The following is a 72,089-nucleotide window of genomic DNA, read 5'->3' on the forward strand; positions in this document are numbered from 1 at the left end:
AAAAAGAATCAGAGAATTCGAAGTTTTGAGAGAAAGAGGGAGAGAATTCCAGAACTTGGGGGCCAGGTAAGAAAATCTCCGGCCTCCAGATCTGCAGAGCTTGTAAGAGGGGACGGTTAAGAGATGAAGATAGGAGGATCTCAAGTAGCGGGAAGGGCAGTAGGGTAAGATAAGAGATTTTACAAAGGTGGGACAAGAGCCAGCCAAGGATTTGAAGATGAGGCAGCCGATCTTAAAGGCTGCCCTAGAGGCAACAGGGAGCCAGTGGAGTTTGACGAGGAGGGGCCTGGCAGATTGCCACTTCGGGATCCCTAGGGCCAGCCTCGCCGCCTGATTTTGGACCACCTGTAGTCTGCCCATCGATGTTTTGGGCAGACCATGGTAGATCGAGTTGGAAAAATCTAGGCGGGAGAGGACAAGGGCCATGATGACTTGCAGGAGGGCTTCAGGTGTAAGGAGGTATGCCACTTTCCTGATCCTGCGCAGTTGGTAAGTGCAGGATGAGACCACTGTCCCCACCTGCGGCCCTAGGGATAGAGCGGAGTCAATAGTGACCCCTAAGCTCTTCACCGAGGCCACGGGGGTGGGAGACGGACCCAATTCCGCCGGCCAGAAGTGTGGCCCCCAGATGGTGGGGCTCCTGCCAGGAAGGAGGAGCTCCGGTTTACCGGGGTTCAGTTTTAGCTGGTTATGGCCCATCCACTGGAGGATGTGGGACATGGCTGACTGAAAATTAGGAATAGCAGAAGGGGAATTGAGAGAGAAGATGAGCTGCAGGTCGTCCGCGTAATTAAACACGGTGACGTCCCACAGCCTCAGAGAAAGTAGAAGAGGGCGGAGATAGAGATTAAAGAGAAGAGGGGACAGAGAAGAACCCTGGGGGACCCCACAGAGCGACTGCTCTTTAGGGGCCCTGAAGGTACCCAGGCTAAGGGTCTGGGACCTGCCCGTCAAGAAGGATCTGACCCAGGCCAAAGCCAGGCCCTGGATGCCAGCCTGCTCGACACGGCGGAGAAGGATGTTGTGATCCACCGTGTCGAAGGCGGCTGACAGATCTAATAATACCAGGGCCTGGGGGGTACCTTTGTCAACACCGTCTCTCAGGGCATCCAGCACGGCCAAGATCACTGTCTCCGTAGAGTGGCCGGGTCTAAAGCCTGCTTGGTTGCCCTCGAGAAAGTTGGAACTCTCGATAAACTGTGAGAGACAGGTGGTGACGTGGGCTTCCAGGATTTTAGAGAAGAAAGGTAAGAGAGAGATGGGGCGGTAGTTAGCCGGGACGGCGGGGTCAGCCCCCGGTTTCTTCAGAAGAGGTACCAGCACGGCCTCCTTGAAGGGGGCCGGCACCGTCCCAGAAGAAAGGGAAGAGTTTAACAGGGGGAGAATGCAGTCGGGTAAGGCGTGACAGATGTCCCTAAGAATAGACGGGGGGCAGCAGTCATCGGGAGATCCCGACTTAATACGGGTGGCAAGAGTAGCCAGAGAGGAAGAATCAAGAGGAGGGAATTGTGTGAAAGAAGAAGTGTTGTGAGGGGGGGAAACAGGTCCAGCGCCAGGAGGTGTAGTAGGAATGGTGTTCTTGATCGATACGATTTTTTCGATGAAGAAAGTGCTGAGGGTGTTGCATGCTTCCTGTGTAGGGGCCTGGGTAGGGAGCGTCCTGGGGTCGGAAGTAAATTCATTAAGAATTTTAAAAATTTCCGTAGTCTGGCAAGGGGCAGATAGAATTTTCCCAGAGGCATAGCTTTTTTTGGCAGCCAGAATAGCGAGTTTATACCCATTGCGGGCAGCCACGTATGCGTCTCTGCTTGCAGGGCTGTAGTCTCTCCTCCACATCCGCTCAGACTGGCGGAGTTGTAAATGGAGAGCTTTTAGGTGGGGGGTAAACCATTTATGGGAGTGATTGTGCCGGGATTGAGGGAACTTAGTGAGGGGAGCAAAGATGTCACTGGCTGTGGTAAGCCAGTCTGCCACACAACCGTGGAGCTCGTCGGTACCAATGTCGTTGGGTACCGGGGAATAAGTTTGGGACAGATGAGCCAGAAATTTAGGGGGGTCGACAGCCTTCCACTTGCGAGCCGTGCCCCCCTCCCGTAAGGGGGCCTTGATGTGGCCGACCGCTGAGAAGGTGGTATCAATCAGGCAATGGTCCGACCACATACAAGGTGTTATTAAAGGGCAGGAGGACGTGACTCCGTGGATCCAAACATGGTCGAGGATGTGGCCGCCCTTATGGGTGGCAGACCTAACTAGTTGGGTAAAGTTAAGGCTTGAGAGACCCTCGAACAGTTCGGAAGCATGTGGGCCGGCGTCCTCGTGTTGGAACCAGTAGTTAAAGTCCCCAATGATGATAATACGGGGGGAGCAGGTAGCGATGTTGGTGAGCTGATCGATAAAGGATGAGGGGAAAGATGGCATGGCATGGGGAGGACGGTATAGAAGCACAAGAGTAACTGCACCAACCTCGGTCCCTAGGCTGAGGACCAGGGTGTCTACCTCCGGGAAGGTCATGGGCGCAGAGGCAATGATCTTCAGGTCCTTGCGTATTACAGCCGCCACCCCTCCCCCAGTACGGCCCCCTGCTCGGTTGTTATTTAGCAGAAAGTAGCCGGGGGGTAGCGTGGCCAAGATGTCTGGGAGAGAGTCATCGGTAAGCCAGGTCTCTGATAGTAATAAGACGTCAGGGCTTTCAGACATGAGGAGGTGCAGAATATCAACTTGGTGCTTAACCATAGAGCGAGTGTTTAAGTATAGGACCCGGATGGACGACTCCGGAGGAACCGAAGCGGTAACAGGTGGTATCGGCGCAAGATTAGGGGTTGAATTACCTGCAATGCCAAGTGAGGTAATGCGGGTCCAAATGTCAGTAGAGAGAGGACAGGCCAAGGCGTTTAGGCGCCTGAGGGCAGAGGTTGAGTAGGATAAAAGAGTGGCAGCCTCCCTAGCCCCTGGGCCCGTCCGGCCGCGGACGGGCGCAGACGGGCTGGACTTAGGCGCGACTTCGGCGCGCTGACGGCGTGCCCGCTGCGCCCGTCCGCTGCGCTCCCTGTAGGGGGGCGCCATTTTATGGGCTGAGGTCGTGAGTGGCCGAGCGCTGCACCGCTCGCCTCCTCAGCGTCCTCACCCAATAGTATTTCTTCCTCTCACACCCCATGCATGTTGTTTTTTTCCTCCCACCCCCATCCGTGTTGCTTGTTTACCTGCCACCGCTCTGTCTGTGTTGCTTCTGCCCTTGCCACCGACTTGTTGTCCATGTTGTTTATTACCCCCCCAACCACTATAAGGAAAATAGCGATATGACATGACAGTCTATTGACTCGAGCGCAACCACCCGTTAGTCCCCTATACCCGACTGGCAAAGTCAATAGGTTACCCATAGGCGAGACCTATTCCCTTTGCCAATGCTTGTTCTCCTCCATAATTGGAACATTCATGAATTCATATGCTTGAATCAGAATAGCAAGCAGTATCACATAGTAACATAATATTATTGCAGATACTGAGTAGCAATAGAATAGCTTGCCTTTATCTAAAAAGAGATGAAGAACTGCCTGCCTCAATGCTGTGGGCCTTATTTACAACAAATGAATGCAGCACAGTGCTGCAAGCCATTTGGCTGCGCTGCCTTAATTCTGAAGCACAGGGATGCGTCATATCTACAACAATATGATGGATCCATTTTTCTCTCGCACAATTACCTGCCATGTGCTGACGCAGGCACCCTTGTAGCATGTTGAAAGGATGCCTATGTCATGGAGTTGATTATGTGCAGGAAGGTGCCCCTCCCTGCACATAAAAAATCTGAAATGGCGTTTTTCAACTTCTATGCATGCTACGCTAGCACACATAGAACTTGTCAAATTAAATTTGTTTACAATCACAAGAGGTGATTTCCTCGTTCTATGTGTGCTGCCGAATGTAGCACCCATCAAAAGAGGAAAAGAACAAGGAGAAATTAATACATTTTTCCTCGTTTCACCTCCCTACGCCTCCCCTATGGAGGCGTAGCATTCAGACGAGTTTCCAGGTTTACAATTTCTTGTAAATCTGGAAATGTGTCAGGTTCCATGGGTGTTGCGCGGGAACACCAAGAGCACATTGAAAGTCCCTTTTACGCAAAGTGCCGCATGCCAAGGGTCGTATTGACAAGGACAGGAAAAGCCATGCAAGGTGGCTTTTCGTGTCCTTGTGAATATTGGGCAGCAAATGTACCACCAATGCATCACTAAAAGTGACGTAGCGGCGCCGCAAAGGGGCTTGTAACTAAGCTCCTGTATTTCTAACTGCCATAGATTCCAAGCAGTAATTCTGAGTGAAGGTATGGTGTTTTTTCTAGGTAGAGGGCAGCAAATGTAACCATACTCCTTGTGGACTAACCGCCCGATTCATCAAACAAAATTGCGCTCGCAAAGGGCCAGATTCTGAGAATCTGGCCCTTTGCGAATGCGATTTTTGCATTTGGGATTCAGCATCCCAAATGCAAAAATCACTAATTGCGATCTCGCAATTTTGCGAGGAATTACATTTAAGGAATCTCTATTTGAGATTCAATAAAATGCAATTCATCATCCAATTTCTGGCCGCAATTTACCGCGAGGTCAGACCTCGTGGTAAATTGCGAAAACTCAGAAAAGTGCATTTAAATGCATTTTTCTGAGTTGCATGTTACACACACACATGTCCTTTGGACATGTGTGTGTGCAACACCTGTGTAAAATTTCATTTGAGGGGTGCTACAGGGTGTCCTTTGGACACCCCTGGCACCCTTCAAATCGCTATCTTATTTGCGATTAGCAAATTGCTAATCGCAAATAAGGAATACTCCCCATTCATTCCTATGGGCCTTTTGGCCCATAGGAATGAATGGCGAGTTATTCCTTATTTGCGATTAGCAATTTGCTAATTGTAAATAAGGAATATGTAGGAATCGCATTTCTTTATGCAATTTCTACATGAATCCCGTTTTGCGAGTCCTTAATAGCGATTCGCTATGAATCGCTATTAGGGGCTCGCAAAACGGGAGAATGATGAATCAGGCTAAAAGCCGTGACTATCTTTAGAAGCGGACGGCCCTCCTTTGTGAGACAGAAGGTAATTGTTGCTACCCAACTCAAATTTCTCGCTTTGATGAAGAGTATCCTTTCCTGGGGTTCGAGAAAGATACTAGTAACTGATCAAACTTTCAGATTTGTTTTGTTCTGTCCAGCTAGAATTGTAGTAATGTGCATAAATCCAGAGAATGTAGATCCCTTTCTGATGCATTCACAGAATTCTAGAAGAATGATTTAGGATTAGCTAATTAGAGTGAAATTCTGTTGACACTTTGGGTATAAACTATGGATTTGCAGGTATAGTTCCTTGATTGCAAATGCCTGCATTTCAGCGACTCTCCTAGATGAAACAAAGGCCAACAAGAGAGCAGTTTTCCAGGAGAAATGCTTAAGGTTAGTTCAGGAGATTGTTTTGATGGGACCTCTCATTAATAGGGATAAAACTATATTGACTTCCTATTTTGGTAGATGCTTTCTTATTAAGAGGGAAGGCTGCAAAGTGTTCTTTTACAAATTCCTTCATTAGTCTGTATGACCATAAGGAAAGTAATTTCTGCAAGCATGATACATTGATTTGGCCTTGATATGGCTGTGAGTTGAACCTTGACAGATGCATGCCTCAGGCCTGCATGTGCCAGTTGTAGCAGGTATGCAAGAATCAGCTGAGTTTGGATTAAGAATGCATTTGAATGAGCACAAGATCTAGAATCTCTTCCAGTTTACAGTGATAATGAGCAGTGCTCTAGTATGCACAAGAACGTCTTTGCAGTGTGCAAGCATGTCTATGTGGGAACATTTGTGGAATTTAGGTGCCAAGCTGACAACGTGAAGTTTCCAGGCTATGATGAAGGACCTGCCTATGGTTCCTGCTGAGGAGATTAGCTTGTAACCCTAACAGAATAAGTGGTAATTGCGATTCTCCTAATAACATGACGAGAATCTGGATTTATTTTAAGACACGGAGGCTAACATTATGCATATTTCTTTTCATGCTAACCCCAAGCAGCCACTTAGAAGCAATACATCATAAAGTGAAACAGATCTAGAATAGAATCTTCCAGATGTACAATAGCCATGCACATAGAATAGTATGCCTCCTTTTAATGCAAGGTAATAAGGTAAGTCTTCTTCTGTATAACATTTTATTTAATTTTTTTCTTTCTTCTCCTGTTTTGATTTGTGCATTCCAAATGGATAAAAACAATGAAGATTGAATGAAGGGGACACAGAGTTAATTCTTTCTGAACATCTTCCTTGCGGAAACATCAGTATAGATGAATCAGTTATGTTGAGTTATCTGAAATAAGAAAGAGTATACGTGCTCTGTTGTCATGTAACTGAGAAAGGTATAATATCAAAGCGGGTAAGTTATATGACATTTTTTCACAATCCATAGAAAAAAGGTTGTATGAAACTTTCAACAATACATTGAATAAAGGTTGTAGGAAATGTTCACAATACATTGAATAAAGGTTGTATCATAAATGATGCATCTATTGTTCAGTAATTTATTTATCCACCCACGGGAAGGGAAGGGTGGGATAATCTTAGCCTCCTTGTATTTAATGAAATCCAGATTCTCTTGTCAAGTTATTAGGAGAATCAACCACACAACGTGTTTTGCATGCGTTGAACTTTGGGTAGAAAATTGTATCTGATATAGTCTTAATTCTTTTAATAATCTCAAAATTGACACCAAAAGTGTCATAGACTCTGAGTTACTTCTAGTTCTTTTAATGTCTGATACTCTAAGGCAGGAGATTAGGCAGAGAAGAGACGCTAATTTTATGGAAAGTCTCTTTGTAGTATCCTGCATTTGGTAATGTTATGTATTTTACTACTCCTGCGCTGCCAGTGTTTGTGCAGTAAGCCCAATAGAGTGTTGGTGTCGTGATGTGCCTCGGAATGTTGGGACACTGAGAGGTGAAGTGACAGTTGGGCATGGGGCTGAGCAGCATACAGGCTGCTTCTGGTGGGGCTCTTCTTCAGAACTTATCAACTTGTTATCTTGAAATATACTACTTGTTATCTACTTGAATAAAGCATCTTTAAATACTATCTTCATGCATGGACCTTCTCACGACATTTATTTGGCAACGTGGATGGCTAAGAACCTACGTGATACATGCAGATCTCAGTAACCTGGCTACCAAAAGAGGAACTGGAGATGGCGTAATCTACAGAGAAAACAGCAGCGACAACCACAAAAAAAGTACACGAGGAGATATCCACTATAAACCAAAAGGTGCCAACATGAAACAAGCGTTTTCTACAATCAACATGAATGATGACAACACGCGAGAAACAAGCATCTAAAGAAAAGAAGACAACAACACAAGCAAGATGAAGCACTGCGCCGTTCAGCCCCAGCAGTGTCCTCACCATTGGACAGCCCTGCCGAAGCGTGCTGTGCTCATCTACTTTACATGTTCTGGACAATGGATCTACCACTACAGTCTGTAGTAATTTGTCTACAACTTTCAGTCACCTGTTTTTTCCACTACTATCTCAAGGCAGTAGTAAGAGGATGTGGTCGTGAAAGGTCTGTCTCCTTTCTACCTGAGCAGTATGGGAGTTTCTAGTGACATACTAAGAACTGTGTGGCAGACGCTTGTGGTTTGCGCTTCCTGCATTGTGTGACTTTGTGCACATTCTGGTGATTTTCGTGAGGGGTTGACCAGTCTTTGTTCGAGCCTGTCACATAGGGCAATATGGTGACTGACTTTCTATCTCGGCATCCCAAGGAAGTATTAGTTGTGTCGTAACGGACTCTGGGACATTTACTCCATTCACTATGTATTTTGCCGTCTCTACTGCCAGTTATGTCTCAACATTAATTTCAACACATTATCAGTTCTGCGGACCTTTTAACCGTTAATTCGGTTGCCTGTTTGCTCCAACTGTCGATTACCTCACATGGAAGCGTGCGGAATATCGCCTCTTCCTCCGCCTTCCATCACGTCATGAGCATCAACGGTGATACTTTTCGCTCAGTGACTACGTTTGGAGCTCAAGCGTGCCGGGAGCCACCCGGTGCTGCGTACTCTGTGCTCCGCCATTGTTTTTCCACAAATAACTCTGTGTTATCTAGCCTCGTAGCTCAACACAATCTGTGCCTACTGATAGTACAGTCTACCCATGCTTAAATCCTCAGTAGTGAAGAAGAGGACTTGCGCCAGCTCAGAACGCTACCGGTCAAGTTAGAATAATCTCTGGTGTTTTCAGCATAATCTCGCAGGTGAATAGCGATCTAGGTCTCTCTCTTTACTAGACGCCGATGATGCCTACCTACGGAGCTTCCCTATGAATGTCAGATAACCACCATGCAGGCTACACCCATTGCCGCGTGCTATGACTGGAACTGCATGTTAAATTCTTCAGTGTGCACAGACAGACTCGTTCACCTCACCAATGTCTATTGTGGCATCATTTTATGCTTGCTCTTCCCGTGTTCTGCTCTCCGTTGACCTGGCCTTGTGCACGGCTTGCAGACATATGATTGTTCGCGTAGTACTGGAAGTGATCCTCCATTACTGACACTTAACCACTGACAATCCCGAGACAGTGGACACTATGAGTTTATGTAGTAGTATTCATTGGCTCCTACTAGGATATGCTCTGTTTGTGTGCCATTCTCTACTTTTCTTTTCCTGGACTGAGATTCAGGGCTACACTGCTTTCTGGTTTTCCTTCCTGGGTTTGTTTAGAGAGGTATAGTGACACGCTCATCATTAATTTACATTCAAGGACATTGGGTACACTCCTTCAGGGGCTTTTGGATCATTTCCTTTGTGTACACCTTACACTATGTTTCTCCCCTACACAGGGATGGGAATGGTACCAGCCCCATTTGCCCATATACTCTTGCCTACATGGACTACACATGTTTGTTTCCTTTACACAGTGCACCGTTGCATGGGTCACAGTGTCATTTACATTTACACCGTCACCCTCACACAGGGCGTCTTATGGGTTCCAGTCCCATTTCTACAGGTCAGCACTGTTTTCCTCTTCTTGAGAGTTCACTTTACACGGGCAGCTTTGTCTTGGGTTTTGTCCTATTCACAGTGCTCCTCACCCTCCTGCCTAGGAGTAGAGGACGGTCATGGGTCACTGTCCCTTTGGCTGTTGTTTTTTTGCTATATTATAGCTTATTTTACATTGTCGTTTTACATGCAATGCAACATTTTATTCTTATTTGATTGGTCTTTTTGAAAATGGGGGAGGATAAGTAATACTGCTTGCATTTATGTCGCTTAGTCTTCTCTGTTTTCTCACTTGTTCAGATTTCCTCTTAATGTCACTTTCTGCTCATCTTTGGAATTTGGACCTTACCCATCTCGCTGTCATTATTCTTTGGTCTTTAGTCTTGCGTTTTCTGCACTGTTCTTCTTGTTCCTCCTTGATTAGGAGGAGTTTGTACCTTCTCCACTTCTGGTGTTGGGTGTGTCTTCTGTTCTGTTCGCGTTGTGCCTTGTTCCTTCCTTCCTTGCTTCCTGCCTGGCCAGTGGGTTTGTTTGGGGGTTGTCTTGGTTGCATTTTTGTCTTTCTGTTCACTTGCTGTTTACTTCGCTTTATCTCAGCTTCCTTCTCCATTCTACTTTTGGTTGGTGGGTATGCGTCTTACCTTTTCATTCATATTCACTCTTTGCTTCTTTCTCAGCACACTCTCCTGTTCGGTACTTCTGTGCTTCCGTTTTTCTATGGTTGTCAGAGAGTTTGGGTCTTACCCACTTGTGTAATCTTGATCTTTGCTTCCTCTTCCTTTTCTTCTACCTGACTGGTCGCTCTGCCTTGCCTCAAATTTACCTCAACTTTCTCTCTGTCACTCCTTTGTTCCTTCCTTGCTATCTGTCCTTTGTTCACACTCGTTAGATTTTTCATATGTTACATTTGTTCTTCTCTTGGAAGAAAAAGGGATATTAAATATCCTGCATTTGGTAATGTTATGTATTTTACTCCTCCTGCGCTGCCAGTGTTTGTGCAGTAAGCCCAATAGAATGTTTGTGTCATGATGTGCCTCAGAATGTTGGGACACTGAGAGGTGAAGTGACAGTTGGGCATGGGCTGAGCAGCATACAGGCTGCTCCTGGTGGGGCTCTCCTTCAGAACTTATCAACTTGTTATCTTGAACTATACTACTTGTTATCTACTTGAATAAAGCATCTTTAAATACTACCTTCATGCTTGGACCTCCTCACTACACTCTTCTATCTAGGTATCTGTTCTCAGGCCAGGTAGTGAAAGGGTCTAGTAGTTACTTGACATCCCATAGGGTTTCGTATTTAAGTTTAGGTGTTTTCCTTAGTCTGATACGTTTAATCTTTCTGCATACTATGGCATTTTTCCCTATGGACTTGCCATTTATTAGAGCGTGGCCTGCTGAAATAGCTGATCTGTAGCAAATAATTGATCTGTAAGTAAGCCCTCTCTCATATTGTTTAACTAAAAAGTTTGCTATGTGTATGATAGAAGCCTCCATGGAATCCAGGTTCCTCTCCAGGCACCAGCATACCCAAATTCTCCAGATGCCATTCCATCTACAATTGGTTCCAGGAGCCCATGACTTTTGAAGGAGTATAGTAGCTTGTCTCGAAAGATCTGGGATTTCATTAGATTTACTGACGCTTTCCAGCCAAGAAGGTTAAAAGTCCCTTTTTGGACTAGCGGATGTTCCCTTCTGTCTATGTTTCTTAAAAGGCCTTTCGCGGCTGGGAGTAGAAAGGGTATTGTGCAAGCTAATTCCAAGCTTGTCGGAAACCATGCCTGGTAGAGCCAGAAAGGGGATATTAGTAATAAGGAGCATTGGTCTTCTCTCACGCTCTGGAGGACTCTCTGGATCATTGCAAATGGGGGAAATGAGTATGCTCTGTTTTTCCATGGTTGGAGAAAGGTATTGACTACTTGAGCACCAGGGTCTGGAAACCAGCTAAAATATTTCTACAGTTGGAATGTCAGTGTGCTTGCGAAATGATCTACTTCCAGAGGATCTCAGAACTGATTTAAAGTTCTGAAGGCTTCCATGTTGAGTTTTCACTCGCTTTGGTCTAGGAGGAATCTTGAATTCCAGTCTGCAGTGATGTTGTTTTTTCCTGGTAAGTATTCTGCTTTTAGGGCTGTCTTGTGTTGTAGACAGAACATCCAGAGTTTTTGGCTAGATTCAATAGGTCTAAGGATTTTGTACCCCCTAAGCAATTTATGGATGCCACAACAGATATGTTATCAATTTTTAGAATGACCGATCAGCCTTGTAGGGATTGTTTGAAGCTCATCAGAACATAAAGGCAAGTAGTTAACTCTAGGTAGTTTATGTGGTGTGAGCTCTCTGTATAGGACCATAGACCTCCAGTGTTCTGATTCTGTATGCACTCTCCACAACCATGAAGGCTCACATATGACTCTAAAAGGAATCCTGGGGAGTTTCCGAAAAAGGCTTTGCCGTTCCAGGCATCTAGATTCTCTAAACACCAGTTCAGTTCTGATTTGGTTTGTGATCTAGGGTTACTTTGTCTCCATACCACAGTCCAGCATGGAGGGCTTTCACCTTCATTCTTTTGAAGGGCTTGATAATGTAAAGGTCCCGGAAAGATAGTTTGGCTACAGGAAGATAGGAGGCCCAGGAGTCTGGCTAGTTCTCTTAGGGACAAGAGAGCTCATTTTAATACAAATCGTATTTCTTTGCATTTTTTTGTGATTCTGGTAGTAGCAAAAGTGATTTTACTGTGTCTACTGTGAATCCCAAGAATTCCATAGATTTTTAGGGTGCCATGATAGATTTTTCTTTGTTTATTATGAAGCCAAGGCTCTCTAAGAGATTTACTGCTCTATTCATGTCTTGAAGAATCTGAGAGTGGTTCTGGGACATATTTACCTTAGTGAACCACAAGAGAGCAGAGGATAGCCCAAAGGGGAGAGCTTGGAATTAGACTAGACAACAGTTCCATGTGAACTGGAGGTAGAGTTGAAACTCTAAGGCCATGGGAATCGTGAAGTAGTCATCTTTCAAGTCCAACTTCACTAGCCAGTCCTTTTCTAGAAGCATGTCTCTCAGAAGGTGGATACCCTCCAGTGTAGGAAGATGAGAGATTTGTTCAATTCTCTCAAGTTTATGACTGGTCTTCAACTCATGTCTTTTTCTCTACCAGAAAGAGAGTCCGTACAAATTTCATACGATACCATAGTACTTCTATTTTTGCTCGTTTCTCTATCATGGACATTACCTCTTCCTCTACTATTTTCTGTTGTTCTGTGATCATTACTAGGTTTCTTGGGGTGAGGATTGTGTCTGTGTTTTCGAAAATTCTGTTTTGGAACCTTGAATGGTTTTCCAAAACCCAGGGGTCTTGTGTAATTGTTTTCTAAGTCTGTAAAAAGAATCTAAACAAACCAAATCCTCATTGCCTGTAGTAGGGCCTTTGGTAGGCATGGCCAGTAGAGCTGTCCCATCTGCTGTCCCTGGCAAAAACACTATGGTTAAATACTCAACGCATGCTATTCTGAGCCTTGTCTAGGGCTGTGAAGGTTGCGACGAATTTGCCTAAGGTCTTCATCATGTTCTGTCCAAATAGGACTCCTTAGTGGTTTGCTGAGGGTTATTTGTCAGCCATTTCGCTTAGCTTAGGGTTGATCTTGGCAAGGACTACTCTTTGTTGCTTGTATTTATCCCTGCATTTGCGTTCCCTAATGGGATCAGGGTTTTCTGACTCCATCCTCTTAGTAGATCTAAGTCTAATGGTGTACTGTTAATGTGGCTGTCTTCCGCCATATCAATTCCAGCCAGTGGGCCTAAAATATCAAGCATGCTATCCTGGCAGGCCTTCAGTGACTTTTCCATGCCCTTCCTAGGGTCTCCACCCAATTTGAATAGGAATTTTATTAATTCTGGGTCGGGTATACCTTTTCTTGAACCACTGGTCTGGGACATTCTGCCCTTAGAATATTTTGTGTTTCTCTTTCTAGGGGATTCCTCATCCATCTTTTTATGAATTTGGCTATGTGATCATGGGGCCACCATTCTGCGCTCCTCTGGTGTCTGATATTATGTGGAGAGAACATCTCCTCACCCAGTGAGTTGGTTATATTTTCTTTAGCGGATGAAGGAAGCTCTTCCTCCGACAGGGAAAACTGGAAATCTAGATCATTCTGGTCTAGGTCAAAGATATATTCATCCAACGGGTTCATGTGGTTCAATTTCTAGATCTGGTGTATCATGACTCGCACTTAGATATTGTGTGCCGCTTTGCATGCCTTGATAGGTTGTGTCGCTTAGGACACCTGATACTTTTAAGGTGCGTAGACCTCCCTTATAGTTTGAGGTGTTTTGACCTCATTTATATGATGAGGTGCGTAAACATCCCAAATTATTTGAGGTGCTAAGACCTCCCAATGTGCTCATTGGGCTTGTTCTTTCAATGTTGTTGTTTTTTTTAAAAATCTTTTGCCCCCTTTTTTATTGTATTCCCCATTTTGGCATTTTTGAGTTTTAATAGTGCCATCTTCTTCCTCAATTAAGGGTCTTTTGGTTAACATGACCTGGTTGAGTATTTCGCGCATGCAGGAGTGCATCTCTTGCTGAATAATCTTTTTCATTTCTTCATTATTGATGTTAAGAGTAGGTACCTCAAGATCATCTGATTCTACATCAGACATGTTAGATGTTATACTCTTTTATGTGTTGTAGTACTTAGTAACATATATAGATGGCATAGAAGGCAGGCAACCTGGCTTATTAGTAAGGTTCAGAGGAGCTTATGTATATTAAGGCTTTGTTACATCAGGTTTTTTAAATTGTATGCTCCTTTATTGTTAAGTGAGATTTTTGGTGTAAAAATAGCTTTTGAGTACTTGCAGTCGCAGTCAGCGGCTGATCACAGAATTGTCCAGCTACCAGACGTCCTGACATCAGATATGCTTGTGAGCGATCAGCTGTTGATTTACTGCATTGCCCAGGTAGGCCCTCAACTACAGGAAGGGTAAAAGTTTTTAATTTTAATTTTTTATTTTAATTATTGATTTTTGTTGTTATGTTCCCGACTTGTCTGTATTTCTGGGTAGCCCGTGATCGGGTGGAAATGCAAGGTGAGGTCCGAGGTGAGGGTGGAAAGGGGGGGAGCAAGATTTTCATAGATTGGAAATCTGATAGGTGTGAGACGAGATTTAAGATGAGTTTGAGGTCAAAGAGGCACAAGGTGTACAAATCAAGTTGAAAAGGGCCCAAGTCTATTCAAAAAGGTAGGAAAAGTGAATTGAGAAAGCATACATGCACATGTAGCAGCCCATTCTAAAAGGTACAGGTCATATATGAAAGTGAAGAGAAAATGTACTTAGATGCCTGGAGCTGCATTTAAAAGAGGCAGACTATCCTATGTGCATGGCTATTGTACATCTGGAAAATTATATTCTAGATCTGTTTCACTTTATGATGTATTGCTTCTAAGTGGCTTCTTGGAGTTAGCCTTAAAACTAATAGGCATAATCGTAGCCTCCGGTCTTGTAATGAAATTCACCAGTTGTAGGATGTTGGTGAACCAATCTGAGCCATGTTGGGTGTAATGAATTCCAATGATAAATATGGGTAAAATAAGTATTTATTTAGGATTAAGGATACCATCCACAGGAGAGCTGTCATCAGTACAAAACTCCAAGTTCAACTGCTCACATACTCTAAACATAACATTCCTAGAACCTGTACAGAGTATTCTAATGCACCTGGCAACAAGCATCAGGATGCCACACATCTCCCTTCTTAAAATAAACAACAAAATGAGAGTAGTACTATTTTACAAAAAAAATTAAATAAGCATGCACACATGAAACTCTCATAGATGTCCTTGTATTGGTTGGAACGACCATAGCCTGGTGCAATTATGTATCTTGAGATGAAGAGCTTGAAGATACAGGAGACTTACGTACAAAGTCCTTCTTGATCACCACTACCCTGTTGAAGTTCCAAATACGATGATCTGCTGATTTGATCGCATTTCCAAAAACCTTGATGACTTATATAGGTTTTAAAAAGGAGGCAGATACAATTTTTTTCTTTTTACAAGGATTTTTTATGAGAACCCAATCACCCACTTGTACCACTGATTTTTTAACAGACTTCCTCACATCATGAAGTCTTTTCCTAGCTTGAATCTTCCTTTGTTCACCTAACTTCCAATCATCACTGTTAGAGAATGTTTTGAGATGTAAGTCATTTACCCAAGGAGGAGTTACCAGGGTGTTAGCACTCCTACACCTGAAAAGTTCAAACGGCGTCTTACCAGTAGTGGCATGGGGAGATAATCTGTAAACCTTAACCTTTTTAAAAATATCACATCTCCAATCAGAACTTGCTGATTTAGCCAACCTAATGGTTTCTTTGAGAACACGGTTGAATCTCTCCACAGTGCAATTCGTTTCTGGGTGGTACAAAGATGATCTTTTATGTTTTACACCATGTTTAGATAGAAATGACTCCATCTCCCTAGACACAAGTTGACTACCATTGTCCGTGAGAATGGTGTTGGGAATACCCTCCCTAGCAAATAATTTTTCCAGAAAGGCTATAACATGTTTAGATTCGATGCCAAGAGTGATGGCAATCTCTGGCCATCTTGAAAAGAAGTCAACTAAAACCAGAACATACCATTCACACCCAGAAGAGTATATAGGCCCTAAGAGGTCCAACCCTACTTCTTCCCAGGGCTTGTCCGGACGTGCTCTGATAACCATAGGCGGGACTTTGGGTTTTGGCACTTTTTCACTCAAAACACATTCCATACAATCCCTAACTTTTTGCTCCACCTCCAAATCCATGATAGGCCACCAGTAGGACATCCTCAAATTCTCTTTTGTCTTTGAAATACCCATGTGTCCACTATGTGCTAAAGAAATGAGTTCACTTCTAATGGATGTAAGTGGAACCAACCTAGTGCCTTTAATAAGTAACCCTTCATGTTCTGAAAGCTGGTCCTTAACATGCCAAAATTTCTCTAACTTCTCATCATTCTTGGGTTTAACTTTCCAGCCAACATTGATCAGTCTTAAAACCTCCATGAGGTTCGAAGCTTCCTGCAAAGCCTCAACCCATCTATTTCTATCAATCACACTTTCACCTACCGTACATACCATTTCTTCTTCTTCACCTTCCAAATCATGCTCCTGATCTAATGCATCTCCAGAGACAAGGCGGGATAAGGTGTCTGCTAGTTTATTCTCAACACCTGGAAGGTACTTAACCTCAAAATTATAGTCCTGCAGTCCTTCAACCCACCTTGTGATCCTATATGATACTGCATCAATCCCCTTGGTTTTGAGAATTTCACACAATGGCTTGTGATCGGTTGTCAATTCAAACATGTTTCCCCACAAGAGATTTTTTAACTTCGTCACAGCCCAATAAACAGCTAGTGCCTCTCGTTCTACGACATAATACCTTAACTCTGGACCCCTTAAGCTTCTTGATAGAAATAAAATGACAACTTCTTGACCATTAACCTTTTGTACCAGAACTGCCCCTAACCCTTTCAGGCTAGCGTCTGTTATTAAAACAGACCTTCTTTCAGGATTAAAGCTGTTCAACTTTGGAGCACAGTTCAATTTCTCTTTAAGAATGATAAATTCTTCTTCACACTTATTACTCCAAACAAATTCACAACCTTTCTTCAACAGTGAACTCACACAAGAAAGCAAACCAATTTATAAACTTACTATAGTACTCCTCCATACCTAGAAAGCTCATCAGTTCTTCCTTGTTGGTTGGGGATGACATCTTTAATATCGTTGTAATTAAACTCGCCTTTGGCAAAATTCCACCTTTTGAAATCGTGTGACCTAAATAATCTATAGAGTCCCTCTTAAACTTGCAATTTTCAATCTTTACTGTTAAACCCGAAACACTCAAGTGCCCAAGAACCTCACTAAGTCTAGCATCATGTTCTTCATCACTACTTCCAAATATAAGAATGTCATCCTGGTATATTCTGACACCTTTCAAACCTTTCAAAACACTTTCTAGCGCCCTTTGAAAAACTGAGGCGGCTGAAACTAAGCCAAATGGGAGTCTAACAAAACGAAACGTGCCAAATGGGGTTACAAAAGCCGTCAAATCTTTAGATTCCTCGTCAAGTTTTATCTGGTGGTAGGCGAATCTCAAATCCACAGTGCTAAAAACCTTTGCCCCTTTGAGTAAAATTAGCATGTCGGCAATTTTAGGTAACGGGTAGTGATCCACCACGACACTCTTATTCAACTCTCTGAGGTCAATACATAAACGAAGAGAGCCGTACGATTTCTTGGCGGCTACAATCGGAGCAACCCATTGTGTTGCCTCTACCTCTTCGATGATACCCTCCTTGACAAGTCTTTCTAACTCCGCTTTGACTTGATCTCTAACAGCAATGGGAACATTGTGCATCTGGTGACAATAGTTTTTCAAACACCCCAATTTCTTAGAAAAGACACTCGGAAAATCTTCTTTCAACTTGTTACAAAAATCCTTATCACAGTTTTGATTTACAGAATATTAGTATCAACAACAAATGGTTCTTTCAAGATTATAGGAGGGGAGGAATTGGGGTCTAGCATTACCCCCAAGTCTCTTTGATCAAACCAGCTCAAAATGCTATCACCTTTCTGTAATATATAAACTTTTGTGCTGGAAAGCCTTCCCTTGTAGTCAAGCATTCCCCAAAAATAACCTAAAAGCTTGATTGGTTCCCCACCATAGGCTAATGGTCTGATATCAGGGCGAAACACTTTGATTTTACCTAGTAAGTTCTTGAGATAAAATTATTTTGCCGCGATGGTGATTTTCCCTCCAGGACCATGCATAGCTTGTACCACAATTTGACCACAATCAAACTCTTCATTATTCTCACTTGTTTCATCAAAATCATAAAAAATCTCATTAACCTTTCCTTTGTAGTTCTTTCCCTTGCAAGCAATTGAAAATGTCCTTTCCTTTTACACTTGCTACACGTGGCTTTCCACCCAGGGCACTGTCTATCATTTGCAAAATGCCCCATTTTGCCACACCGAAAGCATTTCACTTGAGAAAAATCAAATTTTCCAACTGGCTTATCACTAGGCATCTTGCTAGATGGTAACTCTTTCTTAACGCTTTTTTGGCCACTGACATCTTTATGTAAGTGTGCGGTCTTAACAAGATTGACAGTGCTTTTCTCTTTACTCTCCCCATTCTTTTTTATAACCTCCACACACTTAATAGAGTGTTCAATTCTCTTTGCTATGGTAATAACATTATCCAAACTAGGCTCATCTTTTTGCCACAACTCTTCCCTAACACGTTTAATATTACACCCCAGCATATGGTCCCTTACCCTTTCATCAATTGAGGCTCAGAATTTGCAATTGGATGCTAGTTTCCTTAGTGCAGTTATATAACTCTCAATACTCTCCTCTTCAAGTTGTGTTCTGCGACCAAAATGATACCTTTCTAATATGGTACTGATTTTTGGGAGGTAATGTTTATCAAGCTTAGCTATACAGATTTCATATTCATTCAAATTTCGATCCTGAAGTTCAGGAAGGTGATCGAACACTTCCTGACCTTCAGAACCTAGACAGTGCAATAATAAAGCTGTCTTCCTTTCTGCACTTAAACTAGCCCACCTACTCTTGCATACCTTTCAAATAGCTTGCCCCATTTTTGCCATCTGATGGGGGGATCCCCTGGGGATGACAAAGAAAACGGAGGTGCAGTTACATTTTGCATTTTACCTTCACTATATAGTTAATAAAAATATAAAAATAGTGAAGTAATAATGAAAAACACCAAGTCAAAAGTTATAATGTGCCCCAGAAAGCTGAATGAAAAATATCAAAGGAGAACATAAAGCTTTAAAGTTTGCAGGACAGGCAGTGTAACTTTAAGCACTAAATATGTATACCTGTTCCAACACAAAATAAATAAATAAATAAAAGGAATCTTCCGTGTAAATGGTTATGGATACATAAGTACTTTAAACCATAAACTAATATGCTAATCTACACTGTTGTAATAATTTGCACATTAAAACTGTACACCAATTAATATACCACAAAGTAATGCCAGCTTGAAGTTCAATTTGTTTTGTTATAAAGTCATGAAGTGTTCAGATACTTGTAGTCACAAAAAGGAAATCTAAATAAAGTCCGACGTTTGAAAGTTCTTCAGTAGATAAAAAATATATATATATATACCACGCTGCTGTCATTTTATCGGAATAAACTACCTTTTGCCAGCATTTTGGGAATCGTTGGTCTTTCTGTGAGTAGTCACTGAGAAGTTGGTGATTCGGAATTGGCCTCTTGTTGCGCATATATATATATATATATATATATATATATACATATATATATATATATATATATATATATATACTCCGATGCAAAAACAGAACGTACCTTGTCCTTTCCCTGTAGAGCAATAATAAGACCAGGAAGAACAGCTGGTTCTTGAATGGTAACAAACTGGACCAAGCGACGTGCTATAAGTACCTGGGTGTGTTGGTGGACAGCAGAGGGTCATTCAAACCCCAACTGGAGACACTTTACCAAAAAGGAACCATGAGCTACCTGGCAATGAAACCCCTCAAAAAGATACTGCCAGACCATACGCTCGATCCCTTTCTACAAGTACTGAGAGCTCGTCTCCAACCAAGACTAACATACGGGAGTGAATCAACCCTAGGAAAGGATGCACAGACACTAGACAATGTGATCGGCAAAACCTACAGGTCAATTTTTCAGCTTCCTAGATACGTATCACCAGCACAAATTCGTCTGGAATTTGGGATACAAAAGCAAACGGTGGAAAAAAGGGGCAGCTTCATAAAATGCTGGCACAAGATCAGAAACGGAGAGCCAGGCACCCTAAACACACACCTCTGGATTGAACTGCAAAGACGTGAACGATCACATGCTAGAGAGTACCTGATGCGCAATCGCTAGAAAGCCTAGAACTGACTGGCCTCTGGAATAGCTCAGTAGATCATAAAAGCTTTAAAAAGCAAGTAACTAAAACAACGAAAATAGTATCGCTACTTGAAGATAAAGTAACCCTGGCGAAAAGAGGCCACGGCTGGATAGTACTAAATGACTATAAAACCCTCAAACCACAAGCATATCTAGACCAAGGCTTCAAGCAGAAGACAAAGGAAAAATTCTTACAATTCCGACTAGGCGTACTACCGATCCTCCCCCATCTGGCGCCATGGGAAAGGAACCATAAAGATCTAACCTGCCGTCTTTGTGGGGCAGGACCTGAAGACATAACCCACATAATATGCATTTGTCCCAGTTTAATGGACATAAGGAGAACACTATTACGTGCAAAATGGAACCAGGAGGGGGTCAGGTCATGCCGTCAGGCAGTTAAACTGTGCTTCAACCCAAGCGAGATCCAACTAAACTGCAGAACCACAAAATTTCTTGATGCAGTGGCAAAGAGAATCAAGGAGGCACAAAAAGAAGCAACTGCCCAATAGCCGGAAACATGTTCTGGGGTATCTTTTGAACTTTTGGTCAGACTGCAGAAGAAGTTGAACCACTGAAACATTTTAAATTTTGATATTTATTCTTTTATTCTTGTTAGTAACCACCCTTTCTTTTAAACAATGTATTTGAAATTGTGAGTTTTAATTAACTGTGCAATAAACTTTACTTACTTACTTACTGTAGAGCAGGATGTATGATGTTACAACGCATACTTTTTACAACGCATACCTTTACAACGCATTTGTTACAACACAACATCCATTACAACGCATTCCATTACAACACATGCCATTACAACGAATTTTTAAAAAGTACCTTTACAACGCATCCCATTACAACGCATACTACCTTTATAACACATATCATTACAATGCATAACATTACATTGGATGTATGGTAAGTATTGGATAGTGTAGGGGTCAAAATTACTATTCTAACTCCAGGGGTGTGCAACAGTTGGGTAAGTGTTGGATAGTGTAGGGGTAAAAATTACTATTCTAACTCCAGGGGGTGCAACAGTAGGGTAAGTGTTGGATAGTGTAGGGGTACAAATTACTATTCTAACTGCAGGGGGTGCAACAGTAGGGTAAGTGTTGGATAGTGTAAGGGTACTATGCGTTGTAATGGTATGTGTTGTAATGACTGCGTTGTAATGACATGTGTTGTAGTGGTATGCGTTGTAGTGTCATGCGTTGTAATGGTTGCGTTGTAATGGCATGCGATGTAATGGATGTTGTGTTGTAAAAGTTTAGTTGTAATGGTAGTGCGTTGTAAAAGTTGCGTTGTAAAGGTTGTTTCCCGTAGAGCAAATTGAAATTCCTCCGAAAGGCAGTTTTTACATAACGATGTAGAAGAGGCCAGGAAAAATTACATGTAGGTGTAAACACGATCGGAGAAGATTGCAATTTCCAAAATGGCTGCCGCGTCGTCGTTGTCGTGACGTCAATACGCGCTGCAGCGTGATGACGCGTTGCCCAGAATCCTTCACTTCGTCTTACATCACGAAGATGAGAAGGCTTGGACGTTCGCTGAAGAGAAACTGACGTGGCAGATGACGATCAACGAAGATGCTCGAGCGTGGTGAGTTTGAAAAATGCTCACACTGCGCTCCTTCGCGATTTTCTTTGAAAAATGCTCACGCTGCGCTCCTTCACGATTTTCCACCATGAAACGCTTTGTCTCTCACTCTGCACAGCGCAACACTCGGTGTCTCACACTGTACAGCGCAACAGTTCCGAAGACCACTCCAGATACAAGTAACACATAAGGATGTATCCCCTAATGAAGCAATGTTTAACAATCCACAAGCTCCATTATCCGGGGAGGTTAAAGTATAGCAAACATCCTGTGTACACTTGTCAAGTAGAAGAGAAAAAAAAAGAGTAAAATGACAGTACCTTTGAAAACGAGTCTTCAAGATTTAACAAAGGAAATAGTATCCGTGTTGAGATCCTTCCTTCCTTATCCAGTCCTGTCGCCAAATGTAATGAATTCCAATGATAAATATGGGTAAAATAAGTATTTATTTAGGATTACGGATCCCATCCACAGGAGAGCTGTCATCAGTACAAAACTCTCAGTTCAACTGCTCACATACTCTAAACATAACATTCCTAGAACATGTACAGAGTATTCTAATGCACCTGGCAACAAGCATCAGGATGCCACATTGGGTTGACTAGAATCATCCAGTATGGCTACTTTTTCAGTTTCACAAAGACTCTTACAATGCTATGTGTATTTGTATAGTGCTTAACTCACCCAGAAAGGTATAATGTGACTGAAGCCGAAGATGTATGGGCCCAGTCAAGGTTGGGGCTAGGTGAAGTGCCAGGTCTTTGGTTTCTTGTGAGGTTCAAGAACTGAGGATGAGGCTCTGATGTGCAAGGGCAGGTCATTCCAGGTTTTAGGAGTCAGGTAGAAGAAGGCATGACAGTCAGATCTGGTTCTGTGTATGCAGAGGGTGTGTGTGTAGCAGTCTGACTGAGCAGAAGTGTCTGATAGGGTGGTGGGAGTTTATGCAATTATTGAGGTACGAATGGCCAACCAAATATTTGTATGTGTACGTGAGGAGTTTGAAGAGTGCTAGTTTGTGGATTACGAGCCAGTGGAGTTCTTTGAGGTGCATGGTGATGTGAGTGCAGGGTGGGAGATTAAGATCGAGCCTGGTCACAGGCTTTTGTATGATCTTTACTCCTCTGGTCAGTTGAGCATTGATTCCACCATAAAGTACGTTGCTTTAGTTCATCTTGCTGGTTCTGCAAGTTTTGGTGGGAAGCCATTTGAAGATCTTCTTGAGCATCTTTAGTGTGTGGAAGAAGGAGACGGAGACTGTATCCACTTGGCTGGCCATGGTGAGCTGGTTGCAAAGGACTATGTTTGGAAGGCCACCAGCCCAACACCCAGAGCAAAGTGTCTCTGCCGAAGATTACTACTTCCATCTTGTTTGAGTTGAGCTTGAGGCAGATGCTTTCATCCATTTGGTGACTTCAGTCATGCAGGCAGAGAAATTGATCCAATAGTATGGCGAATTGTCAGGGAGGCAGAGTGTGAGTTGGGTGTCATCAGCATAGGATATGGTGCCAATTGTGTGGGCACAGATTTTGACGAGTAGGTCATGTAGGCATTGAGAAGCCTTTTGGAACTCTGTAGATGAGGTTGATGGAGTCTTTGGTGAATGGGGCCAGGCTGACCGACTGGGTGCTGCCTTTCAGGAAGAAGAAAATTTAATGAAGTGTGTTGGACCTTGGATCCTGGCTTCGTGTAGTCGTTGGATAAGGATGGGTTGGGGGACGGTGCCTAAGGCTACCGAAAATCCAGTAGAATGAGGACTACAGTGCCACCAGAGTGAGTGATGTCGAGGAAGTGGTTATTAGTGAAGTGGGGGTTCTAGACATTTGTTTATCATCCTTTCCATGACTTTTGCCTGGTAGGGTAACAGGGAGTTTGGCTGTAGTTAGATAGCGTCTTCAGGTTTGCTGAGGGTTTCTTGAGGGGTTGGGGAGACTGTGGCATGTTTCCAGGCATCCAGGTAGATGGACGAGGAGGAAAGGCCTATGCATAGTTCCTAGACCATTTTAATAAAAAATTCATTCCCCTCCATCCTGCTATAGAACTGGCATTTCGAACTTTGGCTTCTCTCCATGCCTCCAACACTGTCCTCAGCAGATTGTTGAGTTCCCGTTAATGCCAACACTATGAGATGTACGACTGAGGTAGATACTTGGTTGTTGTCTGTCCTCAGTAGATGCTCCAATTTCAGAGAGATTGTAGGGCAGATTTAGCATTATTGTGCGGCTGGGATGCATCACGTTTGTGTTGCAGTCCTGACGCAAAATCATTTTTGGTATTTAGTATGCCATGCATAGCCACCTTGCGTGGCTTTGCATTGGTGAGGCATTACATGGGTGGAGTTAAGACAAGAGAGAAGGGGGAGAGTCGTTCCTTTGGGAGGGTCGGAGGGACATTTACTTGATGCCCTCACACACCCCGAGGGATGTCATGCTTCATCATGGGGGGGTGCTCCTCGTCGGACCAGCGCTGCAATGCCCTACGGGTTAATTTTTCATTACATTTATCGGCCTTACTTCCCCTCTAGTCACCTTTTAACATTTACACTTCACGCAACTTTGCCCGCGGACCCTCACACACCTTACGGGGAGATTCCTAAAAGATCTCCGATAAAGTGACCCTTTGGGGGACCCGTAGGGCATTGCAGTGCGAGCCCGGCAAGGAGCACAGCCCCATGATGAAGCATGACATCCTTAGGGGTGTGTAAGGGCATCAAGTAAAGGTCCCTCCGACCTTCCCATAGGAACAACTCTCCCCTTTCTCTCTTGTCTTACATCCTTCTCAGTAACTGTGACTCTTTAGTTACGGCTTTAGCATTCAGGAGCACAAGCCACTGGACCTATATCCAGCTCCTTGTCCCCCGTCCCCCCATTTTTTAATTACATGGGTGGAGCATGAGCACTCCTATGCATCCACTCATGTATTTTGATGCAAACCCAGATTTACAAAATGGTGCACCAGACAGAGGCGTCACGAGGAGAAATATCTTTATTTCTCCTCGTTACTTCTTCTTTTCCATGTGTGCAGCATTCTGCAGCACACTTAGAAAGAGGAATATGACTGTGGAGATTATTTATATGTAGGAAGGTGCACTAGGCAGCCTCAAAAATGTCAGGCAAGGGAGAGAGCTGAAGAGCATCCTATCTTAGTAGATATGGCCCTTTTCAGCCCTCACCCATTCACACAATGCAGCTCAGCAACTTGCCTTGCTGTACTGTGTCGCATGAATTCTTAATAAATGTGCCCCTCCTTTTCTTATGGCCCACGGCCTAGATGTTGGGCCACCCTCAAATGTATTTGAGAATTCATGCCGTCATATTTGTTGATGTGAAACATTGATGTTGTACAGTCCATTAGAATTACCTACAAATGATGTAGTCATGGGAAAGGAATAAAAGCCACTCCTGATGGCTCTCAATTACAACACATTGGCCTGTATTTTCGTTTTCTATGTGGAACACTGCTCTTTGACTGAATTCTTGGAGATGGGCTCCCCTTTTTTTCCACAAAGGCATTCATGGTCAAGGTCAGTTGGGAAGGAAGAATTGAAAGGCCTACTCCAGGGTTCTTTGATAACATCCACCATGGAGTAGGAATTGCTGATGTGACTAAAATCTGGTCTTGATTGATTATATTTGAATGGATGTTCAGATGTGGCATTAAATGGCAGACATAGCGATCATTGACTGCCGAGATGGTGATAATTTCCCTATTACACGTGATTGGAAAGAGTCCCAGATAAGGGATTTAGCATCTCTGGAGTCTCCTCTAGCTTCTAATCTCATTGTGCTGACTCATAACACACTTCTTGTGAGATGGAAGGTTATATCTAAATCTGAAGAGGCCATAAAAGAGATGTATAGAATTGTTTCTGATGAATTGCATGGTTTTGAAAATCAACCTCTGACTTCTACACAGATTATAAAGCTCCAGGAATGTTTTCCCAAATTTAGGGAAACTGTTTGTGAAAGTTGATAATGCTCGCAAAAATGTCCTAAAAATCAAAAATGAATGAATGGTTAAAAACTTTTGTAAAAATGCAAAGATTGGGGGGCGTGTCCATGATGGCGGCGTGATCGGACTCAGGTCACCGGAGCTCCCTGCCCGATCCCGCCAAACCACCGAGAAGCGCAACCTACTTCTCTCCTGACCACAGCCACAAATAGCGGAGAGGCGGCCACACTGCAGCGGTGTCCTGAGGTTGCACCTTTAACCCCGCGATCAGCGCCTGGAGCCGCCCGGAGGGCCTGCAGCCGAGAGCCGGTGGACGCGGCGGTGCCAGGGATCGGACGTCCTGCGCGAACACCCGGCTGCATGTAAGCTGTCTGGAGCGGGCCATTAATGCCAGGGACGCTGCGGCGGACCTGAACGCAGCCGCTCAACATACCACTGCCGCGAAAGCCACCTGACGGGCGGCCGCCTCACCGGCGCTCTGCTGGACGCGGTGGCCGTGAAACTTTACGCCCCGGCTTGGGCCTGCTGACGGCAGAGTAACTGCCATCCAGTGGGATTTGGCCGGCGCTAGTTGGCGCATACAACATTCCCCTCACCCGCGGAATCCTCCGGAGCCTGCCCCCCGCTGCCTGCAACATCGGGGCTGCGAGGGAGACGCGCCTTCATCAGTGTGACCCGGCCGGCATCCAGGGCAGTCTGGCCGGCAGTCGCGAAAATCGAGGCCCCGGCCTCGGGCCTGGCCTCGGAGCTCCCCGCCCCAGCCCCCTGTAAGTGACCGCGTGGGTGAACCTGTGGCCTCCTGGTGCAACAACGCTGCTTCCCTGCAGCTTCTGGGGGCCCCCAGACATCGGGAGCAGCGGCAACTTTCTGGATGGTGTGGGCACTGACCAAGCTGCAACTGCACAGGTGAGGAGGTCGGGGCGATACAGGGGTGGCTCGGGGGGCATAATCGAGCCCCCGGCGGAGTGCTGTCTAATTGAGCCCCACAGGCTTCCTGGGTGGTGCTGACCTGACCCGTGCAGCTGTTAAGGAGTGCCACGCCTCTGGCTGGTGTATCAGTGGCCTCTATCTTCACTGCCCCCCCGACTGGTTAACGCACAGTGCGCAGTGACTTGCTGAGGGCTCCTTGCTCCAGATACTGCCTCACCACCCTTCCCGCATCGGACTACATCCCTGCTACCTACCGCCTGCGGGCGCCCTGAGCATCCACGCCATGGCGGGTCAGAGGGGGAAAAAAGGTTCCCAGACACTCCCTGAACTGTTAGCCAAGGCGCAGCCCAGACATGGCAAAGACCCACCATCCCCAGTGACCGGGAAATCGCCGCTGGTGACAACAGATGACCAGGTGCCCATCACTAGGACCTTCCTGGAAACCTTATTTAACTCGCTCAGAGAAGACTTCAAATCCCTACAACAGGAGGTGGCGGGTGAGGTCAGAGAGCTTCGGCGCGAGGTCGAGGGCCTTGGCGAGCGCGTGGTCGCTGTTGAGGAGGCTGACCAGACTAGAAGCGCGGAAATCGAGCAGCTCCAGCAGGAGATCCTACGCCTCACGGACCAGCAGCTAGACCTCCAGGCCCACACTGAGGACCTCAAGAACCGTTCCCGTCGGAACAACATACGGGTCCGGGGAGTGCCTCAGAAAGAAGAAGGGGCTGATGTCACCAAGTTCCTCCAGGCCCTCTTCAGAAATGTGCTGGGTGAACCGGCGGACTTTCCTATCCGCATAGATAGGGCGCACAGGGTGGGCCTGTCTTGCAAAGCCTCGGCCCCCCCGCCAGACATCCTGGCTTTCCTCCCGGATTTCCCGTTGAAGGAGCGTATCCTAAGAGAGGCCCAGCGCACCCAGCCCCTTCAATTTCAGGGGCATTTACCAGGATCTCTCCTCCACCACTCTTCAAAAACGGAAAGAGTTCAAGCAAGTTACAGACTATCTGCGGCAAAAAGAAATCCTGTACTCTTGGGGCCACCCGTTCCGAATAATCTTTAAATGGAATGGCCGACTACAACAGCTGCGTTCACTCAGAGACACCTGTGAACTCCTGGGTTTAGACTTTACCGACACCGAGCCGGTGCTCAGAAGCTCCCAGAACTCGGCAACAGGAGGATGGCACACTGTCCACTACGGACGTACTCCGTCTCGCCGCCTCAAGCCAGATGCCTCAGTCATCTCCAAGGAGCGTGAAACAGCGGTGGCTGAGGTGGCCAAAGAAACCTCCTCTCCCAAATGATAGGCCACTTCAGGAGAGAGACTTTACACGGCACGAACTTCGCTCACTCGGTGGGTGGGTTGGGCGGGGGGGGGCGGAGAGGCCGCTGTCGGAAATGACCCCTTCAGTACTTTCCACCACGATCCTGTGCCGGGAAACAGGATTGGGACTACAAGGTTCAGGGTTGTCAGGGTTGTTGGGGTTGGGTTGGGTTGGGGCTGATTACGAGGGAGGACTGCCACACCTTTGCTCAAAGGGGCTTTCCGTTACATATCCAACCATTTGCACTGTGGTGGCTGTGGGTTTTGTTGGGGGGGGTTGTTGGGGTTGGGGACGTTTCTGGGTAGGGGACCAGTGTGCCGCTTTGGATCGAGCTGGGGGAGGACGGAAGCTTTATCGCTATGCGGCCTCCATGTTCTGAACACCTTCCATGCGCTGAGTTACCAATTTAATGCACCATGACAGAAATTACCCTTAAAGTTCTGACGCTCAATGTGAAGGGGTTAAACAACCCAATCAAGAGGAGGGCGGTTATTTCTTATCTGGAGCACTCCGGAGCGGATATCTGCTTGCTACAAGAGACTCACCTCCTGCAGAAGGACTGGCACAGAATGCGATCCCGCGCCTTCCCCCACCAGTTCTACTCCTCCCTTCCCACAAAACATGCGGGGGTCGCGATCCTTCTCTCCAAAAGCTTCCAGGGCAGGGTGGGTGCCAAGGTAGGCAAGATCAGGGGTCGGCTCTTGTTATACACATTCCAGCTGGGTGACACACACCTTACGATTGGCTCCCTCTATGCCCCAAATACAGGACAGGAAGCCTTCTTGAAGGGCGCACTTTCGGAGGCGCTTCAGACTCCACACGCAACCTTACTCATAGGAGGGGACCTCAACTTAGTGATGGACGCACTCACGGATAGGTCGGGACATAGATTTGGGGGGACTGGTGCTCTCTCTCCCGCAGGCCATGATTGGTTGAAGGACAGGGAGCTGATTGACCTCTGGAGGACTAAACATCCACACTCTTCCCAGTTCACATTCATCTCCCACGTGCACCGCACGTACGCCAGACTGGATCATTTCATAGGCTCTTCGGACCTTATCCAGTGTCTTGAGGAGGCAGTCATAACACCGGCAGCCATCTCTGATCATGACGCAGTCGAGGTGTCACTCAAGCTCCGGGCAGCTCGTCGCCCACGGGGCCCGTGGCGCCTACGCGAAACGCTATTACAAAGACCAGAGATCACCAAACGAATTAGTGAATGCATCACTGACTACCTGGCTACCAATGATACTCCCGGGATACCTATCACGGCTCTCTGGGGTGCCTTGAAATCGGTAGTCCGAGGTGAACTTATCGCTATAGCAGCAGCCGAGGCCAAAGATCGTAAAAACAAAAGAGACGACCTCACGGCGCAAGTCGCGGAGCTGGAGCGTGTCCACAGTCGCACATGTGCCCCGAGGGTGTGGAAGCAATTGAAGGTGGCCCGGGCCCAGCTAGCCAGCCTGGACATTGATAGGGCGGAATTCGCGGCTTTACGCCTCAAACACACGTATTACGTCGGGGGGAACAGGACGGGCCGGCTGTTGGCGAGCGCCCTGCAGGTCAAGACCCAGCGAACTAGGGTCACTGGTCTTGTTGGTGACGATGTGGCAGTGCTCACTGACGACACTCAGGTGGCCGAAGCATTCCGCTCCTACTACGCCTCCCTGTACGGAAGCGACGGTGCCACGCCAGGAAACGTCGAAGCCTACCTGGCAACGACGGCTCTCACCGAGGTTTCCAAAGGCAACGCGGATGCTTTGGATGCCCCCATACGCCAGGATGAAGTCCTGGCTGCCATATCCCGTCTGCGTCCGCTCAAATCTCCGGGACCAGATGGCTTCTCGGCGGGTTTCTACAAGCTCTTCCATCTACAATTGGCTCCGGTACTCACCCGCCTCTTCAATTCCTTCGAAGGTGTGGGTGCTATCCCCCCGGATATGCTGGCCGCGGAGGTGGTGGTAATCCCAAAACCCGGCAAAAAACCTACGCACCCCTCTGCTTTTCGCCCCATTTCATTACTGAATCTCGATTTGAAATTATTTACGGGCGTCCTTGCCGCGCGCCTGGGCCCTTGCCTCCCCAGTATCCTGGAGCCGGACCAATCAGGTTTCGTGCCCAGCCGACAGTGTAGCGACAACACCAAGAGGGTGCTGCACCTCATAGACAAATCACATTACCAAGCCTCGGACTCCGCGCTCCTGGCCATTGATGCTGAAAAAGCGTTCGACCGCGTAAACTGGGATTACTTACTACAGGTTCTGCGTCGGTTCGGCCTGGGTGACCGCTTCTGCGCTCGGGTAGCAAGCTGTTACCATCACCCGCAGGCGAGGGTTCGCCTGGGAGGTTTACGCTCCGATCCGTTCAAAATCCAACGGGGCACCAGACAGGGGTGCCCTCTCTCCCCCCTTCTCTTTGCCATGTATATTGAGCCATTGGCGCAGAAAATCCGAGATAACCCGCGCATTCAAGGCATCAACTTTGGGCACGAACCCCATACCATCAGTCTGTACGCGGACGATGTCATAGCTGCCCTAGACCACCCTACCAGCTCTATACCCCATTTCATGGAGGAACTAGCTTTGTTTGGCCGGGTCTCGGGCTTCCGGATCAACATCGCTAAGTCCCTGATCCTGCCACTTGGCAGGAACGCGCTCCCGCATGCTCCCGCTATTGGACTAGGGAGCGGCCTCCAGCTAGCCACCCAAATACCATATTTGGGAATCACCCTGTCGTCTTCGACAGATCTCACAGTGTCGACCAACTACACCGCTCTCACTGCCCAGATCCGGGCAGATCTGGCGAGATGGGCCAAACAACCCCTTTCCCTGCTAGGGAGAGCAGCGGCAGTCAAAATGTCGATCCTGCCACGGATTTTATATCTGTTCCAGACTATCCCAATCATGCCCCCGGCGGGCACCCTGAAAACCCTACAGGACATCCTGCTGGCCTTCGTATGGGACGGCAAACGGGCACGAATTCACAAACAGCTGGCTTACAAAAGTATTGACGATGGAGGTCTGGGTGTCCCCAAACTTATGCGATACTTTCAGGCCTCTCAACTCCGTTACCTGGTAGAATGGTACAAACCTGAATCGGAGAAGAGGTGGCTTTTCCAGGACAGGGCTATGGCACAATCACCGTTGTGGAGGATCCCCTTCCTTGCGAAGCAACATCGGCCACGATACATGCTGCGGTCTCCTATCACATGAACGACTATGCAGGTTTGGGATAGGGTAGCACTCAGACACAATCTCACCACCTTCCCCTCCCCATTCACTCCCATACTGGACAATCCGGACTTCCCCCCGGGGGTTGGGGCTGGCACCTTTTCCCAATGGCGTAATACACCATGTCGCGCCGCAGGCGACCTCTTTGATCTCCGGGGATTCCTCTCATTCACGGACATCAAGCAAGGGTACGGTGTAGTGCGTCCTTACTTCTTCCAATACCTCCAACTTAGACACTGGCTCACAGCCCCGGACACCGCCGCTTTGGTGGGCCGCCCCATGTCGCCATTTGAGAAGTGGCTCCTCACTAAGGACACAGATAAACGCCTCATTTCTGAAGTATACAAACTACTTACACCACCACTCACCCAGGTCAAAACACCGGGTCAGAAACGATGGGAGGCGGAGCTGGGTAGGTCCTTCACACTTAAAGAGTGGGGCTACATCTATTATAGGGCTTCCCACACCACACGCAACACAGCGGCGAGAGAAGCAGCAGTGAAACTCGCTATGTATTGGCATCTCACCCCCGTCCGCCTGCACAAGGGAAACCCAGCACGTAGCGAGCTCTGCTGGAGGGGTTGTGGGGAGAGGGGCACCCTGACTCACCTGTTGTGGGACTGCTCGGAACTCGGGGACTATTGGAAACTGGTCCTGGATGACATGGACTCAATTTTTGAGACTGAAATACCGAGATTCCCAGCGTACACTTTGCTAGGTTTACCCAACTTGCTAACCTTCCCCATGAAGTCATTAAAGGGTAGGCAGATGGGCATCGCCATGCAAGCCGCTTCACAGCACGTACTCTCCCTGTGGGGCTCCACAACTAGGCCGTCTCACACAGGATGGCTGCACAAGCTCTGGTACACACTGGGGATGGAGCGCATTCAGGCCACCCTCACCAACTCAACGGATGCGTTCCGCAAAACATGGCTTCCCCTGCTGGCCCTCTTATCCAGGGAATTCAATGAGGTTACCTGCCCCAAGTATCTTAGACTTCTGCGTCTCACTGATGCCACACATAATCCCCGCTGAACCTCCGGAAATTGGTATTGGGCCTTTTAGGCCCGTTGGCGATCCATGTGACACCACACGGCACACTGGTCGTAGTGGGGGAGGGAGAGGGGGGGGGGGGTTGGTGGGTGGGGAGTTATTGGTTCTCGTTTCTCTTCTTACTCCGTTCACTTGCATCGCGAGTCATATGCATTGATGATGTCATTATGGCCCTCTGGCATGTTTGTATTGAATGGCTATTCCACCTTAGGGAAGACATGTTGGTCTGTCCCGCCTGCTATGCATGCCATGCACCTGTACATTGTGCTATGATGTCTACTTTTCAACCTGCTGCAATACCCAATAAAATACATTTGAAACTAAAAATGCAAAGATTGATTTGGTGAATGTGTTAAAGAACAATAGATTATCGAAGCTAGATGGAAATATGCTCGTGCTATTACAACTTGTAAAGCTCAATGGGAGGTTAGAACTAGGTGTTTTTGGCCCTTGGTCACACATAATGATCGTAGAGACTCAGCCAGACCTGAATGCCATATTTCTCTGGAGGACTGGGTCAAGCATTTTTCAGCTCTGTATGCAGATATTATACCAGGTGAAGGTAAAACGGATGTTTTGCCATCTGCCTCTATTGAAATGTCTGGAGGCGAGCTAGTGCATTTACGCCAGAGAAACCAAGGCTGCAATCCAGGTCCAAACACTTGGGAAAGCCCCTGGATTAGACAGACTCCCACCCCATCTGTTCTGTTCCAAACTCAAGATTTTGGGTCCATTTGTAAATTCCCTGTCCAGTGCTTTAGTGGAACAAGCCCCTATCCCAAATTCCTGGAAAGGCACAGAAATTATCCACATTTTTAAAAAGGGAGATAAACTGGACCCAGGAAATTATCATCCTTTAAGTTTGATTGACAACATACAAAAGATGTATAACATGCAAATCCTAGCAAGGTTGTGGGAATGGATATCTCTGGAACAAGTAGTAGCACATCTTCAGGCAGGGCTCAGACCCAATATAAGTACAATAGTTCAGATCAGACTTTTTTTTACCATTAAATGGAAGTGGATATTGACCGGGGGTCGTTATTTGTATATTTCGTGAACCAACATGCTGCGTTTGACCTTGACCCGAGGGTAAACCTTTGGAAGGGTTGGGGTCCCCACTGGTTTGTTGTTTCTGATCAAAGCTTGGTATGCGATAACATTGCAAGGGTTAGGTGGAGACCAGGTGGGGAATTGACGGAGGATATTCCCGTTAAAGGAGGCGTCCGCCAAGCGTGTGTCTTGGCCCCTACTCTCTTTTTGCTATTCATAAATAGTGTATTCCCTACCTTTCAGATTGTGAAAATGCCTCGCGCAAAATATTGGGACACAAAATAACTGGTCTTCTTTTTGCAGATGACACTTTGCTAATTTCCAAAACCACACTGAGCTTATCTATCCTCTTGGGGAAATTCAGTTTATTCTGTAATGAACACGGATTAGAAATTAACAGCAGCAAAACTAAGTACATGATATTTAGTGCCCGTAAAAAGAACAAGGGCAAGGTAATTTTAGAGGGCGAGACATTAAGCAGGGTTTATTAATGTGATTATTTGTTGTGAGAGTTAATGAATCCTATATGTGGCTACCCCAGATAGGGTAAAGTGTACTGGCTCTAAAACACAGAAATGGATCCATTACAAGATTTGCCAACACAACTTCCACCTTTGCTATCTCACCAGCTATAGAGATATATTAGACCCAAGCATGTGGGGCAGCTTTGTATGGGCATACACTGTGGGGTTATTGCAACCTCCACACACTGGAAAAAGCAGGAAATGCATTTATAATGTCTCTTCTGAGACCTCCCTTAGTGCCCAGCACTCCCATTAAGATTTTATCTCAATCTAATATCAATCTCAGACATTGCTGTATTGAGACCCATCCAATATTGGCTTGAGATGACTGAGGAGCTGGCTCCCTGTAGGCATTGTATTAGAGAAATATTATTAGATGGGTAATCAGTTACCAAAATTCCCTGACTATTGCACAAAAACACTTGGGGGCATATAACCAACAGCCGGCGATAATTATCGCTAAGCTCCCCTAGCGCAAGAATAATTATCGCCGGCTATCGCTGGATTTTATCGCTGAGATAGCGCGCTATCAGCGACGCATATCTCCAAAGAGATAAAAATCTAAGCAATAGCTGCTGAATGTGCGATTATCACTGGAAATCCACCGATAATCGCGCAGCCATAGGCGATAGCTTGATGATAGGGCAGGGCAGACTTAGCCTTAATATCCACCTTCCTTTGGATATAATGGCTAAGTCAGATTGAAAGCAGGCGTAAGGAAAGTAGCGATAAGCGCGTTTAGCGCTACTTTTCTTATCGCTGTGCAGGTTAGCGTGCAGATTCATAATAGGAGAAATGTTGCTTAGCGACATTTTCCTGGTAATTTCTGTATGTTACGCCCACTTTGCATCTCATTAGCGATGAAAAGCTGGGCGTTGAGGAAATGGGAGAAAAAGCATGAAAACACACGATAGTGTGTCTTTGCTGATAGGGCGATAAAATTATTGCTGCTTTTTGCCCGAAAACGGGCGCTAAAGCGGCGATAATTTTATTGCAGGGCCTTGTTGATATGTCCCTCTGCTACTAAAGCTAGGCTTGAGTGATTACTGGCTCCTCCCCACTGCAATATCATTAGGTGCATGTGAAAAGCTACATTTCAGAGTTTTGTTTTAGCAGCCAAATCTTCTGTTGTTTCCTCGGGCAGTCTCACAAATTCTTATCTGTTTAAATGTGTACCTGACTTTGATCTTTTCATGAATGTTGTCAATAAGCCACATGAACTTTTTTTAATAATTAGGGATTTACCTTTGGCTTCTGTTACCTGCTCTTGGAATAAAAAAGCACATTCATCAAATTTATGTCCTATGGGTTGTCGGGTAGTTGAAAATGCTGAACATTTTTTATTGTTTTGTAGTGCTTAGGCAAAGCAGCGTTCACATTGGTTCATCCCTCTTTGTCCTCTCCTTGGTTTTAGTGATCGTTCTAATGCATCGAGAGCATGCCAAACAAACACCAAAGAACATATTGATTTTTCAATCTCGAGTTATTTGTCTTCATAATGGCACATTTGGCTGAAGGCACTAAGACCAAACAAAACTAAGATGCAAGGGCATTGTTTGTCCAGTGGCCATATTGTGTTGTCTGAGTGGAATTCTGGGTAATAAGTCGGGGTTCTTTTAAATTATTATGAAAGTTCTCAGCAAATCATTTGTATGCACAAATGGTCTTATCTAAGCTTAAAAGGAAGCCATCTCATGTTTATGGGCAATAATTGTTGTATTTATACCAATTGTACCATACCTCATTGCATACCTCATTTGCTGTTTAAGAGTTTTGTGGGATTTACATTTTTTATTGAAATTGCACTGTAATGATGTATGTTCTTTTTTTAATGATTTTGTATGTTTTAAATATATGTTTTTCTGTATAACTTTTTTGGTTCTATGAGCCGAAATGAAGGAAAATTATGATGATGACTAAAATCTGGTCATCGTGGGTGCCCAATTTTTTAGCCCATTCCTTGTCTAGGTCTTGCTGTACCAGATGAATTCTTAGCTGTCAAAATTGAATGAGGCACATACAAGACAAAAATCTGCCCTAGTAGTCTTTTCCATAGGCATACTCGGATATTTAACTGCTTTTGAATCGGACATGCTAAACTCAGTTGTCTCTTTTGCGAATGACACACACTCACTTCCCTCATGTGCAGAAATGCACCTAAACAATGGAATTTGTGTGAAGGCTGCAGAGAAAATCTGTCTTTGTGGAATAGGAGTCCTAATTGTGAGAAGCTGGGTTTCTATTGCAGTACCCCCCCCCCCCACTTTTTGCCAGACTACTGAGGCATTTTTTACTTAATGTGCCCTGGGTCCCTGCCAATCAGGTTCCCAGGGCCTGTGTTCTTTCCCCAAAACAAACCCAAACCCAATTAGCATCTCTGTCCGTAGGTCAGCCCCTGGTAAATGGTACCACAGATACCCAGGGCACTGTGACCAGGGAAGACCTCTAAGGGCTGCAGCACTTTTTGTGCCACCCTTTGAGGCCCTGCACCTTTACACACACACACTGGCTTCGCAGGCTGCGTATCTTGGTGCAAAACAAAGTGAAGAGTCGACATGGCACACATCCCTGTGTGCCATGCCTACAACCCACTGCCCTGGCATAGATCAGTCACCCCTCTAGCTGGGTGCACTATACCAGTGGTGAGGCTACAGGTGCATGAGCCCTGTACCCCTACAGTGTCTAGGTCAATTCTTAGACATTGTAAATGCAGTGCTGCCATTGAGAGTATATGGTGCTGGAGTTTGTCAATATGAACTCCACAGCATCATAATGGCTACACAGAAAACAGAGAAGTTTGGTATCAAACGTCTCTGCACATTAAATCCACACTGGTATCAGTGTGGGATTTAATGAAAAAGGCACACAGAAGGCATCTTAGAGATGCCCCCTGAAAAACAACCTACCACTAGTGTTCAGGCTGAGTGGCTGCTTCCAGCTGCCACCACCAGACATGTTTCTGGACCCCTGGGTCGAGAGCCGGCTGCTTTCGGGGCCTGAAACAATGCACATCCTGGGACGAGGTGCCAAGCCTCCTCCCCCAGGATGGGCAGGGTCCATGAAGGGGAAGTTTTAAAGGCTTGCCACCTTTGTGAGCTTCCCCAGGCCACTTACTGCTTTCAGCAACTGGTTTCCACTGGGTCTAACCCCCACTTTGGGCGGGAGAACGGCAGGAAAAACCAGTGAAGAAGAGAGGTTTGCCCATCTCTGCCAACTCCACCCCTCAGGTGGGGGAGGAAAGGTGAAGCACAACTCTCAGCCCCCACCATCTTACAGATGGGGGGGACCCAGCCAACCAGGGAAAATCATGTGCCCCCCTCCCACTAAAGGGTGGCATAATAGGGGGTGTACCCATCCCAGGGAAGGGACCCATTGGTCCCAACCTTTTACCTACCTGTACCACCCCTAAATCTAGTATTTAGGGGCACCCCTGAACCTTGCTTTCTCAGACAATAAACCACAAGAAGAAAAGAAGAAGGACTGAACAGCTGTGCCGAAGCTAACAAGAGGAAGATGCCTACTGACTTGGCCCCAGACCTACCGGCCTGTCTCCACCTCAAACCTGCTCCTGCGACATCCCGGTGTGTCCTGCAGCCAGCAACCTCAAGAAACTCGGAGGACCTGCCTACCTTCAAGCCCAAAGACTTTGTCATCTGTGAACACTGGATTTGTTAATCTCCAACCTCTAGCCCCGGCCGAAATCACAAATTCACCCCACTCCACCCACCGTCCACGGCCCGAGTTTGGGTTTCCCCGGTGATCCTGACCCGAGATCCAGTGATCCCTGACCTGCCTCAAGCCTCTAGCCGACGCCTGCAGCCTAAATCCGGAAGGTCCCCCAATCACGTCCAGGAGCTGGTAATAAGATCTGCCCCTAAAAGGCACCCCTGCAAACGATGCCACGCGGCCTTGGGTGCCCGAACCGATGGTGCCTAGCTAACCCCCAACATCCCAACTTACTTCTCAAAGTGGTGGTCGCACCCAGAAGACCTTTGTCCCCGAGCCTGCAGTTCTTTTGTAAAAAAGAGACTCCCCATTGAAAGCTACTGAGCTTCCGACGCCAAAACAGCACTCTGCATCCGGCCACCCCAGTGCTGCTGAGGGTGCTTCTTTTGTGCTGGCCTAAACCCCCATTTGCCTTGAGCTTAAGTCCAGGAGCTTTGCTCCCACAACCCAGTGACCTGCTCGTAAGCAGCCACCAACCGGAGGCCCCCTATCCCCCGTTGGATAACAATGGGCCTCAGCACTCTGCACCCAGCCGCCCTACTGCTGCTGATGGTGTAACAAGAGTGCATCCTTGACCCTGGGGGACCCCTGAGTCTAACTCCAGAATACTAACTCCCACAACAAAGTACTTACCTTTGAACCATTAACCCTATTTTCCTCCATAGGATAACATTGACTGCTTTTCTATGAAAAGTTTCTAAGTGTGGAGTTGGAAAATCTAAGCAACCCTTTAGAAATGGAACTAAATAACCAAAACGCTTTTAATTACCTGTTTACAGGAGATGTCCTAGTGCAGTATCCAGGTATAGTGCACTGTGTAAGGAAAGTAATCTGAAAAGTAACTTACATGATATTCTACTGAAAAGTCAATACAAAGTATATGTACAGTATTCCCCAGTATTGCATCACCAGTAATTCAAACTGTAACCACTCCAAAGTACATTTACAACTGCATTTCCAAACTGTATATTTACTGCAAAGTATTTATCACTTAACTGTGCCAGGCTTGCTAGGTTCTAGGAAATAAAATAACTAAACGAATATTTTATTAAAAATCAATTGGTCTGAAGTTCAGTCTTTGAGTGTGTGAATTCCTTTGCTGACTGAGTGTGTACAACAAATGCTAACACTGTCCTCTGATAAAGCCTTATTCTCGACCACACTACCACAAATAGAGAGTAAGGTGCTACCTAACTTTACCTCTGCCTACCTTTGGGGTTCCACTGGACCCTGTGCACACTATACCTTACTTTGTTATAGTATATACAGAGCCAGCTTCCTACACTAAACTCCTGAAGAGCTCTGCACAGAGTGTGACTGACTTGTTCCAGGTTTCCCCAGATGTTCTTATTACTAAGCAGTCGTCAGGTTATCAACATACCTTCTGACCCAAGAGTCGAAGGTGCACTGTTACTTGTGTCATACATTTTGTAAATATCCCTGCAATTGAATTGATAATGGAGACAAGACACCTACAATCTCTGGTGCAGTAAGTCAGTATGTGGAAGTAGGCATCTTGGAGGTCTAAGGATTCCAAAAATTCTCCCTCCGTTGGCAGCTGAAAGACATGATACATAATGACTTTAAGGAGACCTTGAGCTGATGCAGGTCTATGATGGGCCTCTATTCTCCTGATCTTTTCTTCTTGGAATAGCTTTTATTAGAAGCCTACATTCCTTTAATGTTTCTGGATTGACTTGATGGCTCGTTTATGTAGCTTGATAAAGATTTCGGTCTCCAGTAGGACGGGTATTTGTGCTTATCTCTAAGCAGCAGTGACTGTGGGTGGGCGGTGGATTAATTACAGTTTGTCCAAAGTAAATGAGATCCCAAACCCATCTGACTAGTGTTAATTGCACTCACTTGGGCCCAAAGACTGATATCCTTCCGCTTAAGGGTCCAGTCTTTTAGAGAATATAATGAATAGTAGCCTTTGCCAAGGTAATATTAATGATGACATCCTGCATCTTGTGATTTTTGGCGTATCTTCCCAGTGCCTTGAGTGAAGCTTGTTGTAGGGTTGTCTTGTTGCCATTGACCATAGCAATAAGGACTGTATTATGTCTGCTGCTGCATGTATGGTCAGTTTCTGGCCTTTTTATAACCGCAACATTAGGCATAGCTTCTCCCTCTAGACGTTCATGCTGCAAGACATCAAGAATCTGGCCGTGTCAGAGTCAGACCCTATATTCTGAAAAGGGCCATCAATATGTTTTCCAAAAGAAACTCTCCATCAAAGGCCATCTCAACTAAATGATTTTGAACTTCCAGCCTCAGCCCGTCTAGTCTACAAAGAACAGAAGCTCCTGCTAGTTGTGAAAATCTGCAGTTTGCCACATCCATTCCTGCATCCATGACCGGTACTGAAGCTTTCCGTCCTTTCTGGAGAATCCCCTGTGCTTCATGCCTCTTAACATCAGGTGGAAAATCGATGCAGGGAGCTGTATTTGACCACATATTTACCTAGGATGACCATAGCATTCGCTACTCAGATTAGCCTGGCTGCCATTAAGGATACTCTTTTGCAAAAGGTGTTCTCCTATCCTTTCTGTCTGGGAGTTGGGGATGGGACTGAACATGGGATCCTTAGATTCATTGATCTCTTTTGGGGGCTTGCATGACCAAAGAGGCCACCTTGAGGAAGCCCATCAAGTATGCTTGGGTATTGTGGGTACTTTATATTTCTTATCCAATCTTGGAATCGCTATGGTTACTCTTGCTGGTGTTTTAATCCCACTTGCCAGAGGTAATGTATTATTGGTACGATTTTACATACTTTGCGAGCAGTTTCTTGAAATTCGAATTGCGCAAAGTTGGTGCCTTACTTGTAGCGGGTAGCTCAGATCTCTTGGATTCGTGCCCTTTCAATAAGCCCATGAAAACTTTCTCTTTGAGGTCTAGGGGTGGCAGAAGTTCCCCTCCCTCAACATATTTTAAACAATGATCATCATCGTGCCCTGTTTCCACGTGAATAGGCCCTAGTAATGTACATGGCTTTAAAGTTGGAATCTGAGGCCTAAAGTGACAGGTAGTGGCATCTGGTCCGAAGCCAGATGCAGAGGCTCCAGGTTGAGGTACTTGAGGGGGTGGAGGAGGGATATTTTGGGGTGATGGCTGAGGCTGGTGTAGTGGGTGTAGTAATCTTTCATCCTACTTTTGAGGTTTGTAAAGTGGCCCAGTGGAACAGGTACAGTTGGTGGTTCATAGTACTCTTCGTTGTCCCCTTCGTACAAGGGATAGTGGTATCATATTGGACTCTATTGGTTGGCTATTCTAGTGCCTCCTTAAGGCGTGAGTAGCATGAAGGTGGTTCTGTTGTGAGTCTGGATCATATGTGAGAGATTAACTTTGCTCTTCCTTCATGTCCCCATATTTCAATGTAAACTGCTCTGGGATGATCACTGTCCCAAACAGATACTTTGGATCAGAATCTTCCTGCGGTCAGGTTTCAGGTAACTTTGCAGGTGACTGCAGTGGATTCTTGCTGAAGACTGTGTGTTCCAGAAGAATGCCTTATAAATATGCCCCTTTTGGCTGATTTGAGTTACATCATAGAGCATGGCTTTCTTTCAACGGGACCATTATTGCAGGGTTGGTCCTCTAATACATACTAGGTGGCTGTCTCTTCTTTGTTGATGCTAGAGCATCGATAAGGGTAGGTGACAGCATTGTGGCCAAGGCTTCGATGACCATGAAACTGTCAATGACGGTGTAGGAAACTGGCTCTATATATCGTGCACTAAAACGTAGTACACTGTGCAGAGAGTCAAGTGGATCCCAGGTTGGTATACAGAGGCAAAAGTAGACAATACTAATGCTCTATTTGTGGTAGTGTGAGCGAGCAGTTAGGCTTATCAGAGGGTAGTGCTAAGCATTTGTTGCAATCTCAGAGGCAATAAATGACACAAACACTCAAGAATAAATCCAAGATCAATTTGTAAAAATAACATCGATTTTTATATAATTTTTCAGACTAAGAACTCTAATGTAAGTACTGTTTAAGATATGAATTTTCAAAGTTCGGAAAATAACACACTCTTGTTTGCAATTACGCTTCATTGATGTCTATTGGAGGAAATAGGAAAATGCATATACAATCATACATTTGGATCTCGAGGTTCACCTTCTGGATTTAGGTGAGAGGCAAGGCCAAGTCCAATGTTCCACCAGCGGTTTGTCATGGGCGTCTCGGATTCAGCCGGGAGCAGGGTGCTATGGTCGTTGGTAACAGGCGTGCTACGGAGAAGGGGGCTGCCAGAGAGCACACTGTACAAGGGAACTTAAAGGTAAGTCAGAGGGATCCCACTCGAGGAAGCAGGTCACAAGGTCCTCATGACCACAGGAGTACAGCTAGCTCGTCGGTACCCAGACTCGGCAGGCTGGGTGCAGAGCAGATAGGTCAGCCGGGCACGTACATCACGATGTGTTCGCGGTCAGGTTGCAAAAACATTTCTGGGACAACTGGGCCCTCACTAAGTGGGTCTCCGGGGTCTAAACGTCCCTTGATGGGTGCTTGCTTTATGGACAGTTGGAGTTTGGATCGGTTTCTTCATCTCCGTGTAGATTGCAGTGGATCTTGTACCCTGGGTATTGGTGCAGCATGGCTCCAGTGGGACCTGGCGTCCCCAAAGTCGGTGGGGAGACAGATCCAACCCTCCAGAGTTGATGTTACTCTTTTTGCTTGGATGTTGTGTTGGAGTCGCTGGGGAGCAGTAAGTTGATAAACCAAACTCTGCTGCCTGCCGACCACAGGGGAATAGCTCCTCTATCTCAAAGGAGTTCTCTGGTGATTGGTGAAGGGCTGGAGGTGCTCTGAGGTTCTTGGAGGCTTCACAGTTCCAGGATAAGATGGCACACCATGATGATTGAGTCCTGGGAGCAGTAGGAAAGGTTGTGCACCAAAGTTCTGCAGCAGGTCTGCAGTTCTCGGGTCAGCATCTCTTCTTTGTCCATCGAATCTCAGTTCAGGGATGCCACCCAAATACTAAATTTTGGGGTGTTAAAGGAAGTGATGGGTAGTAGCCTATGGGCCACTTACCTTTAGGGTGTCTACACCCTCTAAGTGACTACTTCCTATGGGAAGGTGCTTTACACTAGCCCTGATGGGTAATTCCTATCATCCCAAGATGGAAGAATTGGAAAAGTATTGTTCACATCACCTGCCCCACCTCAGGGATGGTGCTGGCTGAATGTGGCCATACTAAGCATGGGCGAATTTTGCGAATCTCGCGTTCGCGAATTTTGCGGATTTGCGAACTCGCAATCTGCAAAATCCGCGAATTCTTGCGAATTTGCGGATTTTTTTTTTTGTGTTTGCGCCAGTTCGCGAGGGTTTTGTACACTTTCGCAAATTGCGAACTTACCTGTCGGGTCGCAAGTTTCGCGAACTTGTTGTTTCTACGTGTCCAGCCTGTTTGGGACACTCTTCTTCATCACTGCCACTCTCTGTCACCACTGCCACTCTCTGACTACTCATGCCACCCTCTGGCCCACCCATGCCACCCTCTGTTTCATCACAGCACCCTCTGGTTGTCCAGTCAGTGTACATTATTGTGGCAACGCAAGCACACCTTCCCTGCCTCAAGTGACCTGAATTAATTTGGGGCTGATTAATGTGTCACAGAATATTTTTTTAGCTGGCACCTGCTTCCTTAGTGCTTCCTGATTAGTGATCTTTCGCACTTGCTAAGTGCTTTCATTGTTGCAAAATTAGTTACAACACCTGCCCTGCCCCAACTGACAATAATGAATTAGGGGCTGATTAATGGATTTGAACTTCCAGCCTGGCTCCTGCTTGTCTCCCTTAGCTGTAATTCAGGACCTTTGTGGCATATGTGTAACTATTCTGAGGTTCAGAGCAGGGTCACATAATAGTTGCAACTGGCAACTGAACTCTGGAGGGGCCCCTCAGGAAGCACTACAGGAAATGGCTACTAATGATGAGCCTGAACGTTTGAACCTGGTAAGTAGTTTCAGTTTTGCTAAGATCGTATTTCTGCAATTTTGCACTTATTCGCGGGGCGTGAAGTTGTACTGGGAAGCCGCGAACTCACGCGAACAGTGCGAGCAGTGCGAGCAAAATCCGCTGCTCGCGGATTTGCAGATTTTGCGGGAGATTTGCGAATCTCGCGGATTACGAATTTACCGAAAATCCGCAAAATCCGCGAGCGAAACTGATTTTCCGCCCATGCTTAGGCCATACCTCCTAATCTAAAAAATGTTCCCATCTGTCCTCCAACAAATTGTGGAGCAGGGTCGGGGGGTTGGCATCCTACACTATCTGGAGATGCCTGGGTTGCATTTCAAAGGCGGCATCGCCTTGAAGCTTCCTACCCTGGAAGGCCTTTTCGGCCTGGTGGATGTGTTAAGCACTGTTGCCTAGAGCCGGCTTTGTTCCTGGCCTCTGAGAGCGCTGGCTCTCATCCCATGAGGCTGGCTAAGACTAGTTGGAGACCACATAAGTGTTTGGTAGGTTTTCAGGGAACCCTCTAATTTGTCCCCTCTGTGCATGTATTAATACATCCAACACTGGCATCAGCGAGGATTAATTAAGACAAGATGTTTGGTAACAAACATCTTAGGGTGCAGTAAAGCCATCATGGAGTTAAGAAACTTGTAATGACAAGTATCCAGATCATGTACTCTCTATACCTTTCCTGGGCACTTACAATATCCAAGAATGGACTTGTAGGGTTGATGTTGTAGGGTCATATCTGCTCACACAGATATGTCCACACATGGGATGCAATGCACCCTGCCTTGGGGCAGTAAGGCCTGCAGTAGGGATGAAACCTCATGCAATGTCTGTGGGCATGGCACACAGAACTTTGTGCCATGTCAACTCTTCAGTGTTCTCTGCAGTAAGACACGCAGCCTGCAATGTCAGTTTGCAAGGTCTTGGTAAGGGGCCCCTAGGGTGGCACAAATTGTGCTGAATCCCTAGTGGACTCTCTTCCGTATGAATGCCATAGGTACCTGGGGTACCAATTACTAGAGGCGTATAGGGGTTGCTGAAGTTGTGCCAATCTTAGTACAATTTTAGGAAAGAGATCTGGCACTGGGAACCTGTTTGGCAGGGACCCAGTGCACTTTCATTCGAAATCACATCATGCACCAGGCAAAAAGTGAGGGCTAACCATGTCAAAAGAGGCACTTTCCTGCAAATGATGCAGCTGTGAATGAAGATATCAACCATGAGGATTGGCTATATAGGCTGTGGCAAAGCTGATGGTGGCAATTAGGTGGGTAAAAGTCATTTTCTCTTAACTGCACACTCAGGTGTAGGAGACATACAGCTGCTAGATTTCTTGAGGTCTTTCTGAAGAATTTTCTCAAGAGGTTCGTAGGAGGTGAGGCCATTTCTCCCTCAGAAATTGATTTGTTTTCTTTAATTTGACAATGTCTAGATATCGTATATGCATTATCTTCTCCATCTCAGGGGGGGTGCTCTCGACTGACTCATTCATGGATGAAGTGGTATCATTGGACTTAGAATTTTGTAATCACCTCAGAAGCCTTCCTTAATGATTGAGGGTTTTTACCAAAACAAATCTGCATGCCTTACAGTCTTTAGGTCAGTGATATGCTCAATATAAGTCCTTGCTGGGCCAGAAACAAAACAAACAATAGGACATCCAATAGTTTGGCCTGTAATGGGTCAATATTGCTAGGGGCACACCAGGCTAAAAACTTGTCCCAGTGCCTGGCATAAACAGACTTTTTAGAAGGAGACCTGGCAGTAGGGATAACATCCACAACTTCGAAAGGAAGATCAGATGCAGTCAACTGCTGCTTCTTCATCTTCATGCATGGAGGGGTGGCTTGAACAGGCTAGGGTGCATGACTCTGCCCGGTTGCTGCAACAGGAGCTCACCCCGAAGCAGTAGCCTGATAGGAGGACAAATGCTTATGCTAAAAAATTTCCGGTACTACACACTCCTTGCCATATCTGGAGCCAATAGGATGACTTGAGTCCAGTCATTCCTGATCTGCTTCAGAACAAGGGACAAGAAATGGAGCTGTGGAAAGGAGTACAGGCGTCCCATGTTCCAGTCTATCCGGAATACTTCTCTAGCCTTCTTGGAAACTCAATCATGCAGTTTTCAACAATGAACTTACTCAATGGTGGCAAAAACGTTTTGCCAGGGCTCTCCTCTAACCACAATTCATGATCCGCTCTGATATTTAGAAATAATCGCTGGTAGTTCGCAACCACAGAAAATCCCTGATGCTCTACCCCCCTCCAGATATGAAGTGCTTCCTGACACTGGACCCCATCCATCCTGATTGTTTCAGTAACACTTGGCAGTGGTGTTGTGGGTGAGAACATAAATCATCCTTCATTTGATGAACGGTATCAAAGGTTTCCAGCACCAGATGAATGGCCTACAACTTCAACAGGCTGATGTGGAGACGACCTGCACCTGCACCGTTGACCAGAGTACTCTACCTCTCCAAATGGCTTCCCCATCTCAGCAGTAATGCATCTGTCCCCACTGTCAGCTCTGAGTGGGGCAGGGAGAGGAGTCGGATGTAGATCCAATTGCAACTGAGCAAACACTGCATATCTTTTGCAATTTTCTGACTGAAATGAAATGAATGTCCAAGGAATGTAAGAAGGCCCAAAACTGCACCCAATTCAGGATGGCTCCAAAGAAGGGGAACTCTCTGTGAAGGAGTCAAGTGTGACTTTGGAACGTTGATAGTGAACCCCAGTGATGTTAAGGAGGTGTGCTGTCTTCTGGAGGTGGTGTCTGACTGACTGTGGTAAGTCCAGCTTCAACCGCCAGTCATCAAGGCAAAAGTAAACTCTAACCCTCAACATCTACAGGTGCTGTGCAACCACTGCAATGACTTTTGTGAACACCCGAGAGGAACTGCTACGGCCAAAGGAGAACACAGCAATTTAAATATGCCTCTGGCACACCTTGTAGCGCACGTAGTAGGACGTGCACATGAAACTAGGTATTCTGGAGGTCTAAAGCCACCATCCAGTTACTTTGATACATCACATACAGAACCTGGACCAGAGTGAGGATCTTGAATTTGCCCTTCCACAAGAAGGCGGTCAGAGGGCAGAGACCTAAAATGGGGCAAAGGCCTTCATCCTTCTTTGTCTCAAGGAAATAATGGGAGTAACAGCCTTACCCGGTTTCTGGAGCCAGAAACCTCTCTATTGGTCCATTGGCCAAAAGAGCCTGTACTTCTTGGAGCAAGATGGACAGATGCTCCTATGAAAGATTCTGTGAAGTGGATGGTAGGTGAGGCGGGTCTAAAATTAATGGCAGCATAGCAATGTTGAACGATCTGCAGGACCCGCTTGTCAGATTTTATCCTTTGCCAACATTACAGAAAATGTTAAATCCTGCCTTCCACAAGGTGGTCATGTGTTCCTAAGGGCAAACAAAAGCAGCTTGGAGACAGGGTACTGAAAAGTGCACTGACCTTGATGGCCTATGCATTGTCTCTCTGATCCTCGTACCCAACAGGATCAAGGAGAATGTCTTTGGCATTGCCGCTACGCCAATCTTCTGGAGTAGCCAATGAAAGGGGCAAAACTGTTGACAGTACTGTCTCACAGGGGTGGAAAGGTCTAAGGAAAATGCCATGGCCCTGCTTTCTTTAAAGCTTTTCAATGCTGAATTGGCACAAGAAGGTGAGACCCATCGAACAGCAGGTCTATTAAAGAACCTGGCATGTCACTTGAGAAGCCCATGGTTCTTATTCAAGCTTTCTAGTGCAAACTGCTCTGTACAAGCAGTCGGTAGTGTTCGGCCACACCAGATGATGTACTTTGCAGCATCAAGACCATCATGGATGGCTTAAGCGAGGTTGACCTGAAATTCCTTGTGGATTCCCGGCAATCTCTCGCCAACCATGTCCCATAGAGCAAAGGAATAACTGCCCAGCAAACAGGTGGCATTGACTGATTTTAGGGCTAGAGTAGCTGAGTATAATATTCGCTTTGTGAATGACTTGATTCATCTTGACTTTCTGTCTGGGGGAGTTGCACAGAATGGGCTGGGGTTCATCCTACTGGTGAAATCCTGTAGCACCATATTTTCTGATGTTGGGTGTTGCATCAGAACAAAATCAGGGTTGGTTGGCGCCAGACTGTGATGCTTGGCAACCTGCCTGTTCATTGGTGGTAAAGAACATGGTTCACACCAGGTGCCCATAAGTGTGTCAGTCAGGGTTTCAGAAAATGGAAGAAAGGGCTCAGAGCAAATGTGTCCAGGGTGCAAATGTTTAGTTAATAAATTTAGGCCTAATTTATGGGGATTTGTCGTAGGGAAGCACAGCAAGTCACCCTGCTGTGCTGCCCTACGTCAAAGTGAAAGGACAGGAATGCACCACATTTATCCAATACAGGGCAATCCTTTCCTTTTCCCCATTGGCTGGTGCAGTTTTGTCAGCCTAGCGCCAATGCAGGCACCCTTGCACCATGGCAGGATTGTTTAAGTCGAGGAAGGGGCACCCTTCTGCACTGAAACAATCCATTGAGGCATATTCCTCTTTCTATGTGTACTACAGAATGCAACACACATAGAAAGAGGAATAAACAAGGTGAAATAAAGTTATTTTTCCATGTTACTCCTTACCTCGGGAGGCGAAAGATTTTGGCGCAACCCCAGGTTTACATGATCTTGTGGATCTGAGGGAACATCAAAATCCATGGGTGTTGCGTGAGGACACCCAACACAATGCCCAAGGCCCAAGGAACACCTCCCTAGCGCAGAGCAAGGCAAGGCAGCGATTTGTGCTGCCTTGCCTTACTCCATATCTATGAGGCTATTCAAAGCCATTCAAAGTGGCTTTGTGTGCCTCATAGATGTGATTTCAAGGTTTGCCCCGCTGGCTCATCACAAACCGTGACACTACGGTGGCGCCAGGGGATCATAAATATACCCCTTAGTTTTGAATTCCAGAGTTGGCAAATGTAAGTCTAGTACATCCGCTGCCCGAATCATGGCCACAGCAAAGGAGACACTCTCTTCTGTTGATTGCGCAGGGGGAGAAGACAACCCAGGTGGATATTTACAAGAGAAGTGGCAGAGCATGTTGTTAGCCTCCTAGACTTAACGTCACGCTCTCCACTCCCCAGAAACGCAGGGCTGCACAATATTTGCAAGAAGCAACGCAGGCACCCTTGCACCATAGTGCAAGAGTGTCTGCGTGCAGGGGAAGAACGTTTATGTACAGAAGGGTCCCCCTTCGTGCACATCAACAATCTTGAAATGCCATATTGTCACTTCTATGTGTGCTGCTTAATGCAGCACAAATGGAAGTTACAAAGTGTCCTTGCTCTTTAAAGATTGTTTATGTGCAGGAAGGGTCACCTTCCTGAACATAAACAATCCAAGGAGTTTTGCTTTTTCCATGTGTGCTGTACAAGGCAGCACACATGGAAAATGGAAAAACGAAGAGGAAAAAAAGCATTTCTCCTCATTTCGCTAAACTATGAACAGGTTTTCCCTGGTCCTAATTTTGGCACTGCCTCCTATTTACGCTGCCCTTGTAAATAGGGAGAAGCGTCAAAATCAATGGGTATTGCGGTGGAATGCCCAATGCAACACCCACTGCCCCCCAAGGCCGGACTGAGAACCAAAACCGGCCCTGGCAAAGTGCTTGGCCGGCCCCCTGGGGGTACGACCGAGCTCTTTGCCAGGGCCGTTTTTCGGCCGATTTTGTCACAGGGCCGCTGCAAAAACGGCCCTGTAACAAAAACGGCCCCCGGGGCCCAAAACCGGCCCTCACCCTTGCGGCGCACCGGGGGATTGCCCGGTGCCCGCAATGGCCAGTCCGGGCCTGCTGCCCCCCCCCTCCCTTCACGCTAAGCATTGCTTGAAAGGGGGCCTTATTTACAAGGCAGCGTTAAGCCACGTTAAGTTGCTTAACTCTGCCTTGTAAATAAGGCGAAGCCCTATCGCCTCTGGAACGTCGCAAAAAGTGACATTCCTGTGGCGATAGAGGCTTGTAAATATGCCGGCCAGTGTCCAGGCAAGTGTCCGACTCACTGGCCTCCTGTAACTCCATATATAGGTTGACATCATCACAGTGTGGGGAAAATATTTCCCTTCATCTCCATTGTCCTCAACAAAGGCAGGTTCACTCTGATCCGAATCAGAAATGAAAAGTTGTTGGAGCGCTGGTATGCAGCTCTGCGGCAGAGGCATGGTTCTGTCTGAATCCGATTGGACTGGGACCAGTTGCATCGGTACAGCTTTGAGACGCGACCTCAGACGGGCCGAGACAAAATCCGCTTGGAGTCAGAAAAGAGTATAGGAATGGGGTCTACTTTGGCACCCACAGAGTTGATGTAAAAAAGACAGTTGTGGATTTCAGTTCTGGATTGGAAGTTGGGTCTATTGTCAGAGCGGAGCCCAAGGCGGGTGCAGGATGCACAGATGACTCTGAGTGCAGATCCTGCTGGCGGTAACCCAACTGGAGGCCTCCGTAGATCCTTAGGGCCTAATGCTAAAGGCATGCCAGTGGGAGATGGAAGAGTGACAAAGATGGCCTCTTATAAGGTCGCAATCTATTGCAACATTCCCAATGGCCCTGGAAACTTGAGGTGCTTTGTGATCAGCTGTGGAATCAACTCCTTAGTGCAGGACCAGGAGGAAGACCGAGAGGCACCCTGACATCCTAGTGTCTTCTCAGGATGAGGGGGGCAGGACTGGGACCAGTCCCACTTACTGGAAGACTTGGACCATGACTTAGAGCTGATGCAGAATGACCCTGAAAATGGGAATGGGTCATTGCCTTCGACTTTGAGCAAGATCAGGACTGCCATGACTTCTTTCGGTATTCAGTGACTTACAGCTTTGCTTTGCATTCCCAAATCTCATTTGGATTTATAGGGGTCACTCCTCTTAGAACTTAGCATCTTGCCCGAACCCAAACACCAGAGGCACACTTCACAGCGGTCTGTCACCCACATTTGCTGTAAAAGACCCTACAAGGTTTACGCCTTGTAGTTTTAGGAGGGGACATCTTTCCCTCGTACACTGGACAAAGTAATAATTTCCAGGAAATAAAACTTAGCAACTGATGAGGAAAAAGTTGGGAGTGAGCTCCAAATCTGCGTGTGAATGAGCAGAAAGAAAGAAACTTATATTGATGCGCAGAGGTGGCAATATGCAGCTCCATGTGTCAAGTGGAGGCTTTCAAAGCAAAAGATTCACAGGGGCATATTATCAAGGTCAGTATCGCCGCTTTAGTGGCAGTTTTAGCCGCTAAAGCGGCGATATTTTTATTGCCCTATTTACAAAGCGTTGCTAACATGCATTAGCGCGTGTTAGCAGCCGATTTTGTAATGCATCTCATGCCAGCGATAAACATCGCTAATGAGATGCAAAGTAGATGTTCCTTCAAAAATACAACATGAAAGAGGGCGCTAACACAACAGCGCTGTATTAAAAAGGCAGGCCTGGTCATGCAAAGCGAATTTAAAGGTCCCGCTAACTGCGGTTATCGCTGGATCCTAACGTCTGGTCAAAACCTGACTTAAGCATGTTTAGTTAGTATGGGAGGTGGATTGACAGGTTAAGTTCACACTCCCATATTAACAAGCTTTTCATTAGCGCTGTGAAATCATTGCTTGATTTCACACGCTACTGATGATTATCGCCCTCTATTGCTGATTTGTATATCGCCTGTGAGCTAAGTGTTGCAAATATTCCACTAACACGGCGATGTTATCCAGTGATAGATGGCGATAATCAAATTCGCAATAAGCGCGCTTTGCGATATTCAACGCATGCCGTCTATAATATGCCTCACAGTCTTTTGGGAGTAGAGATAGGGCCCGCCATTCTTAGTGGCAACCTCCAGGTTAACAAGTTTAGGTTACATCAAAGAGCAGATATGGACTTGGAAGGGAAAATATCTATCAGAGAAAAAACCCTTCAAGTTGCATGCTGGGGGATATGGACGAGCTGACAAATCAAGTCAAGAGTGTGCTGCGAGGAAGAGACAATTCTGGAACAAAATGGAGTAAAAACTTTCTACAGGACCCAGAAACAGGTCATCAGAACAGGAACAATTGTGACGGGCTGATTTTGTTCAAGTTCCATTTTATAGTGTTAATACAGGAAGAAGAAAACTCCTGTTCAGGGAGTACAATACCTCCATTTTACCTAGGGAAAAATCAAGGCCAAAAGGAAACAAGATCGACTCAATCCAATCCAAGAATCCTGGACTTGATTGGAAAAAGCACAATGGAGCAAAGACATGACGCGTTACAGAAACGCCAAAACCAGATCTAAATCACTCTTAAATACACTGTGACAGGCTGGTTTCCCTAACATCCTGTGGAAACAACATGCAGCAGAATACAGCGTTAGGTAGTAAGGGGCATATCTACAACAAACTGCGATAAACATCGCAGTGCTTGCTTAGTGCATATTTGTTTAACGACGGCTATCGCCGGATGTAATCGCAGAGATAACGCGTTATTATCAATGCATATCTCAACAGTGATAAAAAAATCTGGCGATAGAGGGCAAATGTGCAATTATCACTGGAAATCCAGAGATAAAAGCACAGCGTAATGGCAAACCTTGTTAATAGAGCAGGGTGTGCTTATCCAAAGAATCCACCTCCCATAGGACATAATGGCTAGACAAGATTAAAAGCAGGCGTAATGAAATTGGTGATAAGCGCGGTTAGCGCTACTTTTATCATCGCTACGCAGGTTAGCGAGCAGATTGTTGATAGGAGAAATGTCTGTTAGCGACATTATCAATGTTATTTTGGTAAGGTACGTCCACTTTGCGTATCATTAAGATGCAAATGGGCGTCAAGGGAAAGGGCGCAGAAGCATGGAAACACACACTAGCGTGTCCTTGCTGATAGTGGGATATAATTATCTCCGCTTTTTGCCCGAAAACGGACGCTAAAGCAGCGATAATTATATCGCCAGCCCTTGATAATATGCCCCTAAGCTTTTTTGTACAGGCAAGCACTCTCCCATGCGTTGATGGAGATTGTATCACTTTAAGAGAGGCTTTACTGAGCAGCTGTGCTTCGCGGCCCCTCGGGAGTTCTAACATTCAATCTCCCTCTAGGAGCTTTAGGTTTATTAGGAATTTTCCTGAAAAGTAGTCTAATAAGAACTGGAGCATGGGCAGCCACAGCTGGCTTCCAGGAACAATCACAAGGGAGGCAAACCTTGCCGTCATTGAGGAATTGTAATTTTCCTGTACAAAAGCAGGATTCACATATTTTTTTCACTTTGAATTCCTGTTGATCATCAACTAAGATGGGTGGTGGAATTATTTTCAAGGATCTCTTTTCAGAATGAGAAATGTAAGGTTTAAAAAGAGAAACATGGAATTATGGATGGATCTTCCAGGAGGATGGACAGGTCAGTCTTACAATGACAGATAAGATGATCTTTGAAATTAAGACTGGATCGTACAACTTAAGATTCAACTAAGAAGAATGGACAGACATAGGTAGATTAGAGGATGCCACCCAAACCTCCCCCCCCCACCCCTCCCTATATGAAAGAGCTGGACGTCGATGTCAATTGGCCTGTTAGCTCTAGTTTAATTATGAGAGACTTGAATTAGATATGAGAATATTCTTAATTCATTCCAACTTACTTAATATTCCTTGATCTGCTGGCACTGATTCTTTTAAGTCTAATATTTTAGGAATTATTAGAGAATAAAACCCACGTAGGGCATAGGGTAGAGAAGATCATGTTGAGGTAGCAAAGGAAATATTATAAGCGAATAACGCGGTTGAGAGTAAACTGGTCCATGGAATGCAGAAAAAAACAGTTTAAATATTCTTCCAGGGTTCTACTGAGCCTTTCGCTTTGCCCATTGGCCTGAGGATGACATCTGCATATTAAAACTCTTTGAATTCCAGGTGCTTGGGCAAACTCCTCTGAGTCTACAGCAGAAGGCACAAGTTGCCTGTGAAGTTGATTGTAGTTTTCTTTAAAAGATATGTAATAAGGGTGATTATCCGAGAATAATTTCTAATATATTTCTTTAATAATTAGCTAGACTCAAAACATGTTCAAGGAGTTGGCCAATCAAAGATTGTTTTGACTGTCCTAGAATCCATAGCTTGTCCATCCATGAAAAAAATGTATCCGAAGTATTCAACAGATGCTGCACTAAAAACACGCGTTCCAGGTGTTACAAGTGTCTTGTTCAGTTGAAGGCCATGAAGAACTTCTTTTACATGGGCTTCATGTTCTGTAACATTAAGAGAGAAAAAAAAACATAATTTAAATAAATAATTATGATTTGTAGTAATAGATCCGAAAAAGAAAGTTTATAAACCTTTGAAAAAAGGTAGGGGTGTTACAAAGACAGAAGTACATTACCCTATGTTCAAAATGTTCCAAAGGGGTTCAGAAGGCTGTATTCCACTCATCTCCATCTTTCCCTCTCGAATGTCTGACAAAATATCGAAAACAAAAATATCGATATACAAAAATATCGGAACAAAAATATCGAAGTCAAAAATATAGGAATCCTATCCCAAACAAGGTAAGTACAAACATATCGAAAATAAGATATAGAATGACAAAAATATCGTTTTTTGTAAAATATCGTTTTTTTTAAATATAATAAAAATGTAATATTAACAAAATAATACTTATAAATGTAATAAACATATTTAAAAATGTACTATAATATTTAAAATTAATACATAATGTAATACAAATTAATATTAATAAATATATAATACATAATATATTTTTCATTAATAATAACTCTAAATTAATTGTTGTCATAACTTAAAAACAAATACAAATGTAATACATTACTAATACATTTATTTACATAAAATATTCACATAAATAACAATTAATAACAACATAATACTAATAAAAAAGCTAAATACATTTTAGATAGCGTATGAGTAAAAATTACTATTCCCACTCCAGAGAGTGCAACAGTAGGGAAAGTGTTGCATAGCGTAGCAGTAACAATTACTATTCCCACTCCAGAGTGTGCAACAGTAGGGAAAGTGTTGGATAGCGTAGGGTTAAAAATTACTATTCCAACTCCAGAGAGTGCAACAGTAGGGAAAGTGTTGGATAGCGTAGGGGTAACTATTACTATTCCTACTCCAGAGAGTGCAACAGTAGGGAAAGTTTTGGATAGCGTAGGGGTAAAAAGTACTATTCCCACTCCAGAGAGTGCAACAGTAGGGAAAGTGTTGGATAGCGTCAAGGTAACAATTACTATTCCAACTCCAGAGAGTGCAACAGTAGGGAAAGTGTTGGATATCGTAGGATTAAAAATTACTATTCCAACTCCAGAGAGTGCAACAGTAGGGAAAGTGTTGCATAGCGTAGCAGTAACAATTACTATTCCCACTCCAGAGAGTGCAACAGTAGGGAAAGTGTTGGATAGCGTAGGGTTAAAAATTACTATTCCAACTCCAGAGAGTGCAACAGTAGGGAAAGTGTTGGATAGCGTAGGGGTAACTATTACTATTCCTACTCCAGAGAGTGCAACAGTAGGGAAAGTTTTGGATAGCGTAGGGGTAAAAAGTACTATTCCCACTCCATAGAGTGCAACAGTAGGGAAAGTGTTGGATAGCGTCAAGGTAACAATTACTATTCCAACTCCAGAGAGTGCAACAGTAGGGAAAGTGTTGGATATCGTAGGATTAAAAATTACTATTCCAACTCCAGAGAGTGCAACAGTAGGGAAAGTGTTGGATAGCGTCAGGGTAACAATTACTATTCCAACTCCAGAGAGTGCAACAGTAGGGAAAGTGTTGGATAGCGTAGGATTAAAAATTACTATTCCAACTCCAGAGAGTGCAACAGTAGGGAAAGTGTTGGATAGCGTCAGGGTAATAATTACTATTCCAACTCCAGAGAGTGCAACAGTAGGGAAAGTGTTGGATAGCGTAGGGTTAAAAATTACTATTCCAACTCCAGAGAGTGCAACAGTAGGGAAAGTGTTGGATAGCGTAGGGGTAACTATTACTATTCCTACTCCAGAGAGTGCAACAGTAGGGAAAGTTTTGGATAGCGTAGGGGTAAAAAGTACTATTCCCACTCCAGAGAGTGCAACAGTAGGGAAAGTGTTGGATAGCGTCAAGGTAACAATTACTATTCCAACTCCAGAGAGTGCAACAGTAGGGAAAGTGTTGGATATCGTAGGATTAAAAATTACTATTCCAACTCCAGAGAGTGCAACAGTAGGGAAAGTGTTGCATAGCGTAGCAGTAACAATTACTATTCCCACTCCAGAGAGTGCAACAGTAGGGAAAGTGTTGGATAGCGTAGGGTTAAAAATTACTATTCCAACTCCAGAGAGTGCAACAGTAGGGAAAGTGTTGGATAGCGTAGGGGTAACTATTACTATTCCTACTCCAGAGAGTGCAACAGTAGGGAAAGTTTTGGATAGCGTAGGGGTAAAAAGTACTATTCCCACTCCATAGAGTGCAACAGTAGGGAAAGTGTTGGATAGCGTCAAGGTAACATTTACTATTCCAACTCCAGAGAGTGCAACAGTAGGGAAAGTGTTGGATATCGTAGGATTAAAAATTACTATTCCAACTCCAGAGAGTGCAACAGTAGGGAAAGTGTTGGATAGCGTCAGGGTAACAATTACTATTCCAACTCCAGAGAGTGCAACAGTAGGGAAAGTGTTGGATAGCGTAGGATTAAAAATTACTATTCCAACTCCAGAGAGTGCAACAGTAGGGAAAGTGTTGGATAGCGTCAGGGTAATAATTACTATTCCAACTCCAGAGAGTGCAACAGTAGGGAAAGTGTTGGATAGCGTAGGATTAAAAATTACTATTCCAACTCCAGAGAGTGCAACAGTAGGGAAAGTGTTGGATAGCATAGGTTTAAAAATTACTATTCCAACTCCAGAGAGTGCAACAGTAGGGAAAGTGTTGGATAGCGTAGGGGTAACAATTACTATTCCAATTCCAGAGAGTGCAACAGTAGGGAAAGTGTTGGATAGCGTAGGGGTAACAAATACTATTCCCACTCCAGAGAGTGCAACAGGAGGGAAAGTGTTGGATAGGGTAGGGGTAACAATTACTTTTCCAACTCCAGAGAGTGCAAAAGTAGGGAAAGTGTTGGATAGCATGGGGTAAAAATTACTATTCCCACTCCAGAGAGTGCAACAGTAGGGAAAGTGTTGGATAGCGTAGGGGTAACAATTACTATACCAACTCCAGAGAGTGCAAGAGTAGGGAAAGTGATGGATAGCGTAGGGGTAACTATTACTATTCCTACTCCAGAGAGTGCAACAGTAGGGAAAGTTTTGGATAGCGTAGGGGTAAAAAGTACTTTTCCCACTCCAGAGAGTGCAACAGTAGGGAAAGTGTTGGATAGCGTCAAGGTAACAATTACTATTCCAACTCCAGAGAGTGCAACAGTAGGGAAAGTGTTGGATATCGTAGGATTAAAAATTACTATTCCAACTCCAGAGAGTGCAACAGTAGGGAAAGTGTTGCATAGCGTAGCAGTAACAATTACTATTCCCACTCCAGAGAGTGCAACAGTAGGGAAAGTGTTGGATAGCGTAGGGTTAAAAATTACTATTCCAACTCCAGAGAGTGCAACAGTAGGGAAAGTGTTGGATAGCGTAGGGGTAACTATTACTATTCCTACTCCAGAGAGTGCAACAGTAGGGAAAGTTTTGGATAGCGTAGGGGTAAAAAGTACTATTCCCACTCCATAGAGTGCAACAGTAGGGAAAGTGTTGGATAGCGTCAAGGTAACATTTACTATTCCAACTCCAGAGAGTGCAACAGTAGGGAAAGTGTTGGATATCGTAGGATTAAAAATTACTATTCCAACTCCAGAGAGTGCAACAGTAGGGAAAGTGTTGGATAGCGTCAGGGTAACAATTACTATTCCAACTCCAGAGAGTGCAACAGTAGGGAAAGTGTTGGATAGCGTAGGATTAAAAATTACTATTCCAACTCCAGAGAGTGCAACAGTAGGGAAAGTGTTGGATAGCGTCAGGGTAATAATTACTATTCCAACTCCAGAGAGTGCAACAGTAGGGAAAGTGTTGGATAGCGTAGGATTAAAAATTACTATTCCAACTCCAGAGAGTGCAACAGTAGGGAAAGTGTTGGATAGCATAGGTTTAAAAATTACTATTCCAACTCCAGAGAGTGCAACAGTAGGGAAAGTGTTGGATAGCGTAGGGGTAACAATTACTATTCCAATTCCAGAGAGTGCAACAGTAGGGAAAGTGTTGGATAGCGTAGGGGTAACAAATACTATTCCCACTCCAGAGAGTGCAACAGGAGGGAAAGTGTTGGATAGGGTAGGGGTAACAATTACTTTTCCAACTCCAGAGAGTGCAAAAGTAGGGAAAGTGTTGGATAGCATGGGGTAAAAATTACTATTCCCACTCCAGAGAGTGCAACAGTAGGGAAAGTGTTGGATAGCGTAGGGGTAACAATTACTATACCAACTCCAGAGAGTGCAAGAGTAGGGAAAGTGATGGATAGCGTAGGGGTTTAAATTAGAAACTTATAAATTACATCTATCAATTAATTAATTATTTAAAATGAATTACCAATTAATTAAATTTATTTACCAATTAATAAAAATAAATGTATGCTTCCTACTAATTAATAATTAATTCTACATAATGAAATTACTTCCCACCCTATTCCCCGATAAACCCATAACCCGCTACAGAACATATTTATCAATTAATTAAAAATAATTACCAAAATAATTAAATATAATTATCAATTATTTTTAATTAATGTATGATTCCTACTAATTAATAATTATTTAAACATTACATTACTTCCAACCCTATTCCCCTATAAACCCATAACCCGCTACAGAACATAATTACCAATTAATCAATTAATTAAAATTATTTACAAATAATTCTCAATTAATTAATAATAATTCCTACTAATTTATAATTAATTTAACATAATTAAATTACTTTCCACTCTATTCCCCTATAAACCCATAACCCGCTACAGAACATATTTATCAATTAATCAATTAATTAAAATTAATTAAAAATGAATTCTCAATTAATTAATTAATAATTCCTACTAATTAATAATTAATTTAACATCATTAAATTACTTCCCACCCTATTCCCCTATAAACCCACAACCCGCTACAGTACTAAAAGACAATATTTAATTAAATTACATTAAAAATAAATAATAAAACATAATAAAAACAATATAATATACACAACATTTATTTAAAAATCGATATTAGTAACATCGAAATTATTTATTTCGATAATATTGACATCGATATTTAAAACTTCGAAATTACTAATATCATACTAATATCGATATTAAGACTGTCGATATTACTTACCTTCTATATTATGTCCCATCGATATTTAAACTTCGATATAATTGTATATCGAAGTTTAAAACTCGATATTTTGTCTGTGTACCTTCACTCTCGATAGATAGTAAGACCTTAAATCGAATTTTGAGAAAATAACACCTGCTTGTACTCATTTCAAGATACCAAGTCAAGTCAAGTCAAGTCAACAGATTTGTATAACGCGCTACATACCCATAGGGTCTCAAGGCGCTTGAGGAGGGGTGGGGAATTACTTGTCGAATATCCAAGTTTTGAGTTGCTTTCTGAATGCTAGGTGATTCTGAGTAAGGCGAAGGTGAGTGGGAAGTGAGTTCCAGGTTTTAGCTGCCAGGTAGGAGAAGGATCTACCTCCCATGGTGGTTTTGTTGATGCGAGGTACAGTGGCCAGGGCTTGGTTGGAGGATCGTAGTTGACGGGTGGGGGTGTAGAAGGACAGTCGTGTGTTGAGGCATTCGGGTCCAAGTTCGTAGAGTGCTTTGTGTGTGTGGGTGAGGAGGCGGAACGTTATCCTCTTATGTACGGGGAGCCAGTGGAGGTTTTTCAGGTGACCAGAGATGTGTTCTTTACGCGGGATGTCTAGTATGAGCCTGGCTGAGGCGTTCTGGATGCGTTGGAGTTTTTTCTGGAGTTTAGCGGTGGTACCGGCGTATAGGGTGTTTCCATAGTCCAGGCGGCTCGTGACCAGTGCGTGAGTGACCGTTTTTCTACTTTCGGTGGGGATCCAGCGAAATGTTTTTTGACCATGCGAAGAATGTTGAAGCAGGAAGATGAAACAGCGTTGACTTGTTTGGTCATCGAGAGTGAGGAGTCCAGGATGACGCCCAGGTTCCGTGCGTGGTCCGTCGGGATGGGTGCTTTTCCGAGGGCCTCTGGCCACCAAGAGTCGTCCCAGGCGGAGGGGGAGGTGCCTAAGATGAGGACTTCTGTTTTGTCTGAATTCAGTTTCAGACGGCTGTGCTTCATCCATTCGGCTACTTCTTTCATTCCTTCGTGTAAGTTGGTTTTGGCGGTGTTAGGGTCTTTGGTGAGTGAGAGGATCAGTTGAGTGTCGTCAGCGTAGGAGATGATGTTGAGATTGTGTTGGCGAGCGATGGCTGCGAGGGGGCTCATGTATACGTTGAAGAGGGTGGGGCTGAGTGACGATCCTTGTGGCACGCCGCAGATGACTTCAGAGGCCTCTGACTTGAATGGTGGGAGGCGGATTCTCTGGGTTCTTCCGGTGAGGAACGAGGTGATCCATTCCAGTGCTTTTCCTTGGATTCCGACGTTTCTGAGGCGCTGTAGAAGGGTGCTATGACAGACTGTGTGGAAGGCAGCGGAGAGGTCGAGGAGGATGAGGGCGACTGTGTCTCCATTGTCCAGTAGAGTTTGAATGTCGTCTGTGGCTGCGATGAGGGCGGTCTCAGTGCTGTGTTTGACTCGGAAGCCAGACTGTGAGGAGTCGAGGGATTTTTTGGTTTCGAGGAAGGCGGCGAGCTGGTTGTTGACAGCTTTCTCGATGACTTTGGCCGGGAATGGAAGGAGCGAGATGGGGCGGTAGTTTTTGAGTTCGGTGGGGTCAGCTGTGGGTTTTTTCAGAAGGGCGCTGAGTTCTGCGTGTTTCCAGCTTTCCGGGAAGGTGGCGGAGTTGAGGGAGCAGTTTATGACACCTCGGAGGTGTGGTGCTATGATGGAGTCTGCTTTGTTGAAGATATGGTGAGGGCATGGGTCAGTTGGGGATCCTGAGTGGATGGAGTTCATCAGGCGGATGGTGTCCTCAGTGGAGATTGGGTTCCAGTCGTTAAGGAAGTTCAAGGGGGGTGAAGGTCCTGCGAAAGGTTGAGTGGGTTGGTCTCCGGGTCGGTTGTCGAAGCTGTTGTGGATGTCTGCGATTTTGTTGTGGAAGAAGGAAGCTAGGGAGTCGCAGAGGGCTTGGGAAGGGGTGATGTCGTTGGAGTTGGCTAAACCGGAGATTAGAGGCAAGGGATAGCGGTCCTTCATAGTGACCTGGTTTAAACCCCTATATTCTACACAAAAGGACCCTTTTTCTGGAGCAAAAAATCCCAGCAGGGGATTTAGAAGAAACAATCAGACCATTCTTTAAGTTGTCATCTAAGAAGACCTTGAGGACTGCTCGTTCCAAGGGAACCACCGCCCCTGGAATTTATTTGAGAGCACAGTCAAAGGGACTTTGCAGAGGAAGTTCTTTTTCACTTCTACGACCCTCAAACACTAACAAGAATTCATAATACTCCTTGGGAATCGAGGATAACTGAGCAATTGATTTGGTAAAACACTTATCTGCGGACTGAATTAAGGATTCTTCTGGAGAACTGGAACAATACAGAAAACAGTTAGCCATATAGAATTCAGATCCCAAGAACACGTTCTTGGCTGTCCTGTTGACATAAGGGTTATTTATAGCAAGCCATGATATGCCCAAGAAAACTGAGTAATGAAGAGTTGAAATAAGGTAAACACTGATGTATTCATGATCACCCGCTATACTTAACTGGACGTCTTCGGTTTGTTCCATTACAAATCCAGATGAAACTATGGTTCTGCCCACAGCTTCTACTTCGATTGGACTCTCCTCCTTTATGAGGGTAACATTATTCCTTTTTTCCCTTTGAATTTCCATGTAGGAACTAGAGGGTCCGCAATCAATCATAACAGGTCCAGTACAGGAAATTCTTACCAAGTTTAAGTTCTCCTCTCAAGAGTCGGTCTAATTAGTGGATATGGGAAGTGCCTGGATTGGAAAATTGCTTGTTTGCTTTCCCTGCATAAGGGACAAGCGTTTTAGTTTTCCTGCGGTATTTGGGAAAGTGAAGGTCAGGTAGGACAAGAGTCCAAAAGTTGTCTCTTTTGTCCACAGTAAAGGCATAAGCCTAGTTTCATTTATCTAGACTTTTCTTCTTCAGTTAATGGACATCTAGTCAAACTGATTTCAATTGGCTCTTCCTTGGACTGCAATGCCATGGCTTTGGGTAGTAAGCTAGGTCTAAGGTTGGACTTGATATTAGTCTGTCTTTTGCATTTCATATTTCGCTCTTGAAGTCGATTGACCTGTGTAGTTAATATACCCAGCTCATGAAAAGTGGGCAGAGAAGCTGTGCGAACAAACTCATCTCTTAATTGATCGTGTCACAATTTCCAAAACCGGGGGAACAAAACTGACACTGGCCAGTCAACTTCTTCTAACACCCTGAACCTCGCCACATATGATTGGAGATCTCGGGAACCTCGATCTAACTCCAGAATCGCCTCCTGGGCAGACAAGTTATGATTTTGGCAATCAAAGACAGTCCCGAATTCACTAATAAAGGCAAATTAATTGTCAAGGAAGTGGGCTGCTTTGGACTAAGAGAGGAGTGGCCCAGGCAAGGGTATTTCAGACCATGTTAGTCATTAGGAACACCACCTTTGACCTATCCCACGCATAATATGCACTTTAAACGTGGAATAATATTGGCATACGTCTAGAAACTCTTTTAGTTTCTTATGATTAGGTCCTCCTGCCAGCTCCCCTGTGACAGTTCTCCTGTCCAGCTTGTCTTGTCTACACTGCCTGTCTATCTGCTGCTCTCTGTTTGTGCCTCCTGTGCTCATTTCTCACTCTGTTTGGCCTTTTCTGCTTGTTTTTCTAAACTCCATTTTGCCTTTTTCTGATAATTTGTCTGCCCCCTGATTTGTCCTCTTCGGCTCTGTTTTGCCTTTCTGCTTGTTTTCCGCCCTCTGTTTTGTCTTTTTATGCTCGTTTTTCTGCCCTCTGTTTGGCCTTTTCTGCTAGTTTTTCTGCCTTCTGTTTTGCCTTTTTCGGCTTTTTTCTTCCCTCTTCACACCGTTTCCTCAAAACCTTGCTTTTCGACAGAGACCTCACACCTCAATGCCCACATGGGGTGATAGTGCCGCACTCTACAAATGCTGACTGATGATTGACTGATTGAGGATTATCATCAAACATCAGTTTGGTTAACTTTTCCAGGGAGGTATCCAAAGACCCTTGTTCAAGAACATCAAACGACTGATGATGGGGTGTATTTTCAATCGTCAAGGTTTGAACTTGTAGTGTTAAACTATTGACTGCAGTCAAAAGATTCTGCACTTAATCAACAATCAGATCTATCTCTTCTAGAGGAAGACTTGATGCTCTATGGGGAGTAGAGCTATGACCTCCTGCTCCTAGTTGCAACCTCAGATATTCCCTTTGGCCCCTCACTTGTGATCATTGCCCAGTAAAACACTTTTGAAATGGCAGCATGTGCATTTGAATATATTGCAATGCACAAAACCCGTCAGGTCCAGCAACTTCGTGCTCATTCTTATTGTAAGAGGATACTGCTTTTTGTGAAGAGAGAGAAGCCTCTGAAATGCCATCACTCTCTCTTGGTTGGGATAGGCTGTGACTGTCACTGTGTTTCATACAGTTCCCACAATAGGTTGCATCTGTTGAAGGCAGAGTTGATACCTTTTGGCATTGACTGTTAAACCTACTCTGTAAAGAGGTCACACTACTCTTTGCATGTGTGCTAGTCATAACTGATGGTTCCTGCCCTTAATCAGCCAGTCATCCAGATACAGGAAGACATGATGGTACTGCAGTACAGATGCGCTTCAACCAAGGCTAGACATTTGGGGACAGCCCTCAAGACTGTTGTGACCCGAAGGATAGCATTTTCAGTTGATAAAGTTCTCGATTGCCCACAAATCTGAGGTAGCAATGACACACCAGATAGAGGGGTATATAGAAATAGGCATCTTTGAGAGTCGCCATATGAGCTACTGTGCAGCACAGTGGAATGACACCCTGTAGAGAGTTTATCTTGAAATACTCAGTGAGGATGTAACAGTTTAATGCCTTGATAGCAAGGGTAAGCCTTAGCATTGTGTCTTTTTTGGGGGATGAGAAAGTAGGGAATATACCCCTTGGTCCCTCCAGTGCAGAAAAATAGGTTGTATAGCTGCTTTCTTGAGAAGTGCTTGGTGCAGAGCAGGAATATCGACAGGGAAATATTGTGGAACAAAAATATAGCTGCAGAAATATCGTTTGGAAGACATATCAACCACAAAAATATAGATGACAAGAATATCGACTGACAGGTAAGTAATATCGATTACAAAAATATTGTTGTATTAAATATTGTTTACAAAAATATAGTTTACTAATATATCGATTTTTTAATAATGTTATGTATTTTAGTGTTTTTAATAAGAATTGTTTGTCATTTTATTATATGTTTTAGAATTTTTCTACTTATTAAATTATTTTAAGTTTAATTTTGCGTTATTAGTTCCGTAGCGGGTTGTGGGTTTATAGGGGAATAGGGTGGGAAGTAATTTAAGTATGTAAAATTAATTTATTAATTAATGTGTTAATTTATTGATTAGTTATAGTTTAATAATTAGTTGTTAATTCATTTTAATTAGTTAATTGTTTAATTTATCTTAGGTGTGTGTTGTGGTGTATATATATGTGTAAATGGTGTGAAAGCTGGTAAGTAATTAATTGTTTAATTAATAAATAATAAAAAATTATTTAAAATAATTAATTAGCAATTATTAATTGTAATTGTGTAATTAATTTTAGGTGTACGTTGTGGTGTATATATGTGTAAATGGTGTGAAAGCTGGTAAATAATTGTTTAATTAATAAATAATAAAACATTAATTTTCATTAATTCATTAGTAAATATTAAATGTAATTGTGTAATTAATTTCAAGTATTTGTTGTGGATTTTATAGTGCTAAATATTTTTTTATCTTTGTTAATAATATTATATTTATATTTATATATTATGTTAAAATTAGAAATTAAATTTATTGAAAATGTTGATATTTTTATTTTTTATTGTTTTGGGATCCTGCACTTTCCCTACTGTTGCACTCACTGGAGTGGGAATAGTAATTGTTACCCCTCCGCTATCCTGCGCTTTCCCTACTGTTGCACTCATTCGAGTGGGAATAGTAATTTTTACCCCTACGCTATCCAGCGCTTTCCCTACTGTTGCACTCACTGGAGTGGGAATAGTAATTTCTACTGCTACGCTAACCAGCGCTTTCCCTACTGTTACACTCACTGGAGTGGGAATAGTAATTTTTACAACTACGCTATCCAGCGCTTTCCCTACTGTTGCACTTTCTGGAGTGGGAATAGTAAATTTTACCCCTACGCTATTCAATGCTTTCCCCACTGTTGCACTCTCTGGAGTGGGAATAGTCATTTTTACCCCTACGCTATCCAGCGCTTTCCCTACTGTTGCACTCTCTGGAGTGGGAATAGTAAATTTTACCCCTACGCTATCCAGCGCTTTCCCTACTGTTGCACTCACTGGAGTGGGAACAGTAATTTTCACCCCTACGCTAACCAGCGCTTTCCCTACTGTTACACTCACTGGAGTGGGAATAGTAATTTTTACCCCTACGCTATCCAGGGCTTTCCCCACTGTTGCACTCTCTGGAGTGGGATTAGTAATTTTTACCCCTACGCTATCCAACGCTTTCCCTACTGTTGCACTCACTGGAGTGGGAATAGTAAGTTTTACCCCTACGCTATCCAGCGTTTTCCCTACTGTTGCACTCACTGGAGTGTCAATAGTAATTTTTACCCCTACGCTATCCAGCGCTTTCCCTTCTGTTGCACTCACTGGAGTGGGAAAAGTAATTTCTACTGCTACGCTAACCAGCGCTTTCCCTACTGTTACACTCACTGGAGTGGGAATAGTAATTTTTACAACTACGCTATCCAGCCCTTTCCCTACTGTTGCACTTTCTGGAGTGGGAATAGTAAATGTTACCCCTACGCTATCCAGTGCTTTCCCCACTGTTGCACTCTCTGGAGTGGGAATAGTAATTTTTACCCCTACGCTATCCAGCGCTTTCCCTACTGTTGCGCTCTCTGGAGTGGGAATAGTAAATGTTACCCCTACGCTATCCAGCGCTTTCCCTACTGTTGCACTCACTGGAGTGGGAACAGTAATTTTCACCCCTACGCTAACCAGCGCTTTCCCTACTGTTACACTCACTGGAGTGGGAATAGTAATTTTTACCCCTACGCTATCCAGGGCTTTCCCCACTGTTGCACTCTCTGGAGTGGGATTAGTAATTTTTACCCCTACGCTATCCAACGCTTTCCCTACTGTTGCACTCACTGGAGTGGGAATAGTAAGTTTTACCCCTATGCTATCCAGCGTTTTCCCTACTGTTGCACTCACTGGAGTGTCAATAGTAATTTTTACCCTCCCGCTATCTAATGCTTTAACTATTAATGTTTTTATTTTGTTATTAAATGTATGTATTATTTTTTAATAGTTTAATGTGTTAATTAAATATAGAATATATTAAATATTTTTATTTATTTTTAATTATGTATGTATTTTTGTTTTTATATAATTATTAAAGTTTATAAATTAAATAAAGATAATAGTTAATAAAATGTATTTAAGTAAATATATGTATATGTATACTTTTCTGCGTTTATATTAATTAAATTTAGTTTATTTGTTATAATTAGTTCAAATATATATTAAAATTAATTTAATTTGTTAATAATAATATTTTATTTTTTAAAGTCGATATTTTTTACATCTATATTTTTTACATCAATATTTTGGAGTCGATATTACTGTACTTGCCTTTTTAAGTATAGGGAGGCGATATTTTTGTTAGATATTTTTACATCAATATTTTTTTCATCAATATTTTTGATATCGATATTGTAACATGGATCCAAGTGCTTACACCTCTTCTTGCAGCAGACTGTTTCTTACTTATTGCTGGCAGCATGGGAGGATGTTTGGTGGTGTTTTGTGAAACTCCAAGCAGTATCCCTGTTGGACAATCAACAGGACCCACTTGTCCTTCCATTTTGGAAAGAATAAACAGATTTTTCCCCCAACAGGTGGTGTGTGATTGGAGTGCGTAATGGGTGGGAGGCAAGTCACTGCTTGGGGTAGATGCACCTTTCCCTTGGCAACTTCTCCCCTTTCCTCTGCTGTTGTCTCACAAGTCTCCTCCCCTTTTGTGAGGCGTCCCATCCTGAGATGGCTGAAGTAGTTGAACGCCAGCAGCTGTAGTGTTGCAGCAGCCTTGACACCTCCTCTCGCCAGGTGGCACCAAAAATCATTTTGCGTTTGGAGTGCTTCGCTGTGTTAGTATACTCTTATTTTTTTCATCATGGTATCCACTTGTGACCCAAACAAGTTTTCCCCATCGAAAGAGATATTGATGATGTGCTGCGAAATGTCAGGACACAATGTTGACACTTATATCTATGCATGTCTTCTTAGGAGGACACTAGTGTTCATCTCTCCCAAGGGTGCATCTGCTGCATGTAAAGCACAACAGATGTTGGTTTTGGCTATTAATATTACCTCTTGCATCAACCCTTTGCCAAGCTTGTCATAAACTTTGGACAAATGTTTCACAGGCTGCTCCATCTCCTGGCAATGGTACCTGTCATACCTTGATAGGAGGGATGTGCCACTGTGCCGTCACCCCTTCTGCAGCCCTATATCCTGCTGCATCATTGTTGAAGCTCTCCTTATCTGGAGGCATGGTGTCTCCAGCTCCTTGGGCAAAGGCTGTTTTCCTAGTAGTGTTCAAACTACAGAACCAGGTGGCACATGATCCTGATGCACAGTGAGTTACATGGCACTAGTTTATATTTCTTTTCCACTTAGGTGTTACCTACCCTCGCTCTGACATGCTCCTTTAAGTTCCCTTGCTCACTGCACCATCAGGATTCAAGCAAGCTGGGCCGAAGACGGCTGACATGCCAGAAACCGGTCCCCGGAACCTTGTTTCCTTCCCAGCATAAGAATAGGCTTGGTAGTATGGTCTGCCCTGTTCCCATGATGCACTGGGCCAGGGACAGACTAATTTGCATGTACCCAGGTTCCGAGCTGGGATGGTGCAGTGAGCTAAAAAACGGTGATGGATCAAGCACTGATCTTTGGACTGGGTAAGAGTGGTCAGCTTAATTCAGACACTCTGTTCATCACCACCCCCTTTTCTGAATCATTTTGTCCACGATAAGCGTGGAAGGGTATACTTAGACATGAGTCCCTTGCTCACTGCACCATCAGGATTCAAGCAAGCCGGGCCAAAGACGGCTGAAATGCCAGAAACCGGTCCCCGGACGCTTGTTTCCTTCCCAGCATAAGAATTGGCTTGGTAGTCTGGTCTGCCCTGTTCCCATGATGCACTGGGCCAGGGACAGACTAATTTGCATGTAGCCAGGTTCTGAGCTGGGATGGAGCAGGGAGCTAAAAAACAGTGATGGATCAAACCCTGATCTTTGGACTGGGTAAGAGAGGTCTGCTTAATTCAGACATTCTGTTCATCACCACACCCTTTTCTGAATCATTTTGTCCACCATAAGCGTGGAAGGGTATACTCAGACATGAGTCCCTTGCTCACTGCACCATCAGGATTCAAGCAAGCCGGGCCGAAGACGGCTGAAATGACAGAAACCGGTCCCCGGAAGCTTGTTTCCTTCCCAGCATAAGAATTGGCTTGGTAGTCTGGTCTGCCCTGTTCCCATTATGCACTGGGCCAGGGACAGACTAATTTGCATGTAGCCAGGTTCTGAGCTGGGATGGTGCAGTGAGCTAAAAAACGGTGATGGATCAAGCCCTGATCTTTGGACTGGGTAAGAGTGGTCTGCTTAATTCAGACACTCTGTTCATCGCCACCCCCTTTTCTGAATCATTTTGTCTACCATAAGCGTGGAAGGGTATACTCAGACATGAGTCCCTTGCTCACTGCACCATCAGGATTCAAGCAAGCTTGGCCGAAGACGGCTGAAATGCCAGAAACCGGTCCCCGGAAGCTTGTTTCCTTCCCAGCATAAGAATTGGCTTGGTAGTCTGGTCTGCCCTGTTCCCATGATGCACTGGGCCAGGGACAGACTAAATTGCATGTAGCCAGGTTCTGAGCTGGGATGGTGCAGTGAGCTAAAAAACGGTGATGGATCAAGCCCTGATCTTTGGACTGGGTAAGAGTGGTCTGCTTAATTCAGACACTCTGTTCATCACCACCCCCTTTTCTGAATCATTTTGTCCACCATAAGCGTGGAAGGGTATACTCATACATGAGTCCCTTGCTCACTGCACCAACAGGATTCAAGCAAGCCGGGCCGAAGACGGCTGAAATGCCAGAAACCGGTCCCCGGAAGCTTGTTTCCTTCCCAGCATAAGAATTGGCTTGGTAGTCTGGTCTGCCCTGTTCCCATGATGCACTGGGCCAGGGACAGACTAATTTGCATGTAGCCAGGTTCTGAGCTGGGATGGTGCAGTGAGCTAACAAACGGTGATGGGTCAAACCCTGATCTTTGGACTGGGTAAGAGTGGTCTGCTTAATTCAGACACTCTGTTCATCACCACCCCCTTTTCTGAATCATTTTGTCCACCATAAGCGTGGAAGGGTATACTCAGTCATGAGTCCCTTGCTCACTGCACCATCAGGATTCAAGCAAGCCGGGCCGAAGACGGCTGAAATGCCAGAAACCGGTCCCCGGAAGCTTGTTTCCTTTCCAGCATAAGAATTGGCTTGGTAGTCTGGTCTGCCCTGTTCCCATGATGCACTGGGCCAGGGACAGACTAATTTGCAAGTAGCCAGGTTCTGAGCTGGGATGGTGCAGTGAGCTAAAAAACGGTGATGGATCAAGCCCTGATCTTTTGACTGGGTAAGAGTGGTCTGCTTAATTCAGACACTCTGTTCATCACCACCCCCTTTTCTGAATCTTTTGTCCACCATAAGCGTGGAAGGGTATACTCAGACATGAGTCCCTTGCTCACTGCACCATCAGGATTCAAGCAAGCCGGGCCGAAGACGGCTGAAATGCCAGAAACCGGTCCCCGGAAGCTTGTTTCCTTCCCAGCATAAGAATTGGCTTGGTAGTCTGGTCTGCCCTGTTCCCATGATGCACTGGGCCAGGGACAGACTAATTTGCATGTAGCCAGGTTCTGAGCTGGGATGGTGCAGTGAGCTAAAAAACGGTGATGGATCAAGCCCTGATCTTTGGACTGGGTAAGAGTGGTCTGCTTAATTCAGACACTCTGTTCATCACCACCCCCTTTTCTGAATCATTTTGTCCACCATAAGCGTGGAAGGGTATACTCAGACATGAGTCCCTTGCTCACGGCACCATCAGGATTCAAGCAAGCCGGGCCAAAGACGGCTGAAATGCCAGAAACCGGTCCCCGGAAGCTTGTTTCCTTCCCAGCATAAGAATTGGCTTGGTAGTCTGGTCTGCCCTGTTCCCATGATGCACTGGGCCAGGGACAGACTAATTTGCAAGTAGCCAGGTTCTGAGCTGGGATGGTGCAGTGAGCTAAAAAACGGTGATGGATCAAGCCCTGATCTTTTGACTGGGTAAGAGTGGTCTGCTTAATTCAGACACTCTGTTCATCACCACCCCCTTTTCTGAATCTTTTGTCCACCATAAGCGTGGAAGGGTATACTCAGACATGAGTCCCTTGTTCACTGCACCATCAGGATTCAAGCAAGCCGGGCCGAAGACGGCTGAAATGCCAGAAACCGGTCCCCGGAAGCTTGTTTCCTTCCCAGCATAAGAATTGGCTTGGTAGTCTGGTCTGCCCTGTTCCCATTATGCACTGGGCCAGGGACAGACTAATTTGCATGTAGCCAGGTTCTGAGCTGGGATGGTGCAGTGAGCTAAAAAACGGTGATGGATCAAGCCCTGATCTTTGGACTGGGTAAGAGTGGTCTGCTTAATTCAGACACTCTGTTCATCACCACCCCCTTTTCTGAATCATTTTGTCCACCATAAGCGTGGAAGGGTATACTCAGACATGAGTCCCTTGCTCACTGCACCATCAGGATTCAAGCAAGCCGGGCCAAAGACGGCTGAAATGCCAGAAACCGGTCCCCGGAAGCTTGTTTCCTTCCCAGCATAAGAATTGGCTTGGTAGTCTGGTCTGCCCTGTTCCCATGAAGCACTGGGCCAGGGACAGACTAATTTGAATGTAGCCAGGTTCTGAGCTGGGATGGTGCAGTGAGCTAAAAAACAGTGATGGATCAAGCCCTGATCTTTGGACTGGGTAAGAGTGGTCTGCTTAATTCAGACACTCTGTTCATCACCACTACTTTCTCTAATTCATCCTATTCTGGTAGTGATGATGGCTCAATCACATCAAAACCCAGAGGTTATGGATATACCCCAAGACAGACTAGACGTCCTTTTTTAGGGAAATGCAACAATTACAGAACGAACTGGAAGCTCAGATACCAAGGATACAACCAACACCAATACCAGCATCAACAATTTCCACAACCTGTACAATACCAACAACAAGTCTCATACCCCCAACAATACCAGGGACCCCAAGGGAATCCCAACCAATACCAACAACAAGCTCCATATTCCCAGCAATTCCAGGCACCTCAAGGGAACTCCAATCAATACCTGGAAACAAGGAATGCCAAATATTGGAGACAATAGATACCATACCAATCTTCAATTTGAGCAAAACTAGTCTTAATCAATCCACAATGTCTTTACTATCGAAGGGACTCTCCTTTGTCCCTCATGCTGGCATAAACAAATTTGAACTTTTCGCAGATCTTATGACATTTCTTCGAAAAGTAAGATTGAAATTTTTCTTTCAGAATAATCAAAGCAATGACAATGAAATTAACAAATCAGGACTAGCTCCCAAATCGATATTTACTCCAACCTTGGATCAAATACCACCTGAAGTGGCCATATTTGAAAAAGTAGTATATAACAACTTCATACAGGCCACTAAATATGTACCCAGAACACCTTTCAACGTTCCCTTATATGAGTATCAAGCTATCGAATGTTTGAAAAACAACACTAAACTGACTGTTAAATGTTGTGATAAAGGGGGCGGAATAGCGATCCTTGATACAAATAACTACATTGAAAAAATGGAAAACATGCTTAATGACAACAGGTTCTATGTAAAAATTACTAAGAATACAACTAATGCAACTAAATCTAAAATTGAAAAACTCACTTACAAAGCCTATAATGATGACTTCATTTGTCGCAAAGAATATGAATACCTTAATCTAGATTCACCAAAATTAGCATGCATCTATGGTACCCCCAAAGTACATAAAGATGTAGGCAATCCCCACTTAGACCTATTGTCAACACTATTGGCTCTGTTACTGAGCCCATATCGAAATACCTAGACGCAATTTTGCGCCCTTACGTCCAGCTAATACCAGGTTACATCAAAGATACCAGTCAGGTAATCAACCTCTTAGAAGGCACCCCTTATAATGTACAGACCCAATGGCTAGTAACACTGGATGTTGAAAATCTTTATTCCAACATTCCATATGAAGGTGCTATTAATGCAGTAACCTGGTTCATTGAAACC

Source organism: Lissotriton vulgaris, chromosome 1_2, assembly GCF_964263255.1.
Source record: "Lissotriton vulgaris chromosome 1_2, aLisVul1.2, whole genome shotgun sequence".
In the NCBI taxonomy this organism is placed as follows: domain Eukaryota; kingdom Metazoa; phylum Chordata; class Amphibia; order Caudata; family Salamandridae; genus Lissotriton; species Lissotriton vulgaris.